Source organism: Pelmatolapia mariae, linkage group LG3_W (genome assembly GCF_036321145.2).
Source record: "Pelmatolapia mariae isolate MD_Pm_ZW linkage group LG3_W, Pm_UMD_F_2, whole genome shotgun sequence".
Lineage (NCBI taxonomy): Eukaryota > Metazoa > Chordata > Actinopteri > Cichliformes > Cichlidae > Pelmatolapia > Pelmatolapia mariae.
The window spans coordinates 57,761,797-57,833,885 of record NC_086229.1 but is presented as its reverse complement, the minus strand read 5'-3'; the positions used below and the strand labels follow the sequence as shown (position 1 = coordinate 57,833,885).

At 38.1% G+C, this 72,089-nt stretch overlaps 1 protein-coding gene and 1 pseudogene across 1 annotated transcript; both read right to left on the bottom strand.

Moving 5' to 3' along the window:
• Positions 1–730: 730 nt before the first annotated feature.
• On the bottom strand, positions 731–4,608 carry LOC134623804 (uncharacterized). The gene is made up of 8 exons (XM_065470205.1): positions 4,527–4,608; positions 4,398–4,442; positions 3,890–3,961; positions 3,554–3,811; positions 2,511–2,567; positions 2,082–2,147; positions 1,406–1,474; positions 731–855 (listed from the first exon to the last, which is right to left on the bottom strand). Exons 1-8 carry the CDS (start codon positions 4,606–4,608, stop codon positions 731–733), a joined length of 774 nt encoding a protein of 257 aa, XP_065326277.1.
• A 38,099-nt stretch (positions 4,609–42,707) lies between these two features.
• On the bottom strand, positions 42,708–45,513 carry LOC135932661 (uncharacterized; annotated as a pseudogene).
• Positions 45,514–72,089: the final 26,576 nt, after the last annotated feature.

The following is a 72,089-nucleotide window of genomic DNA, read 5'->3' as shown; positions in this document are numbered from 1 at the left end:
AGCTGGTAGAGACATACCCTAAAAGACTGGCAGCTGTAATTGCAGCAAAAGGTGGTACTACAAAGTATTGACTCAGGGGGCTGAATAATTACGCACACCCCACTTTTCAGTTATTTATTTGTAAAAAAATGTTTGGAATCATGTATGATTTTCGTTCCACTTCTCACGTGTACACCACTTTGTATTGGTCTTTCATGTGGAATTCCAATAAAATTGATTCATGTTTGTGGCTGTAATGTGACAAAATGTGGAAAAGTTCAAGGGGGCCGAATACTGTTGCAAGCCACTGTGTGTGTATGTATGTAGATAGATAGATAGATATATAATGTGTATCCACTTTACACATAAATGCTGCATAGTGAGACCTCTTATGTCATTTGATATGGCCAAATGGATTTGGACTCACTAAAAAAGTGAAATGAGTAATGGGTCCAGAGGTGGGCCCATTTTACAAACACTCTTTAAATGCGTGTAACTTCGTTGCCATTTGAGCCAGACAGAAAATACAAATGTTTCCTGAAAGACCAGAGTTGTTTTAGTTATTATTTCACAAAATATAAAATAAATACATTAGGCCTTGCATAACCTTAGTCCATGTAGGGTTGGGCCACTTTACAGGGCATCTACAATATAACACAGACATCATAACAATCAGATGATCAGGATAATGGCTTATCACCACTCTAAGATGATCAGTAGTGAAACAGGCTGTCCATCTCTGAACTGCTGCCTATTTGCTTCTGGTCCTTCTGATGAGCAGCAGGATCATGGGTGGTGGACTGGATTTGCTGCAGTTTCTCAGATTTCTCTTGATGCAAAGTACAATCTCACTGGTGTATCCATAACCATGGCTTACTGCACTCAAAGAGATGGAATTAGTTATAACATATATGCAGTTGTGGTGCTTCAGCATCTAACCAGCCCTACAGAAGAGGAACTAGCATCTTTAAGTGGCAGGCAATTTCAAATGCAGCGTTTCTATCAGCCCAGCAAACACAAACTGTTTTTATGTTTTTTTTTTTCAAATGTCCTAATAAGGAGCTATTAAGTTAAAAGTACTTTTTGAAAAGTACTAATGTATTGAAATCTGTATTAACTGTCTCTGTCTAGTATTCATCACATATTTTCTGCAATATAACATCATTGCCTCAGTCTTACCTCTTGTACTAGAGAATAAAAAGCGTCATCTGCCACAAGTTGATAGACATGTGATGAAGTTCTTCTTGCAGTGGACTTTTCTGGTTCTGTTTTGACAACAGAATTAAATCAGTCGATAGCAACAATTTCTACTCAATAAAACACTTATATTGCCTTACATTCTTCATTCTTAAAGTTAATTGATAATGTATTTAATAGTGGTTGATATGAATACGAATGGCTTTTAACAAGTCATAACAAGTCTCACCTTCATCTACTTCAGCGTACTCCTGTTCTACGAGGTAGTAACAGGGTCCAGAAGACAATCCATCTTCATCTAAAGGAGACATAGAGTGAGAGTATTGTGAGGATATCAATATGTTGAAAACACTGAAGAAAATGGTTAATTACGTCAAATTTTACATTTTAGAAATGTAAGATATACGTATAAGGCAATACCTGCACTTTTATAAAAAGATAGCTGCATTTCTATACTATATACATTGTTTTTGTCATTTCCAAATGAGTAAGATGATTGAATATTGATTATATCATGTTCCTATTCTTGTTTTGTTTAATTTATAGTTTATTCTAAACTGAATACAAAATTTCACTGTATGCTACTTTTAGTTTTGAGCTGTACAAAGCAAACTCACACCTCTCTCTCTAGATGCGCGTCTAAAAGACATGCTTGAACCGTATTAGCACTGTGGTTTTTATTTGAAGCACAAGTCCAGGAAACTCATGTTCTCACCACCGCCTACACATTTAGCAATAACAGATACACATCACAAGAAAGGGTGAGGCAGTATCAGACAAACAAGTCTTGTTTGACTTCATAAATCAAATTTGTGATAAAAGTTATATCAACTTAAATTCTGCTAGTGTAAACTTAACAGGAAGTTATTTTTAACAGGAGATAACTATAATTTATATGACATTACCTGTTTTTTTCCTGTTTTTATTTACAGTAGCGTATGTTGCTTTGCTTGCAGTAGGTGCACTGGCCTCTGTGATTAAAAAAAAACCCAACATAAAACATCAAAAGACAATAATAGTCTAAACAGAGTTGTTATGTCAGGACATTTAGCTTCAGTTTTTCGCAATTAAAAATCTTATAATGCATATTACTATAACCAAGTATTTATTTCATGTTGGTCAAAAGGACAAAAGTTTTTATTTATTATTACAATAACAATTAAGAGCACATCCTAATAAATAGCTCTTGGCTTTCCTGTGTGGTGCACTGTTAATGCTTGGTTTAAAAGTACTTTATAGGTTCCAAAAGAGAGTAAGTTAAGTTATTTTCACATAGTTAAGTCTTTTGCAGGATGCCATACACATGGGTAATTAAACAGTGTTTGTGTTCTGACCTGCTTGACGCTCTGTTGAATCTGAAGTACGCACCTTAGTTGACAGATAGAGCAGTGCTATAGTACAAGGAAGAAAAACAAAGTCACCAGTGAACAACATGGGAAAAATAAAGGTATTTTTAAAACTTTAGACAACAACAGTGCTATGAAAAAGTCATGAGCCACTGCTATTTCTTTGTGTTTTGCTAAAAGAAATTGGAACCAGTTAGGCAATTTACTAAAAGATGTAAAAACATACATGGAAATGTAGTGTAAAAGACAAAAAAAAAGAGTGTGTTTAAAAGTCGACATTTAGTATAAGCACCTTTATTCTTGAACACAGTCTAAAATTTCTTAGGAAAGCTTCTTTGTAATTTATTTAAGTAGTCTTCAGAAATAGTCCTGAAGAATAACTGAAGAGACAGATTAATCTTTCAGGTCTTTGTTGGATCTTATCATGATTCTTCAGGACATGACCTTCAAGGACTTTCCATTTGACGTTGATCTGGACTTTTCCAAAGTACTGTATGCCTTTAAGAATTTCAAAACAGCAAAACAATGAGCGCAAAATTCTACATGAAATATAATATTTGTTAGTTTCTTTACCTCTGTCCCAGTAATCTTTCCCAAAGTGACACAGTGCCCCCACCACCAACACAACACTCAATAAAACAGTGACAATAATCCAAGGTGTGGCAGAAGGGCTTTCCTTTGGGGAAGTATTTGGAACAGCTCCTGAATATATATGTAAATATGAATAAAGTCTTTTAATTTATCTTTCTAAAAAATTGAAAAAAAAAAAGCAAAAAAAAGGTCAAACAGGAAGATGAAAATCAGTCATGACAATGTTAACTTTAGCTTTTTCAAAATGACACACTTGCACTTACAAATGTTATCAGTCAAATTACAATCTTTCAGAAGGTATGTGAAAGTTTGCAGTTGCTTAAACTGTCCCTTTAACACTGCACACTGGAAATTCCACCGTATTTCAAAAAGCTACAGATTTGAATGACAGCAGTCAAATGTATCTATGGAATTTATTTTGAAACTTTGTTGTTTCTCACCTGTGTTCTGACCTGTGACATTCAGCCAGCTCACTGGTGACTCTCCAGCACCTGAAATGCTGCATTTGTAAAGTCCTTCATCAGACTTTGAAACTCTGCCGATGGTCATGTTTCCCGTGGAGCTGTTCCTGATGGGGATTCCATCTTTGTAGAACTCAGCTGTGAAGTTGGAGGAAGTTGTCTTGTTTCTGCAGCTCAGAGTCGCAGCTTCTCCCTCCATCACAGGAACAGCAGGACTCTCCAGGATCACAGAACCAGCTGAAAACCAACATGTGTAAATCTATTTAATGATGTGTTTGATTATGACAGCATACTGCTTACTAAATGGAAACTTACCAGTAACAGTGATGTTGATAATGTTGCTTTTCTCCCCTCCTCCAGTCTCACATATGAACTCTCCACTGTCGTCTGTATAAACATTTTTTATAGAGCAGGACGATCCTGTTGCTGTTTTCTCATTAGTGTAGCTGCATGATTTTATTTTCCCTCTCAACTTATGTACAACATTATAATGAGAGACGCCCTCACAGTAAAAAGTTACTGGCTCATATTCAAAGAACTGTGATCTGTTTGGAACAACACGAAGAAAAACTGCACCTGAGATATGGAAAAGGAGAAATTCAGTTCAGTTTTACTGTTTAATAAAAATGTTGTCAAACTATACAGAACAAAATAAGAACAGATAAAAATAACGGAAAATATGTATCAAATTCCCATTGATTAAATATAGGGATGAACGAGGGATGAACACACGTCCTACATCTAATTTCTAAATTATCTACTTCTCCATCAAACAATTGCAAAAAAAAATACTGATATCAGTGAGCAGGTAGCTGGGACTCACCAACGTTATCATCATGTGCACCCAGCAGGATCTTGACAGTTATCACTGAAGAGAATCAAAGAGATCTCTATTAAAATAAATACTTTATTATGATCTTAATAATTACTGACATTTTTACAGCATCAGTACCTTTAACCTTCATATTGCTTAGTTTTATTGTGGATGTAAGACCATACTCACACAGCTTGATGCAGGCAGCTCTGAACACCATGATGTCGTGCTGCAGACTGAATACTAAAGTGTGAAAACTGAGAGCAGGGGCGTCTTCCTGTTTGTCTTCCTGCTCCTAAAGCAGTTTTACTACCACTACCACTACTAATAATACATTTATTTTACAACTTAATGCTAATTAATGTAATCATTTAACTTTACTAAAGTAGTTTCCACAGTAACAAAGTTGATCTTGTGTCAGCTTAAGCTTCAGTGTTTCAGTTTCCTATCTGTGGGTGGAGCAAGGAACAGCTTCAGTGTCTGAAAAATGTTTGCCATTCAACAAATTTGTAAAAGCACTTTAGAGAAATAGGAGAGTTAACACTGCTGAAGATAAAGTGATTATGTCATTCAAATGTATTAGTGAGTATTTCAGTAAAGACAGATCATTAGAAGGAACTGAACATGATCGATTCATGTACAGAATTCAGATTGGTGGTTAGACTCCAATGGCCCATCACAGCATAATGGATTCCTATCGGTGATAGGGATTAGGCAAGAAACCGGGCGACCGTGGCTCAGGGGATTGGGAAGCTCATCTGTAACCAGAAGGCTGCCGGTTCAATCCACCTGCTTTCTCTGTCCTGGTTGTTGTGTCCTTGGGCAAGACACTTTACCCTATCGCCTACTGGTGATGGCCAGAGGGGCCGATGGTGTGATATGGCAGCCTCGCTTCTGTCAGTCTGCCCCAGGGCAGCTGTGGCTAAAACTGTAGCTTGCCTCCACCAGTGTGTGAATGTGTCAACAATCAGGGCTCCCATTTTAAAATTTCTTTTTCAAAGATTAACCAATTAGTTTCAAAACACATGAACCAAAGCAAGGCATTTAGTCACTGTTTTCAGTGCCTAAAGGCAGGATCAAAACTCCATATAGCTAGAACTGAAAACCAGTATATCGGCCTTTGTGTCACAATCAGTGGGGCTGACTGTGTGTAGAGTGAAAGGTGGGCCCAAATGCACATGAAACACATGAATAACATGGACTGAGCCATTTATTGAGGCTGGCAAACAACTGCAAACAAAAGGCAAGACTAACAATAAACTACACTGAAGAGCTAAATTAAACAAAAACCTACAACAGGAACATGGACCTGACATGAGAAAACTTGACATGAACCCTTGGCCTGGAAACAGAGCACTTAAATACACAGGAGGTGATTAGGGGAAGTGGGAACACATGGGGTAACAGCTGACTGACATGAGCCTAATGACAGGACTGGGGAAGTGAAACTAAATACAATTAACAAAGAACACACGACTCCTTCAAAATAAAACAGGAAACACTGAAACTAGACATGACAACCCCAACCGGTCGCAGCAGATGGCCCCGCCCCTCCCTGATCCTGGTTCTGCTGGAGGTTTCTTCCTGTTAAAAGGGAGTTTTTCCTTCCCACTGTCGCCAAAGTGCTTGCTCATAGGGGGTCATATGATTGTTGGGTTTTTCTCTGTATTTATTATTGTGCGATCTACTGTACAATATAAAGCGCCTTGAGGCGACTTTTGTTGTGATTTGGCGCTATATAAATAAAATTGAATTGAATTCAATCTTAACAGACCAAACACGTGATGAACGATACAACAAAGCAAACACAGAAACCAAGGACACAATAAATAATGATTGCCTTTAACCTCAACTAAAAGCTAAATAGGAATGACACATGAACTAATCACAATTCGAAAATGAGACAAATACCAAATGTACTCAAGAGCACTGGGTCACAAGACACTTTGCAGTAACGTAGGTTAACAACTGTAAAACTCTGATCCCTGTGATTCATTATCCAGCAGTCATTTCATTCAGGTTTTTTCTTATCACAAATACAGTTTTTCTTTATTATTTCAAAATATATTTACTTCAACTATATAAAATGCAAAGAGATCTTAAACCCAACACATGATAGGAGAAATACACATTTCAATAAAGAGAAAATAACCTCATAATCTATGAATGTAGAAATAACAATGCTGTGGTTGGGTTGCCATCTCATACATGCACACATTTGAGAACTGCAAGTTAGAGGTGAGGTGTGTGGTTGGACTGACAGATGGTTTTAAGCTGGGAGTAAATTAGGTCAGGTTGAGAGATGAGGTCAGGCAGGAGGCTCGGTAGATTATGACTTTCACAAACCACAGTGTGATCGGCAGTAAGAGCAGAGCTGATGTTTATCACGTATGTTCAAAGTGACAAGAAGGAGTGAAAAAAAGCTATTTGTAGAAACAACAGATCAACCAGTTCATTTCTTGAGACAGTCACTATTAACAGCAAAGTGAATCAGTAAGTTATTCATTAACTACAACAAGTATGATGGGATAATTGGTTTTATTTTTCACAATTGCATGGATTATTGTCCGCTTCATCGCAATTACACTAACACATAGGTGAACACGAGTTAGTTGATCTAGCTTTGACTTTCTATCAGTGAAGAACAGCAGCAGAACCACATTTACAACTCTGAAAAGAGTCTGTAAGATGAGGTGACAGCTGTGCTCTGAGGCATGGTCTCACTCAATGTGTCTGCAGAGATTATTTATCATGTATAAAGGACACAGGCAGATTTAAATGTGTTTTTCTTATCAAAATATATTAAATGTATTGTTTTTACATTATGTAATAATATTGGATGTATTCAGTCTGCCCCCTGCAGTAAAGCAACCAGCATTACAACACTGGCAGAAATAGTTACACACAGTTTGACTTTGAGTTGATTTCAATATTTCTTCAATGGAGGTTTTACTTAGTACAGTGTCAGTACCAGCAGCTCTTAATGGCAGAGAAAGCTGAGTCTTTAACTCATCTGATTCAGGTACAGCCTCAGGCTGGCATTGAGGGCTTCACCACATAGAGTCTTGTAACTTGTAGCATACTGGCACACACATGGTGGATTAGAAGGGATGTTTTTTGTAACATGAACAACACATATTTCTGTAATGTCTAAATTCAAAGAGATAATTGATTTTAAAAAAGTAATGGTAACACTTTGCACATTTAAATTTTCTGATATGACTGAAATATTTTAAATATGCTTGATAAATTATTACGTTGTTACAATCCATATTGCAAGTTCACCATGAAACATGATGAAGCTTTGGATCTTTTAAGAAGACTTATAAAGTCACAAAATTCTATTTACTTCCCTGCTTTGTGGATTTTTTTAAAGAACAAAGAAAGATTAAATAAAGGCTCATTTTTATCCTTCTTAGTAGTAGTAGCTCAGAAAGTGACCTTTTGAGACCTATCATATATACTACAAACAATTAAGGTCAAGCCGAAACAAGCTGAACTCCACCTCAGCATCTAAATCATATCCTCTTCTCACTTCTGCTTTTAAAAAATCTGACAAAAAAAAAAAAAAAAAAAAAAAAAAGAAGCTTATTTTCTTTACTTTACTGAACAGCTGCTGCTACAACATGAAATAAGCCACCAGATATTTAGTCTGTGCACTAGACCACAATTCACATAGAGACATGCCCAGTAAACGTTGCAGGTGTATTTCACTGCTTACCACAAATTTGGTTCATCTGTTTTGGAAAACAAAGCAATGCAACACATTTACATTAGCGATAGACCACGGTGACAACCTGCTGTCTAGAAGAAATGAGCTGCAGTTGCTCTTTTCTTTCAAACAACATTCACACAAAAGGAAAAACAACACAAGAAACAAGTGGTTTAATTTTAACTTCTACATAAGAGCCAGATACATTTGTTACTATGTGAACTTTATCTGTTCTTATAACCATGTGAGTCTGACTGCTGTTTCTAGCTGAAGACACACATAACAGTTTGTTGACTTTCACACCAAACCCAGCAGACAATGTACAGCTTGTTCAAATGCAGTCATAATAATATGTGATAAATGTCTTCACTTTCACTCAGATGTTATTTTGTCTTCATTCCGCTCTTTTTTTGAGACCTGTCAGATAAACAAGAAGTACAGAACAAAAAAAATACTTATGTATTTATTTTCGTTAAAGGATAGAAAAAAATGCTGTTGTTAGTATTAACTTCACAGGGCAGCTACTAAACAAGCATTAACATTTTGTCATGGACTATTAGTGTTCTTAGCATTGCTAGAATTCGGGTGACCGTGGCTCAGGGGATTGGGAAGCTCATCTGTAACTGGAAGGTTGCTGGTTCAATCCCCCTGCTCTCTCTGTCCTGGTTGTTGTGTCCTTGGGCAAGACACTTTACCCTATTGCCTACTGGTGTTGGCCGGAGGGGCCAATGGTGTGATATGGCAGCCTCGCTTCTGCCAGTCTGCCCTAGAGCAGCTGTGGCTACAACTGTAGCTTGCCTCCACCAGTGTGTGAATGTGAGAGTGAATGAATAGTGGAATTGTAAAGTGCTTTGGGTGCCTAGAAAAGCCCTATGTAAATGCAATCCATTATTATTATAGAATTTAATATTTAGCACACATCACATAATGCAACACATAAGGAATGATTAATCACGGTTAATCTTACCTTTGAGTTCACTCTCACCCGGGTGTAAGGTGTAATAAATGGCTGTAGAATATAACGTGTCATCATCTAATGGAGAGATGCAGCCAGAGTGAGAGGACAGACAACCACAGTAACATCAGTGATAACACTATTTTCTATTTACTGAATTCATTTGAAATCTTAGGAAAATCTGGTAATGACAAGAAAATAATGTCACTCTTTTTTCAGATACTTATAAGGCACTGCTAAAAGGACAATGCACTATAATCTCTAACCAAGTCTGGGGATTCATCTTGATACAAACAGTATCATCTGCTCTGAACAATTTCTTAAATTTCTGCACCATATTTCATTACTCTAGCTACTGAAGCTTTAATGGTGCTTTGCTTGCATCACAGAGTTAAGAATTAAAAAAAAATATTTCACAAAAATATATTTTTGTCAACACTCATACTTTTTTAAGAGAGATTATTCTTTTTAAAGTGGTTAATTATGTAAAGAGTTTCATTTGAATGCACAGGTTTGATTCTAAATAACACATGTAACAAAAATGCAGGAATTACAACACACGAAAGCGGATTCGTGTGTGTGTGGTTTTTTTTCCTGTTTTAAAATGCATTCGACAAAATTTATTCCTTTCATGTCATATAGCAGCATATGTTGCTGTGTTGCAAAAATAAAATTAATTAAATAAGAGAAATAATAGCATACAAAGAAGAGAAGGCACTGAGTAGCCATAGTCTATTTCTTAATTTAAGTTATTTAGCTCAGCGGTCCCAGATGTTTTTTGCCCCACGGACCGATTTAATGTCAGACAGTATTTTCACAGACCAGCCTTTAAGGTGTTGCCGATAAATACAACAAAATAAAATGATACGGCCAAGACAAAAGCTGTGGAATTTTGTAAATATAATAGTAAACACGAATTTACTGTGTAACTGTGTAACTTTACTAGCAGTGTCATCCTGAAATGTGCCAACAATATTGAGAGTAACATCCTCCTCTCTGCCCCTTAATGCTCTCTGGTCACTATGGTAACATGTAAATATTTCTTTCAAAGACCCAGTGAAACCTAGTCATCTGATTCTGATTGATAAAAACCCTGAAACCCATAAATTTCACACCTGAGCCTCCACTCCCGAGGCCCGGTGCCAAGCGACTCACATGCCAGTACCGGTCCGTGGCCTGGGGTTTGGGGACCGCTGATTTAGCTTACAGCAATTACCTTTCTTCTTAAACTTTGAAAAAAATGACAGCACTGCCAAAATTTCTTTGTGAAATTTGTCTCATAATAGGTAATATTGTGTTTCTATTTCCATGTATAATAACAATTAATAGGAAATATTGGCACAACATTCATGTTCTGACTTGTTGACACAGAGTAATGCTGCAGCACAGGAGTTCCATTTAAAAATACTTTTGGTGCAATGATTTAATAAAGCATGATGAGAATGCAATGAACACAGAGATGTGCAAAAAATATTACTTTGTACTTTCTTTTACCTCTGTCCCACGAATCGTTGCCAAGGTACACTCCAAATGTCAGCACCACAGCGCTCAAGAAAGCAATGGCAATGATCCAAGGTGTGTCCTCAGAAGAGAAAAGGTTCAGCTCTTTGAGACAGTCTGGATTAAATGTTGTATCTAAAAAAAATTCAAAGGGAAGAGAAAGCTAAAATACATCTTGCACATGCATTAAAAAACTGTCTTTGATATTTTATAATTGTTAATAACTTATATCAGCCAGTACAACAACAAAAAATTGCATTTAAATTACAACAAAAATTGCATACTACTTAAACCTACTGGACTGTATTTTTTCTATGAAAGAAACAAAAGACTAAATAAAATAAACAAACAAAACAAAACAAAAACTGTATCACAACTCCTCTGATCATTAAGAAATGGACAAAGAACCTGTTTCCCACTTTTTTTGTCTTGATTTATTTGCTCCTCCAAATTGGAAAATGAAGTTCATATACGAATACAGCTGCCACTCACCAACTCTCAAAAAAGCTGCAGATTTATGAAGGGACTTGCTGACTCTTACAGCTAACAGTAACACATCTCAAAACTGTTTCAGAAAAATGCAATTCTTTCTCTTCTCACAAAAAATAACAGGATGTCACATTTTTTTTTTAACTTTGATTAAAAATGATTATTTATTTTTGTATAATTTTATATTCTTATTTTTTAAATATGAAAAATACTCACAGAGTTTGGTGCCGAGAGCTTTGACTTCCATTGTTTTGCTGTTGTTTCACTGCTAACTGAAGACTGAAGTGTTACAGCAGTGAGCACAGGTGTCTTACTGCTGCTTAAACAGTTTTAATATTAAATATCTTTAAAACGTCATGCAATTAAACAAAGTTTTACAAAAGTAGCTTCCACTGAGACCGATTTGCTTTTGTGACAAGTCAGTCCTCAGTGATTAAGTTCACTATCAGTGGGTGGAACAAGTAACCACTTATGACTAACGCTGCATTTGACGCAACTAGCAGGCTGGTTCATGTTTTCTGTTGTTAGTTTGAAGTTTATCATGTTAATACAGTGTATAACAACACAACTGATGGTAACATCATCAAAGAAATACAAGACAAACTTAAATATTTATTTTGTCCATAGTTTACGTACCATAGACAATACAGAGTGTAAACTGTACTTAATTCTTATTTAATGAGATATTTCAGTGAGATATATGCCTAAATGTACTTATTTTGTTGTCATGTGACCGGCTTACAAGGTGTTTGCGTTGTGGATTTTTTAAGAGAATATCCACTTTGACCTTTTAAGTCTGATTTGTGTGGAAAGTATTAATGTCATTATTATTATCATTCTTATTGTGACCCATTTAGCATGACCAATTTTTTATTAAAATAGCAATCAATTTAAAAAGTGTAGTTTAATGTAGGGATGGACCGATCCGATATTACATATCGGTATTGGCACAACACCATTAATGAGCACATGTGAATGAAAGTACAATACTTGCTGCGATTCAGAATTTTTTGCTGTTTTTTCAGACCAAAGACCAAAGAATCAAGTTTTATGAATACTTGTAATGGTCTCTGCAAAAATAATCAGGAAATTCTAGGGTAGATTCAAGTCGTTGAGTAAGTGTTATGTGAAAACAGCAAATCACGCATTTCTTAAATTTAAAAAAGTGCAAAAATAACAGAATTAGTATATTGGCCACATATGTAGTTTCATAACTTGTTTTCTTTGAATTTTGTATTTTGCAAGAGTTGCTGTGATATCTGCGGTTTGCAACAGGGGGTGCTGCAGCACCTTTACTTCACTATGCCTTGCTCTGATGTGTCATCGACATGGTCCTCTACCTCTAAAACATCACAAAATTTTGACAACACAATTTTAACAAACTCTGTAGTTTAGTTTTTGGTTTTTTTTATATGGAAATGGAGACAATGCTCTCAGAGTCTGATGCAGAAAGCTTAATAGTCTCAACAGTCTCTTTCTGTGTAGGTTTATCCTGGTGCTGAAGCAATACTTAATATCCAAAAATAGCTTCAAGGTTCATTTATTTATCAGAGGGTAAAAAGACACAGTTTCATTTTGATGCATTTTAATAAACCAATATTAGTTTGCTACCACTAAGCCCAGAGTAAAGATCTGGGTGGTGGGAAAGTCATTATTATTATCAACGTCAGGGCAAAACTTCATTACAAGCAACTCTTCAGTTAAAGAGAAATTTAACTTTTGAGTAAGTCCTAACTACTAAAAATTTTAATTCTTGTTAACAAGTAATATAAGATAAGATAACCTTTATTAGTCCCACACGTGGGAAATTTGTTTTGTCACAGCAGGAAGTGGACAGTGCAAAAGTTATGAAGCAAAATTAGAATACAATAAGAATAGAATAGAATAGAAATAAGAATACTGTACACAACTGTACAGAATAGAATAAAAATAGAATACTATATACAGTAGAATAAAATAGAATAAAATATACAATAGGATAAAAATAGAATACAAATGCTATATACAACAGAGTGAAAAATACAACGGTGCCAGAAAGATTATTGCACATTAGTGTTATTGCACATGTGTGGATGTGTGTGTTTGATCAGTTAAAGTCTTTGTTGTGGAGTCTGACAGCAGTGGGGAGGAAAGACCTGCGAAATCTCTCCGTCCCACACCGTGGGTGCCGCAGTCTCCCACTGAAGGAGCTGCTCAGTGCGGTCACAGTCTCATGCATGGGGTGGGAGATGTTGTCCAACAGTGATGACAGCTTCGCCACCATTCTCCTGTCACTCACCACCTCCACTGGGTCCAGAGGGCATCCTAGAACAGAGCTGGCCCTTCTGATCAGCCTGTTCAGTCTCTTCCTGTCCCCAGCAGAGATGCTGCCGCCCCAGCAGACCACGCCGTAAAAGATGGCTGAGGCCACCACAGAGTCATAGAAGGTTTTCAGGAGTGGGCCCTCCACTCCAAATGACCTGAGTCTCCACAGCAGGTACAGTCTGCTCTGCCCTTTCCTGTAGAGGGCGTCTGAATTATGAGTCCAGTCCAGTTTGTTGTTCAGATGAACACCAAGGTACCTGTAGCTGTCCACAGCCTCGATGTCCATACCTTGGATGTTCAGTGGTTGCAGTGGAGGATGTTTGTGCCTGCGGAAGTCTACCACCAGCTCCTTTGTTTTACTGGTGTTGATCTGGAGGTAGTTCAGCTGGCACCAGTCCACAAAGTCCTGAGTCAGTCCTCTGTACTCCTTGTCGTCCCCATCAGTGATGAGGCCGACTATAGCAGAGTCATCAGAGAACTTCTGCAGGAAGCACTGGGTGGAGTTGTGGGAGAAGTCTGCAGTGTAGATGGTGAAGAGGAACGGAGTCAGAACCGAACAGAATATAGCCACACAACTGTAACGAACGCCTGTACACTTATTAGTTTTAAAGCTTAACTTGAAGATAAGAACAACAATGACACACAAATGGTTATGGAGATGTGAGTATATCAAAAAGGGCACAAATTCAAACCAATACTTAAGAGTTGGCTGAAATTTAGACATTTTTTTACACACTAAATAAATGTTTTTACATGTGTACTTGTCTTACAGCTTTGCCCAGATATACTACAAATAGTACATATTATTGACAGAATACAAATGCAAGAAAAAGTATTCAGTATTTTTAAAAGGATTAGTTTAACAGATTGTGAATACTGAATAGTAACATTATGAAATAAGAAATGAGCATGAATAAATTTAAAAAAAAATACACAAGGTGGCAGAATGAAATGTTTCAGCTCAATTAAACTGAGGTAACATGTTTGTCCAAGCATATCCAAGTAATAAATTGGTCAGACTACATCCGTAAACAGCTGCACTCTGAAGAGTCAACGAATGTGATGAGAAAATCTGTTTAATCACACATAGAAGGAGATTGAAGTGAGCTGTAATCTTTGGACTAGAATTTCGGACTTTGTGTGAAAGACTGGAAACTCAGTTAAGAGTCACTACATGATGCAGTTGTAATACTGCTGCCATTAAAAAGGGAAAACACAAAAGGAAATGATAAACACTTCCTCAAGGTATCACATGTGACAGTCAGCCAGCTCTCTGGTGATTCAGCTCCTGAAATGCTGCACTTGTAAAGTCCTTTATCTGGCTTCAAAACTCGATGAATGATCATGCTTCCTGTGAAGACATTCTGAATTTCGGTTGTCTTTTGCACTGTAAATAAACACACTGTCTTCATTCAAAGAGTCTCCTGCTCCTGTATCTGCAATTCTGACATCAGGTTCTTTATTTAGGTAGAAATTTGCCTTTCTGTATGCTAAATCTGACTCTCATTGTCCTTATTATAGTCTCATTAACACTTGCTTGGCTAGCGACTTCAGCTTTTACACAATCTGACCAAACAAGTGTTGAAAGTTAGCTCATTTCCTTATTTTCTCAAACAGCTAAAACAAGCTACAGTACTGTGATTTGAATACGTTCATGGTCTCTGGGTCAAGGAACTACATATAGCCAGTGTTGGGAAGGTTACTTTTAAAATATAGTCCACTACAGATTACAGAACACATGTCCCAAAATGTATTTTGTAACGTGTTCCGTTATGTAACATATTCTGAATACTTTGGATTAGTTAATATATTACCATGCTTTGTACAACTGACTGTACTATTGCTGTGTGATTTGTTACTATTACTGAAGGTTACTTACAAAACAAATACCAACTAAATGTTTAAATCTTAATATAAAATGAGTAACAGTAGGGTGGACATCATGTAAGGCTGCACTTATTGCAGCGATCTCGTATAGAAAACTATTCTGTGCGTATACAAAACAGGTCTGTGGCTCCAAAACGTAGTTAAAGGACCTCTGGCTAATACGGTGGGTTCCGTGTCGGGCTCGTAGTCGAAAACTAGCTTTACTTTGTTGTCTGGGTCAACTTTGCTAGTGAGAGACAGAGAGAGGCGTTGAAAGGCTGCTCCAAAGGAACTTATTGTTTCAGAGGAAAACACGAACACAGTGTACAGTCGAGTCTTAATAGCTTACTTACAACTGGCTTCGTCAGGCACTTTTTGGCTAAAGTGATTATTATTATATTTACATGCTTCCATCTCCCATTTTTGGTCGGTGACAACTCATACTCATACTTTTCGACTCTTCTATTTCTCCCTCCCTCACGCTCACAGACACATAATGGGTATGGCAGTCCATTCTCCCTGCAGCTTGGACTACATTGCCCATGAGGCAATAGTCCCAGCCTGCTTCAAAATGGCCACCATCGTCCCTGTACCCAAATTCTCCACCATCTCCTCATTGAACGACTGGCGACCTGTAGCCCTGACCCCCATCGTGAGCAAATGCTTTGAGAAGCTGGTCAGGGACTTCATCTGCTCTGCACTACCCGACTCACTGGACCCTCTACAATTTGCATACCGCCACAACAGGTCCACTGATGATGCCATAGCCCTGACACTACATACTGCCCTGTCACACCCGGAGAAGAGAGACACGTATGTGAGAATGATGTTTGTAGATTACAGCTCAGCATTCTATACCATCGTTCCTTCGAAGCTGGACAGGAAACTGCAGGATCTAGGACTGAGCAGCTCCCTCTGCAGCTGGATCCTTAACTTCCTGTCTGACAGACGCCAAGTGGTCAGACTGGGCAGCATCACCTCATCCCCCATCACACTGAACACTGGTGCTCCACAGGGGTGTGTACTGAGCCCTCTCCTGTACTCACTCTACACCTACGACTGCACGGCCACTAGAAACTCCAACATCATTGTGAAGTTTGCGGATGACACTACAGTGGTGGGTCTTATCACCAACGGGGATGAGACGGCCTACAGGGAGGAGGTCAGCGCCTTGACCCACTGGTGTCAAGACAACCATCTCACCCTCAACGTCGCAAAGACAAAGGAGTTGATAGTGGACTTCCGGAGGTGCAGAGGAGTACACACCCCCATCACCATCAACGCCGCTGCTGTGGAGAGAGTGAGCAGCTTCCGCTTCCTTGGTGTACATCTGGCTGAGGATCTTATGTGGTCAGGACACATAAACAAAACTGTGAAGAAGGCGCAGCAGTGCCTCTTCTTTCTCAGGAGACTGAAAAGATTCTGCATGAGCCCCCGCATCCTCAGGACCTTCTATCGCTGTGCCATTGAGAGCATCCTCACTGGATGCATCACCACCTGGTACGGCAACAGCACCGCTTACAACCGCAAAGCTCTCCAGAGAGTAGTGCGGTGCTCTGAACGGATAATTGGAGGTGAGCTTCCCTCCCTCCAAGACATCTACAGGAAGCGGTGCCTGAGGAAAGCGGGGAGGATCATCAAGGACTCCAGTCACCCCAGCCATAAACTGTTCAGACTACTACCATCAGGAAGGAGGTTCTGCAGCATCCGGTCCCGTACCAGCAGACTGAGAGACAGCTTTTTCCATCAGGCCATCAGACTACTGAACACGTCATAGATACCTCACCCTCACTACTGGAACTTCAACATTATGCACTCCATACTGTATATATACTCTAAATATAATCTGTATATTTTATATATTTTATTTTATTGTTTACTCTATTTAATTTGTAAAATATGTACACACACACACACACACACACACACACACATACGTTGAAAAACATATTTAGTATACACATCCAGTAATGCATACACTCTTATATTGTACATCTATTTATTACTCTCAGATTTAGCCATCGTTATATTTTGCTTGTTTTACGTTATTGTATTTTTGCACACCTCCATTGCTTGTGAAGCTCGCACACAAGAATTTCACTCACATGTACTGTACCAGTGTACCTGCACATATGACGTGACAATAAAAGTGATTTGATTTGATTTGATTTGATTTGACATTTTTTAGGGCTATGCCTGTAACACTCTGCCTATTGCCTTCATATTAAATTCTTTTTTGAATAATAAAATATTTAAAAAAATATATTTTAAAATATTGCTTCACGTCATTAGTAAAACTTCCGGTGCCCCCTGTGCGTGGCAGCCTGTTACTGCAGCTCTGCTCATTCTGAGCGTCTTTCTAACAAATTTCCCATGCGTTGGACTAATACAGGTTATCTTATCTTATTATGTGGGTCACAAGTAGAGGTGACATGGGCCACAAGATTGAGACACAGGCATTAGAGCCTCTTATTGCGTGTTTTGTTTGGGTTTCCATCGGCTTGGAATTACCAAAAATAGAGAGGGGACAGCCTAACATATGAAACAGGAAAAGGTTGCCATGTAATCCATAGATTTCAACAAAGTAACTGTATTCTAATTATCATCTATTTAGATGGTAACTGTAACGGAATACAGTTACTCATGTATTTTGTATTTTAAATACGTAACACCGGTACGTGTATTCCATTACTCCCCAACACTGCATATAGGCCATAATCTTGCCTGCCACACAGCATTTACTTTTTCATGACAAAGAAAACCAGAGTAAGTACAAAGTGCAGTTTCTAAACAATGATTCAATTTATTAATGGGGATAAAAGCTATTCAAACCTACATGGCCCTATGCAAAAAGCAATTGACCCACTCTTATTTGTTCTTGCCACACTGGAGGGTTTTCAGGTAGAAATGGTTTATTAAAGCATGTTATGTCAAAGAATCTCATTCAGATCTAGGTCCAGAATTTAACTGGACCAATCCAAAACCGTTATTTTGTTTTTGAAATTGATGATTTTATTTGTTTTCTTTTTTTCTTACAAGCAGTTGAAAGGTGGATATGCTGATATGTTTTGGATCATTTGTGCAGAATTTGTGATTTCATCATTTACAGCAGGTTTGAAGCAGCAATGCATCCCCAGACCATTAAACTACCACATCCACGTTTGAATATTTGACAGCTGGTATGACTTTATTCTTATGAAAAGCTGTGTTGTGGGGTTTTCTTTTATTTACAATGGATGTAACGGGTCTCAGATCTTCCAAAAAATTCAGCCTTTGTCTTGTCCACAGAATATTTCACCAAATATCTTGGGTATCATCAGGGTTGTTTTTGTTTGTTTGTTTGTTTTGATGAGACAAGCTTTTGTGTTCTTTTTGGTCACCAGTGTTTTTCTGTGCATGGTGGTGCATAAATGGATAGCGTCTCTCTCTGTGATTTGCTGAAGGCCCAAAGCAATAGAAATGGCTGTTTAAGCCTTTTGCAGAATGATAGGTGTAAATTACTTTGTTGCTTTTAGCATTCTACTGTTTTATTTTGTTCTAGTGTATTGTTGTTTGTTGAGATCTTTTAGGATGCTTCACTTTAATCAGGCCTGGGTGCAACGTGTGAAACTAAAATCCAAAAATATTTTTCGTACAACTCTGTTTTGTCTGATATTAGACCTTATTTTAATTAGAGACATGCTTGTTAGGCCAACCCCAAATGTAGTGTGTCTGTTAGGAAAAAATGTAATGCAACAGGTTTCATTTAGTAGCTGACCATAGTGAGTGTGCATGTACAAGCTGTAATGACTCCTTTCTTGTAAACAAAATCCATACACATAAAAAGACAAACGACGGACCAAGTCAGGTGCTTTTATTAGCATTCAAAACTTATATGTACTGTGGGTCTAACTAACTAGAAAAAAATATATCACAATTTATAAACAAGCCCACAGGAGTTGAGCACTTCCTCCCTCACTGAGCTGCCGACTTCTGCTTTCACACAGTCTGAACAAACAAAATTAGAAATTCAGATAATTTTCTTTGCCTTTATTGAAGAGTTCCAACATGAAACAAAACACCACTTAGTTTGTCTGAGTACTAGACCACAATTAAAGTCAGTTAAAGTCATTCTCGGTATCAAACTTGGCAGTTATATTTCATTGCTGACCACAAACTCAGTATGTCTGTTTTGGAAAAGAGTAATGTGACACTTTGACGTTAGCGGTTGACCACAGTGGGTGTCTTTGAAAGCTGCAGCAGCTCTTTTATTGCAAGAGTATTCATACATGTGAAAAATGGAAAGAAGATTGAACAAATTGATTAAAGTTCAACTTCTACATATCAGGCAGATGCCTTTGCTTGTGTTTAATTTTTGCATATACTTATAACCACACAGGAATGGCAACTAGCTGTATTTGACTGGATAAAGAGAAGATATAACGGTTTAGAGACTTTAAAGACACCAAACCCAGATGACAATGTACAACTTCATTAATAACAAAACAATATCTGAAGAAACTGGGTTACTTCATTGTTTTTGCTGTCACACAAATGTGAATATGTCTTCAGTTACCTGTCTCTCTGCAACCTGTAAGAAACACAAAAGAAGTGTGGAAGAAGAAAAAAACAATAAAAAAAAAATACTACAGTGGTGAATATTACAAACCAAGATTTAGTGTAATATAGTTCCCAAACCAGCATGTTCGATGTAAAACATTTGTTTTCTCATTTTGTGTAGTGAAATCAGCAATTTTACATACACAAATCTGGGAGTGAGAAGTATTTATGAAAAAGTATACATATTCTGTATGAAGTTGTTTATTTTACAGACCAAACTTAAAGATCTATTTTCCATTACACATTGTGTGAATGGAGCACATAACACATCCCTGTCCCCAGTCTTACCTACGGTATTGCAGAATAGAAGGGATCCACTGCTATGGGTGGGCAGGGGCCTGCTGAGGGCATCTCTGTGCTGGTTCCTGATTCTGCTTTGACAACAGATGGAATTAAATCAGTTGGTATCCAAAGGTTTTTACATAATAAAAAAACACATATTTCTTTTAACTTGTTGATATTTCTGATGTCTCAGTGCTATTATGGAAATTGTTTCACCAAAGTCTAACCTGTAGTAAATACATCTAGAGGGTGATGCAGCTTTATCTTGTGATGGAGAGGGACAGTGGGGGTCAGGGGAATAATAACCACATTAGCAAGGCATTGCTAACGGAACACTGAGCTAATATAAACTTAACTTTCTAATTAAATTTCTTTTGTTTGCCTCATAATTCTAATTTGACCAAAACATATTTTCAACTGTATTTTATTTATTCTGTCATTTTTATAATGGCAGACTAAGTGTTATAATCCTTTGAATTATCTTTACCAAAATGCACAAATCTTAGTTGTATTCTGCATTTCAAAGGGTAGGACGCTTTGGGAGAGATTTAATGTTATTGGTTGATTTTAATATTATTGTTCAGGTGTTTAATAGTATAATTACTTCTAAAAAGAAAAATAATTGGGTTTAATTTGAAGTTAATATTGAAACTTAAAGCATGTGTGAAGTCCACATGTCACTTTTGATTTGACTGGTATAAGACACAGTCCATCCGTTAGTCAAACCTCGACTACAGGAGGAACAATGCAGTGTTTGTCCTAGTCGTAGAAACACTGGAGCAGCTCTTTTTCCCTTTTCAGGATACTCGAGGGGGCATGGGAGTTTGCCCAATCAGTCTGTCCTTTGCTACACTTATTCATAACTGTTGCAAAAATCGGCACCTCCAAATCTGAGGCCATGGTCCTCAGCCAGAAAAGGGTGGGCTGCCCACTCCGGGTCACAGATGAATTCCTCTCCCAAGTTGTGGCGTGTACCTCAGTCTTGTTCACAAATGAGGGGAGGAGGGAACGGAGGGAACAACAGATGGATTGGTGCTGTGGCTGCAGTGATGCGGGCGCTGTACCATTCAAGCATGGTGAAGATTGATCTACGTCCCTACCCTCATTTATGGTCATGAGTTGTGGGTAGTGATCTAAAAAGCAAGATTGCTGATATAAGTGGTGGAATTGAGCTTTCTTCGAAGGGTGGCTGGCCTCTCCTTTAGAGATAGGGTTAAGAGTTCTGCCTTCCAAGAAGCGATCAGAGTAGAGTGGCTACTTCTCTAGTTTCTCCAGAGCTAGTTGAAGTGGTTTGGGGATCTGACAAGGATGCCTCCTGGAAGCCTCCTGGGTGAAGTGCTTAGGCATGTCCCACTGGGATGAGGCCTCGGACCTCCAGCCCCCAGGACAGTCCCAGGAGATGCTGGAGAGATTATATCTCTCGGCTGGTCTGGGAACGCCTTGGTATTCCCCTTGACAAACTGGAGGAAGTGGCAAGGGGGAGGCAGGTCTGGGCTTCTCTGCTTAGGTTGCTGCCCCTGTGACTTAGATAAGTCGAAGAAAATGGGTGTCTAAGATACAGTACACCTCTAAAAGAGGTTTAAAATTGTATTCTGTGTGGTTTTAATGTGAGGTGTACACTTTGGAAGCTCAGATGATCACTAACTCCTGTACATTTATAAATATCACATACATGTCTAATAGGCAAAGAATGATACAGACAACAACACACAAGAAAACAAAGAGAATCGTTTTCCTTGCAGAAGTAATTTTGTGCTACTGTTTCTCTAAAAATACCTTCAGTCTTTCTTTTTTTTCTTACAACAGCATAAGTTGCTCTGTCGGCATTCACTGAGCCGGCATCTATGGAGATGAAAAAAACAAATAAAAAAGAGAAACAAGTTAAACAGACAGAACATTCACTTTTATTTAAAAGCTTTGGATAATAAAATCTGACGATAGAGAATAATTTTCATGGTATTATAGTAATAATAGTAATAATAATATTTCTCTCTTCCAGTAATCTTTCCCAAAGTGATACAGTCCCACTATCAGTACTTTAGCCACAAGAATATCAGCACCTCTTAACAAATTGTTGCTTTTTCCTTTGTACTAAACTAGATACTGCACTCTACAGATCTGATCTCTTTGTATTAGATTTATTGTACAATAAATACTTTATATGCCAAGAATATCAGATACTTTTTGAAAGTATTTGATCAATTTTCACATTTTTGACCTCTCCATCATATTTTTTTTTATTTTATGGGTTTGTCAAATGGTAAAATTCTTGGTTGTATTCTGCAGTTTTTTCCCTTATTGAATAGAACACTTTGTGATGAAATTAATGCTACTCAATGAATATTACCGTTCCTAAAAAACAGTAATTGGGTTAAATCTAAAAGATAATTTTGAAACTGAATGTATGTTTTAAGTTGTACTTCATGTGACACATAAGTACACATGTGGTCTTTTGAGCTCTATGAGATACAGTACGTGTCTAAAAGAGGAGCTTTAAAATTACATTCTATGTGGTTTTCATTTGAGGCACAAGTTCTGGAAGCTCAAATTATCACTCGCATCTATACATTTATAAAAATTACATACAGATTGAACAAAGCTACAGACAACACCACAAGAGAAAACAAAAGCAAAAGTTTTTACAGAAGTAATTTTGTGATATTGTTGCTCAGTAAAATACCTCCCATCTCTCTTACAGCAGCATATGTTGCTCTGCCTGCATCCACTGTGCCCGCCTCTATGAAGATTATAGAAATAAATGAAAAAAGTGTTTTTGTTTTTGATTTTATAAACACATTAAATGGGTAGGCCTAGAGAGAATTCCTTAGTTGAAGTTGTTTAGCTTATAATGTTTACTTTTATTAAAAAAAAAACTTTTGATAAGAAAATCCGACAATGTATCTGGCTGACAGACCAATTTACCATTTAATAATAATAATAATTTTCATTACCTCTCTTCCAGTAACCTTTGCCAAAGTGCCAAAGTCCCACTGCCACCAACAGAGCACTGACTAAAATGGTGGCAATGATCCAAGGTGTGGCAGCAGAGGAGGAATGGCTCGCTTCTTTGGCTGGATTAATCGTGTAATTTACATTTTGAGAATCTAAATAATGGTTAGAAAAGACAGGAAGGCTTAAATGAGAAGAAAATGGTAAACCATGAACTATTAATTTTAGCTTCTTCATAATGACATTAAAAATCTTGCCGATTAACTTAAAAGCTTCTAAAACATCATAGAAAATATGTTTATCTTAAAACATCTCAGTGTCTCACCTGTGACTTTCAGCCAGCTCTCTGGTGATTCTCCAGCTCCTGAGATGCTACACTTGTAAAGTCCTTCATCTGACTTGGAAACTCTCTGGATGGTCATGCTTCCTGTGGAGCTTCTATGGGTGAGAAATCCATTTTTGTAGAAATCAGCTTTGAAGGAGGAAAGAATTTTTCTTCTGCAGCTCAGAGTCACAGTTTCTTCCATCGACACAGGAACAGCAGGACTCTCCAGGATCACAGCACCAGCTAAATGAGATGCATTTGATAATTACATACGTGGAATTAAATTTTATTAAAATAAATCATAAAATATTGTCCTTTCTTCAAAAGTACCAGTGACAGAGAGGTTGATAATGTTGCTTCTTTTCCCTCCTTCAGTCTCATACCAGTACTCTCCACTGTTGTCTGTATAAACAATTTTAATGGAGCAGGATGATCCTGTTGGTGTTGTCTCATTGGCTTTACTACATGATTCTACTTTCCCTTTAATATTATGTACAACTTCACAATAATCGACTCCTTCACAGTGAAATGTCACTGATTCATATTCAAAAAACTGCAATCTGTTTGGAACAACACGAAGAGAAACTGCATCTGAAACAGAGAAAAGAGAACGGCACAGTTTAGAGTTTTACTACTAAAACTGGCATACTGCATGTAATCAATGAAAGACATATCCCAAAAACATTTCTTTCTCTCACTAAAAAAATATTTATATTTTCCCCTAAATTCCTTGCTCATCCAAACTGTGAATTAATGTTGAGATAAATGAGCAAACAGCTGGTACTCACCAACTTTCTGATCCTGTACAAACAGCAGAATCATGATTATCATCGCTGAAGAGAGATGGAAGAGCTACAGAGTTACTAACACACATATTGTATAAGTGCAAAAGGTACTGAAAGTGTAAAAATAAAGCATTATTACATCTCATATGCAGTCCACAAAAATACAATAGTCTACTTTTCTAACCTAAAATATAAAACAAATAAAACTGTTATATTTTTAGTCAGCATGAATAACCTAAATTTTATAATAATGTAGAAATAGAGAAAGTACTCACACAGTCTGATGCAGAGAGCTCTGATCTCCATGTTGTCCTGATGTATACTGAGGACTGAAGTGTAACAGTATTGAGTGGTATCTACTATAAGTATTTTAATATTAATTAAATAATTTTAGGACTTAATGTAATAATCTAGTTTAACAAAAGCTGTTTCCAAAGAAGCCGAGTGTCTTTTGTATCAAGTCAAGCCTCACTGTTTCAGTTCACTGTCAGTGGGCGGAGCAACAAACCAGTTCAGACGAATGCTGTGTTTGATGCAGCTTGTAGACTGGTTCATGCTTCCTGTGCTCAGTTTGGTGAACTGTGCTGAAGTAGTGAACATTTGAAACAGGGGTACTCAGCCCACTCAGGGAATCACCAAAGTCATTCAAGCTATTTTCAGTCACACAGCAGTAAATGTTACTATAGATAAAGTAATGCCAGCCTGACATCAGATTAAAAAAATAGTAATGATAAAAAATACTGAATGTCTTAATCTTTATAAAAAATAGAGGAAAATGAATGAGATAAAACTTTGGGAAAAAAATCATATGGAGGTCTTAGTAACACTACAGCTAGTAACACTTTGCACATCTGGCAAGGGACAACTTTGCCAGATGTGCAAAAACATTAAGATTTAAAATATGAAAAATAGAAAAATCATCAAATTTCTTTGAAATTACATCAACAAAACAATACCTCATTCTGCCTAAATTTGGTTATAAGTTTAATGGAAACTTTTCTCCTTAACATCTCAGCAATGTCTTCAGAAAACCAGAGTATACGGCAGTAATACAGTTTGACTATGCAGAGGCTTAAACAAATGAGCTCATCATCACACACTGACTTGGGATGACAACACAATGCTCCCACACCAGTGGGAGCTCCAACACTCTCCTAAGTAGCTCCACCGACGAGCTCTGATCACTAACAGGTGTGTGGCAGGAACTTCAGGTGTGGCCAGTCCTCCTGCCACACATGATGGGCCACACCCATCAGGCCTGCATGTGGCTGTCCTCCATCCTCCAGCCACACATGTACACACCCACACCCTGCCTCTACATATAATGAGTGGAACACAGAATAACACAGCATAGTGCAGAAAAACACACATCCCCAAATAATAACAACAACAATAATAATAATAATAATAATAATAATAATAATAATAATAATAACGGTTCATCCTGCTCACGGACCCCCGAGTCCTCCAGAGCCGGGTCCGTGACAATGTCTCTTTGTCTAAATGTATTTTGGTGTTGCCATGTCATTGGTTGAATAGATATTTGCTTTAATGAGAAGCTGAACAAGCATAAAGAAGTGGCTGATACGTTTTTTATATAAATAGCAAAGCATGGCAGCTTTCTAACAATAGTTGTTTATGATTTAGTATCTTTCTTATCTTTAAAACTGATTACTTTTACTTTTCTCATTGCAACAAGATCCTGACAGGTTCTTTAAGGGGCCAACAATTCCTTCTGAAAATCAACTTCATAAATAATATTTAAGATGTTTCACAGTCAAAACAATCGTTTTTTTTTTACTTTTACTTTACATTTTACTAGATTATGTTCAGGTAGAGAAATAACTGCAGCCCTGAAATGTGACAATAAAATCAATGTGACCTTTATAACTCTTATGCGATCATGTCAAAAACATCTGACTTCAGATCAGTGAGGAAGCAGCTCTACAAATGGAAACAGGGAAGCAGTGTGGACATTTGTCTTTCAGCGAGCCATTTCATACTTATTCACTTCAGGTTTTGATCACATAAACTGACATATGAAATCATGACAGAAGATAAATCAATGAAATGCAACAAATGCAAGTTTTAAACAGCCAGTTTCTCACATTATTGTTTACTGGGAACATTGACAAATTGTATTGTGTTAGAGAACAAGTAAATCAAACTCTTTAAAACAAGCTAACGTTAAGGCCAAAGTGTTATGTATGTGTTTGATATGAGCCATGTATGTATGAGCTATTATAAATGTACATAATGAAAATTTTGTTTTCTGTATTTATTATTTTAAGCATATATAATACAATCAGATAAAAGTGCGAGACATAGCAACACATAGAAAATCATAGGTCACATGGTGTTCACAAACACACTACAAAGTTTGTTTATAGACAAGTAGCAATATTGCAATGAGCTGTCAGTGATACCAACCAACAATAAAAGGTTCAAAACAAGGGTCAAGGAATCTTACCACCACAACCAAGGACCTCATTGTGAGACTCTGCTTGAACAAAACCAACACCCCCCCATCCACCTGACCATCCTTATGGCAGCTCAGCTTAGCACAACAGAAGCCTCAGGCAGATCAGATCTTGAATCAAGCCAGCTTCCACTACTAGAGTTTTAAATCTCTTGGACTTCCCAGAAAGCCCCCACTTACATTGTGCAACACATTGTTACGTATTTGCTTAATATGATTGTCTGTGTTCACCCTGGTTAATTATGTACAGTACTATCCTCATTTATAAATCATCATATAAGCACCACTGGGAAACACTGACTGCTTAAAAACTAGGTTTAGGTTTCATAGGGTCTCTCTAACTTTCACATGTAGAATGAACCTGTTTTTCCCTGGTTCGTGTAGCTACATGAGTTTATTTTCCCTTATTATACACGACTTTCCAATAAATATCACTGATTCATATTCAAAGTACAGCAATCTGGTCAGAGCAATATGAACAGAAACTGCATCTGAGAAAGAAAAAAGAAAGAGTCAGTTTAGACTTGTACTAAAACTACTGTGGATAAACGATGCGAAAACAACACTTGATTGATGATATGTTAAAAATATGCATACATGTATATATACAAAATATAGAATATATACTAGAAGGAATATACTGTCTGCTGGTACAACAGGTGCTCGACAAGGAGTGGGAAGAAGAACACTTATATAGTCCAACCCCTCTGTATATTTCTAGCTCAATAATGTAGTTGTGCAGCTTCTTCTTGAGCGTATTTAATATGTTGTGTAACAATGATAAGTTATCACATTGGACATACCTATAATGAAAACACCTCTTGTATCTTAATGCTGCCCTAATCCCTGTACTGCATGAAAACTGTATCTTTATACGTTGGTTTAAATTTCTGGATAATTGGACTTTGCTTGTGCTTAGCCCCTAAACCGCTCCAAAACTTACTGACACATACTGGAATGTAATTTGTGAAAAGGTGTTTGTTAAATAGCGTTATTACTTTTGCAATTTTCATTTTATTTGGAAAAGAACCAGGTAAAAAAAGATAAGCTGCAAATACATGTTAAAGGCTTTGAAATACCATCGATTGCTGTTTTTACCAATGCCATATCAATACCATCACTACTCAATTTGCACTTGAGTAAATGAAAGTAAAATAACTGAAAAAGTGCAAGTGGTAAAAAAAATACAATTACAAAATCAAGAAATTTATAACATCTTTGGCATTTAATAAATCATATTATTATGTTTAATAAATCGGTTGTAGTTTAGTTTTTATGTGGAAATAGACACTTGCACAGTCTGAGGCACAGAGCTCTGACCTCCATAATGAATATATGGAGAACTGACAAATTTAAAGGAAGTGAGCATGGGCTGTTTTCCTGTGTGGCTTCATTCTACAACTAAAGCAATGCTAAAAAAAAAACCCTATACTTTTCAAAGAAGCTGAGTTGCATTCAAGTTACCCACACTGTTTCAGATCACTACCAAATACATGTTAAAGGCTTTGAAATACCATTGATTGCTGTTTTTACCAATGCCATATCAATACCATCACTACTCACTCGTGATACTAAAAACTAATTTTCAAAGAAACTGTGTTGCATTCAAGTTACCCACAGCGTTTCAGATCACTACCAAAGAGGACAAAAGGGCAGACTGCTGCTTTCAGTGCATCTTGCAGTCATGTAAACCAGTATTTTGGATTTTCTTGAAGCCACACAGTGTCAAAAGTGAGTAGATCATTCTGGTATAATTCTGTCTTGATACTTGAACACTCTTCTTGGCAGAATTGTTGAGTTCATTTAAACTAGTTGGTTTTCTGGGACACACCTGGCTTTTAAGCATAGTCTACAAACTTTAAGTTCATAGTGGGCTTTGGGAAGTTCATTCTAGAAGTTTTCACCAATCCCAGAGTAAAGATTTAGCTGCTCGAAAAATCTGTATTATCAGCGTCACTAAAAAACATTATTGTAAGTTGCCTACTGAGGGGTTTTTCTTTTGACTACTACCAATAGTTGAGCAAACGTCTGCAACACATTTCACCAGTACTGCTCTTCCCCCTGCTGTGCAGTATTAAATACTGCACCATTTTTCCAAGGCAGGTACTTTAGTAAAGTTACTTAAAATTTGACACTGAATATATATGTATATTACTTTTTTATATATTAAACTATAAAATCAACTGTATAAAATAAGTGTGAGATTATTATATTAAAATAATTTTAGATCACAAATCATTGTTTGCTTCTTGTTAACATACCAGTGACAGTGATGTTGATACTGTTGCTTCTGTTCCCTCCTTCACTCTCATACCAATACTCTCCACTGTCATCTGGATAAACATTTGAAATGGTGCATCACGATCTTGTTGGTGTTGTCTTACTAGTTTTGTTACATGATTCTATTTTCTCCTTGGATTTCATGGATAATTTCAGATAAATAACCCACTCAAGGTAAAATGTTACTGATTCATATCCAAAGGACTGCAATCTGTTTGGGCTGATTCAAAAGGGACACTACATCTCAGAAAAGAATAAGAGAAAAGACTTTTAGTGTTAACACTGATAAACAGTGAAAACAACATTTGATAAAATGAAAGTACACAAAAAAGTGCATCACAGCTCCCCAAATGTTGAGACAGTTCACCATCGTCACAAAAGAACTCCGTGTTTGGTGGACCAAACATATGAAAAGTAGAAAAAACAAAGTACTCAACAAAATTCATATCAATGGACAAATTCTTGTTTTATTGTTTATGGTTACATTACTTTTAACTGTTATCTTGAATGTTGTGTTTATACTGTGGTACAAAGTCACTGACAGTTATTGTTTCATAGAAAGAATGAAGTACCACACTGTAAAATGTAATATTGTGTTTAATTAAAAATATTAAATAGGCTGAACTCAATTTTTATCAATTTGTTATTAGAACTCAATTTAAATACGTTAGCAGTACTTTTTATGCAAAAACACTGATAAACTCCATTTATTTGAGTTGTCGTAACTTAGAAAAACTAAGTAAGCTGGAAGTTTTGCTTCTTAGGGCGGAAGGATGAAAGATGTGTTTTGAAAATGCCACGTGACTACCGTCCTCCTCCCTCCCGGATCAGTCCGCATGTTCATGGCGCCAGCATTTGTTATGGAATATATTGAGCAAACCTGGAGATATTATTTTTGTCATTGCTGGGGATCTTTACTGACTTGGTGAGTAAATGTTTGCTCTTATTCAAACTGATTTTGTGGCTTCTCTTAGTTTAGCACCAGGTTTCTAATCTTGCTAGCTAGTTAGTGTTAGCCTAGCGTTGCTGCTGCCGCTTGGGCTCATGTTACTTAAAAATTAACACCACAGCCTTAAAAACCTTACATAAAACTATGTCTGTGAAATTTTCTGTTGACTGTTTGAAATAAAAAAGTGAGATAAGAGCCCAGACAAAATTCTTCGGGAGGTGCAGCCGTTAGGGGTGGGGTGGGGTGTGGGGGGTATTAGCAAAAGACCGCAGGGGGGTTGAAAACAATATGCCAGGGGTTGGCTGTGCTCGTGGACTCTATCAAGCCTTGACCTCATAACAGAGCTCTCCGAAAACGTGGAAGCACTTCTGCAAATATGTGATATTTTGATAAATTAAGTAGATATTTGAGCATTACACAGTTACATTCTCGCCTGAAAATATCTTAAAAGGTTATTTTGTGACCCAGAAAGGGTAATCTGGGGAAAAGGAGGATCGCATTTGTCGGCCACGGTTGTTGGAGCCTGTGTACTTGTAAGCGCAATGGCGGAGAAGCGCGGCTAAAAAACTTTTTCTGGGTCACAAAATAAACTTTTAAGATATTTTCAGGTGAGAATGTAGTTGTGTAAAGTTCAAATATCTGCTCGATTTATCAAGACATCACATATTTGCAAAAATGCTCCGACGTTTCGGGACGTCCATTTGTTGTTCATGCTTTGTGGCAGCTTTTGAACATCTGTGGCATCTATTAATGTCAAATCTAGCCTTTATTTAACAACATAAGCGAACTCCATGTTGCAGTGATTGCACAGCCATTAAGGATCAAATCAGTTTCTGAAAAATGTTCTGTTTTTTCTCCCTCTGCTTGCTTCTTACTGTCTTTGAGGCTCGGGACCAGCACTCCTGTTGTTGGACAGAAAGACATCAACTCAGTGGTAAGTATTTTGGTTTTCCAATATATTAGCAACTGTCAGTGACATTTATATTAATCAGGCTGAACTTTAATCATACTTTAGATCAGCCTGTTTTACTTATTGTTTTATTTGTGCTTTGGTTTGGGGAAGTTGTTTCTTTACTGATCTTTCCTGTCTTCTGTTATTAGACTTGAGATATGACTGCACTATGCTGTTGCTGTGACTCCAGTTAATTCTGCAAGACATGCTGTGTAAGTAAACAAACAACAACAGTTTGGTCTGCATTTCTTGAAAGATCACATCCCCCAAACTTAGTTTAGAGGGTCTACACTGTATATAGTGAAGTCTGCAAGTTTTCTAACAGTAAAAGTTGTTTTGTGCCCAAATCATTTTGCACATCATTAGAATGAAAGTTATTGGCCATGTTTGCATAGCCCTTTTTAAAATGATGCTTTCATGACATTGTGTGTCAGGTGGTGGTCACAGCTATCCAGACTGACAATTGGGACATTGAATGTCACCTCTCCGGTGGGGAGGGAGCCTGAGATTGTCTAAATTGGAGTCTGTTTTATACCAAAAGCAGAAAAAAATGTTTTAAGAAAGCAATTAAGTTCATGTTCCAAAAAATATGATTGTTTGCTTGCAGGACACCAGGAGAGATGAGTCCTCCGTCACAGATGGTGTGGTCAGTGAAGATGGTCGCCTGCAGGTTCAAGCTCATTGCATAGTCAACCCACATCCACTGCCACTGTACTGAAGGGAAGTTAAAGACTTTCTTCTGCATCTACATTTGGATCACCTCGATCCATGACAGTCATTCAGGCAGTAACGCCTGGACTGGAAACAAGCCATCCTTAAAATATTACAACATTCCAGCTCATGTGTTGGAATGCAAAACAAATGTGTTGTTTAAATTAGAGACTGCACTTGTGACAGAACAACAAATATTTTATTTTGATTATATAAGTAATGTAAGTACAAAACAAACTTGTGGTAGGCTTAAACTTATTTTCAGAATAATTACATCTGAGACTTTGTTTCATTGTAAGATTATAACAGTGATGGCAATATAATTGTTTGTTGTTCAGCAGAACAGTGTCCAGTATGTTGGCTGTTGTACTTTGTTGTGTTTGAAAATTAAAGTTGGGCTGATTTTAACATCATTACAAAAAGTGTTGTTAATTATTTTTAATCATATTGAGGTTACCACAAATTGTTTTTTCATGTAGTTGAACTTGAAATGTTTGTCAGTAGGTAAACAATTAGTATTGTACAGTCAGAAATATCAAGTTATTCTTAATACTTGCAATGTATAAGTTGTCCTAACAGTCATCTTAAGTAAGCTTTACTTAGTTTTTTTGAGGCAACGAGTTTCCTCAATTTTTTTTGAGTTCTGGGAACTAACAAGGCTGTACAGTGTACTCAAAATGAGGAAGTTGCCCTAACTTGGTCATCTTACGTAAACTTGATCCAATTTTTTTGAGTTCTGGGAACAAATGAGCTTGTACAGAGTACTCAAAATAAATAAGTTGTCCTAACTTAGTCATTTTTAGCTAAGCTTTACTCAATTTTTTTGAGGCAACGAGTTTCCTCAATTTTTTTGAGTTCTGGGAACTAATTAGATTTTACAGTGCATAAGTAAGTTCTGTTATGCTGTTATTGCGCCTCGAAGCACAGTGTAGTCGCAGCAAGTGTGTAATAAAGAGCTGTTCCTAGCAGCTTGGGGTCAAGCAACAAACTCAAGCTCTTTGTGTGGAGCTTCTTTGTTAAGATTTCTCTGCATGCCACAATACTGTTGTGGTCCAACACCCCTCGATGGTGAGCTGTATTGCCACTAGGATTACTGTTTTGGAAGGAGTCACTGCGTGTGTTTTCACTTCACAGCCACAAGCACTGCTAGGAGGAGAAGGACACCACACCTGGACAACCACCACTTTATATCTATATTGAACTGTTGCACCTTTGCCCCACTGTCTTCTTCAAAGAAGTCCTGCATACGAGTCCTGTCTTTCCACACCAACCCTGACAGATACTCAGCAACTTTCCGATCATGTGCACAAAGATTATCATAAGAGTCTTCACTGAAGAGACAAAAAAGAGCTAGGTTACAAAAGGTCAAAGGGATATGACATCTAATAAAAGCCCTGCAGAAAGCAATAATTCATCTGAAAGTTGAATTTCAGGTAGATTTCAGATAGATAGATAGATCTATCTCGCGTACTTCACTTTGTCAGACTGTTCCCAAACATTTTGATGTAATGAAATTAAGTTTTTTTTCCTATTCTTCGTACTGAAGCAAGGATTTTTTCCACATGTTATTTCATGCAAGTTTAATCTAACACAAAAGTTTGGGAGTAAGTATACAAGCTGTATATATTTTAGTGGTATGTGTTAGCATTGGAGTGTGTACAACAGAATATAATACTTTGTTTTGTTTTGTTTTTTTTTAATTAGAATTTCCCAGAAACAAAGAGAAAAAAAACAAAAAACAAACAAACATTTTTTTAAATAAGGGACGCAATACAAAACAACCTATAAAAACACAAATAAACCGAAATAAACAAGTAATCTAACTTAAAACGGGTGTACCATCTAGTATATATATATATACACACACATACATACACATATACATACATACATATACATACCTACACACATATACATACCTACATACCTGCATACATATATATACGCCTATACATACATGCATACACACATGCACATATATACACGTAGCACATAGCAGTTCAAAAATATGGCATACAGAATTACAGAGATTCAAACAAAATCGGGTCTCCTTGTCAAAATGTAATGTTTCCATTTATCCCAAATCTCAATAAATATATCATATTCAAATCTGTTAGAGAAGGTAATTCTTTCCATTTTACACACCCCATAAACAGTCTCATGCCAGTCATTTAATGATGGAATTTTCACACTTAGCCATTTCTTAGTAATAGTCTTTCGGGCAGCCAGACTCAAAATACCATATAACAGCTTGGACATTTTATCTACATTCACTGAGTATAAATATCCAAACAAAAGTTCATCCCAATTAAAGGTGAGTTGCATATTAAAAATGATCTGCAACTCAGAGTGAATCAATACCCAAAAAGTGTTGATCAATGGGCAAGACCAAAACAAGTGGAAGTGTTTTATTCCTTGGGCCCCACAGTTTCTCCAGCAGCTAGAGTGATTAGAATAGTGTTTACTTTGTGCAGGTGTAATAAAAAACCTACAGAGACTCTTCCAACCAAAACATCTCCATATATTAGAACTAGAAATTCTCCACTGAAAGGCACACTGCTGATACCAAATGTCATTTGAAATTGCCATATTTATTTCCCTTTCCCATTTTTGTTTAATGTAGATAGTATTCAACTTCTTAACCTCTTGTAGACCCTTGTACAATCTAGAAATTACCTTGAAGCCAGGATCTGCATGGTGAGCCTTGACAAATATATTTAAAACAGGAAGAGAGAAAAAATCTGTCCTCTTAGGTATAAAGTTATATAGATGATGCCTGGTTTGAAGAAACTGGAAAAAATCTGAATTGCTTAACTGGTATTGATCTTTTACTGATTGGAAGTCCCTAAGAGTTCCCTTATCATAAAACATACAATATGCCGTTAAGCCTTGCCCTGCCCATTTTTTATATCTTGCGTCTAACTTATAATATAACTTATAATACTTTGTTTTGAACATGTAAATATAACTAAAATAACAAGGGAAAAGAAAAACCTAAAAACATCAATTTTTCATGAAGATTTCTATATCTACGCAATGGTTGCGCTCGAAAATAGATTAGGACGGAGTTTACACTTTTTTTTTGTTCCTGCCACCTTATTTTAAAGTCCAATATTTGCAAGTCAGTCTTCAGAATATGACATATAAGCCAACAATATACATGTTTAACTATGTACAAGTCAATACTCATATACAATACACATGTAAAACAATTTAAGCTCACAAACCAAAACAGCAAACTGCATTTTTACATTAGCTAAAAAACCTGTGATTAACACCCCACTAAATCTGAGCGTTATACAATTAAACTCTTTGTATTTGTTTGGTTTTTGTGTTTTTAAAGTGAGTCATGTTTGGACATGCTTTATATGGAGTTGTGACAAATACCTTAATGAATACTCACCTTAATTAATAAACATGAAAAAAAGGCTTCAATAGAACACAATAAGACAGGTCACTCACTGAGAGGAACATTTCCCATTTCATGCAAGTTATTGTTTTTAACTAAGTACTTTTCTTGATCTCATCTGTACAGGTGTTTCACACACTAACTCCTGTGACTGTAATGCTGTGAAGTTTTACATTTGTCCTTACTACTGCTTTGATAACTGGTGGAAATAAATTAGTTGGTAATCCAACTTTTAATGTAATAAAATGCTTATCTACCATAGATTGTTACAAATTTCTAGGTGATGTCTGCTGTTGCCTGGCTCTCAATGCCACCATTAAATAGCTCTTAATCACAATGAGTCTCACCTTGTGGCTGAGTATGACTCTGGGCTAAGCTGTAGTAAATGGGTCTAGAAGACAGAAAACAATATTCATCTGCTAGAGTAAAACAGTGGGAGTGAAAGGACAGAACACCACAGAAATATTGGTGATGAGATGTGTTTTCTTTTTAAAGATGCTTCAGAATTACGGTCTATCTGGTTTTCATTTGAGGTGTAAGTTCAGTAAGGTCAAATTATCACTAGTATCTGTACATTTAGAGTATAAATAACATATAGACACAAAAAAACCCATTCAGCACTTCATATAACTTCATATAAATAATATCCTACCCTTATTAAAAAAAAATCTCAGTAACGTGCCTTCCGTCCTGTTGTTTTTTTCTCACAGCAGTAGATGTTGATCTACCTGCATTCAGTCTGCTGGCCTTTGTGGACAGGGAAACTCAAAACAGGAAAAAACATTAAAACACTGATAAATTTCTCAAATATCCATAGTTTTCAAATACTGGTGACTCCCGTATTATGTAATTCACCCACAATGCTTGGAGTTATTTAAAGAAAAGTAACCATTATTCTGGCATTGCATTAATTTATTACAACTTCCTAAACTCAAGGAGGTGACACAAATCCCTTTGATGTTGCATCTGCCAAATAAAAGATGCAGAGTTATCCACTGTAATGACTCCTTGTGACAAGGGAGCTTTATTATATGTTTTATTATTATATCTTCTAAAGTCACATATTTCTGAGATAAATGAATAAATGACCTTCACCCTAAAACTAAGATTTTTTGGTCTTTTTTCTTTTTTTCTTTAAAAAAATGTATTTTACAAGGGGTGCTGGAACGGCTTGTAATTTAATATTCCTCATGTTCACATTCTGACTGTGATGCATTAACATTATAAACAGTCTTATTACCACTAACCCCACAAGTACACATATTTACTCCTTTTTGTTTTGACCAAGATATACTACAGATAATTGATATTTTTAAAGGATACAAATATATTCCCAGCAATGGTGTTGGTACTTTAGAGATGTTTAACAGAGTTATGGTGGGATTTTACAGACATTTACATTTTTTAAAAAACTCCACATGATGCATCAGCTTATAGAAACCTAAAATTACAGCCGTTAAATAAATCAGTGATTAATGAATGATAATAATGGTTTATATTTTCCATTTATTGTATTTATCATCATTTCTCTGATTTTCCTACAGCGAGGGAGTCCCACGAGCAGCAGCAGAGCTACCATTGCTGTGATGAGCACAGTCCATATGATAAGATGCATACTGTTGGCTGTAGGCTGTGAGGAGGAGTCTTTCTGAGTCGCTTTGCGAATGACTGCAGAGATGATATAAATAAACTAATTGGCTGTGCTCACATTTGGGAACCATTTAATATATATCATCATTACTGTTTAGCACTGGCAAATTCAAGAACTGACAATTGACCCGAAACTGCAGTTCCTCTAATGTCCACATGGGCTGCATCCACGTTCTCTCTAGGTGTGTGTTTTGTGTGAGTTAACTACGCATTACCTTAGAGGGGCAGAGTCCTCCTTGGATCTCTGCTCTCCTCCTGCACACCTGTGCTCACCTGTTCATCATCTGGTGATCAGCTGCCTCCTTTAAATGCAGAGAGTTTTCCTTCCGTCTTTGTCTGAGTGCTAAACCAGTCGCAGTAGTAACAAGCCTCTAAACTGTAAGTCTGTTTTTATGCCTGCCATTTTCTTACCCGTCTTCTCCTCTGCCCAGGAGTCTGTTCTGTTGTCCTCATGGAGAGGATTCTGTCACACTGTCCTTTGTTAAGGATAAAACTATCAGGCTACCTGTTTGAATTAAAGTATATAGAGACCATGGATTTTTGTTTTTTAGAGAGTTTGTAAATTGTTTCCTCATTCTCACTATAAAATAAATCCACTGAAATTGAGTCCCGTGTTTGTTCTGCTATAGACTATGACTCTCAAAATCCCTAATGAATAAACAGAATACTGTTTTAGACTTTCTCGCTTTACAAGATTAAACCTTGTTATTTTATGTCTCTTCATAAATGAATCCATGGGCAAGTGATGTTAACATCAGCCACACTTAAGAACAGTACACACACACACACACACATATATATGTATGAGTGTATATATATATATATATGTATAGTCAAAGGAGTTTGCAAAGAAAAGCGTCTGGACTTCTTTAAGTTGCTTGAAGACGTTTCACCTCTCATCCGAGAAGCTTCTTCAGTTCTAAGTTCAAGTGGCCGAGAGTCCCAGATTTAAACCCAGTGGGAGTATCCCCCCAAAGAGGGACAAAGGACCCCCTGATGATCCTCTAATCACAGAGCCAAGGTGTGAAAGCGGGTGTGGGACCTAATCAGCCAGGGTTTCGGGTGAGCTCATTGTGAAACCTGGATAGGATAACTGGTGGGATATCTGTTTGCCTTTCCTGGACTGCGCCGTGCACATTGAAGAGAATGGCAACCTCAACATCGAAGTCCACACACACGGACCAGTACCTCCTCTTTGACTCCCATCACCCTCTGGAACACAAACTTGGAGTAATCAGGACCCTACACCACCGGGCAGAACATGTTCCCTCTAAGCTTGAGGGAAAAAAGAAGGAACACACACACGTAAAGGAAGCACTCAAAACATGCGGTTATCCTAACTGGGCGTTTATAAAGTCAGCAAAGAGGCACAGAAAAGAAGATCAGACACCAGCGAGGGAGGATAAGAAAGACAGACGCAACAACGTTGTCATCCCCTATGTAGCCAGTGTATCAGAGAAACTCAGGAGAGTTTTCTCCAAGCACGACATCCCAGTGTACTTCAGACCCAGCAACACACTCAGACAGAAACTGGTTCACCCGAAAGACAAAACTCCAAAACACAGACTTAACAACGTGGTGTATGCTGTACAGTGCAGCGAGGAATGCCCAGACCTCTACATTGGAGAGACCAAACAGCCACTTCACAAGCGCATGGCACAACATAGAAGAGCCACCTCCACAGGACAAGACTCAGCAGTCCATCTGCATCTTAAGGATAAAGGTCACTCTTTCAAGGATGCCTATGTTCACATTTTGGACAGAGAGGACAGATGGTTTGAAAGAGGAGTGAAAGAAGCCATTTACGTCCACTGTGAGCGACCATCTTTGAACAGAGGCGGTGGTTTACGACGTCAACTGTCTGCCATCTATAATCCAGTTTTGAGTTCCCTCCCCAGACGCCTTAATGCCCACTCACATCCTGGGCCATCTGACCTCAGGAATTCACATGACAAGGTGGGGCCAGGTTTCACAATGAGCTCACCCAAAACCCTGGCTGATTAGGTCCCACACCCGCTTTCACACCTTGGCTCATGTGATTAGAGGATAACCAGGGGGTCCTTTGTCCCTCTTTCTGGGGGGATGCTCCCACTGGGTTTAAATCTGGGACTCTCGGCCACTTGAACTTAGAACTGAAGAAGCTTCTCGGATGAGAGGTGAAACGTCTTCAAGCAACTTAAAGAAGTCCAGACGCTTTTCTTTGCAAACTCCTTTGACTACGATGACCTGGATGACTGAGAACCTTCACAGACATGTGAAGATATATATATATATATATATATATATATATATATCTATATCTATATCTATCTATCTATATATATATATATATATATATATATATATATATATATATATATATATATATATATATATATATATCTCTATCTATCTATCTATCTATCTATCTATCTATCTATCTATCTATATATATATATATATATATATATATATATATATATATATATATATATATATATATATATATATATGTGTATGTATGTATGTATGTATGTATATATATATATATATATATATATATATATATATATATATATATATATATATATATATATATATATATATATACATACATTAAGAAACCTCCAGCAGAACCAGGCTCAGGGAGGGGCGGCCATCTGCTGCGACCGGTTGGGGTGAGAGAAGGAAAACAGGATAAAGACATGTTGCGGAAGAGAGACAGAGATTAATAACAAGTATGATTCAATGCAGAGAGGTCTGTTAACACATAGTGAGTTAGAAAGGTGACTGGAAAGGAAAAACTCAATGCATCATGGGAGTCCCCTAGCACCTATTGCAGCATAACTAAGGGAGGATTCAGGGTCACCTGGTCCAGCCCTAACTATATGCTTTAGCAAAAAAGAAAGTTTTAAGCCTAATCTTAAAAGTAGAGATAGTGTCTGTCTCCCGAATCCAAACTGGAAGCTGGTTCCACAGAAGAGGGGCCTGAAAACTGAAGGCTCTCCCTCCCATTCTACTTTTAAATAGTCTAGGAACAAGAAGTAGGCCTGCAGTGCGAAAGCGAAGTGCTCTAATAGGGTGATATGGTACTACAAGGTCATTCATACTGTGTACATTGTAGCATACCCATTATAGACCAATATTTTGTACCCTCATACCTTTAATAGACCCATTTTTGTAATATATCTATATATCTATATTATTGCTAAAGCACTTTCTGGATGGATGCAAACTGCGTTCCATTGCCTTGTACTTGTGACTTTTGACATGCAATGACAATAAATTTGAATTCTATTCTATTAAAATAAGATGGGGCCTGATTATTTAAGACCTTCTATGTGAGGAGCAGGATTTTGAATTCAATTCTGGATTTAACAGGAAGCCAATGAAGGGAAGCCAAAACAGGAGAAATATGCTCTCTCTTTCTAGTCCCTGTCAGTACTCTTGCTGCAGCATTTTGGATTAACTGAAGGCTTTTCAGTGAGTTTTTAGGACATCCTGATAATAATGAATTACAGTAGTCCAGTCTAGACGTAATAAATGCATGAACTAGTTTTTCAGCGTCACTCTGAGACAGGATATTTCTAATTTTAGAGATGTTGCACAAATGGAAGAAAGCAATCCTACATATTTTTTTTTAATATGTGCGTTGAAGGACATGTCCTGGTCAAAAATGACTCCAAGGTTCCTCACAGTGTTACTGGAGGCCAAGGTAATGCCATCCAGAGTAAGAATCTGGTTAGATACCATATTTCTAAGATTTTGAGGGCCGAGTACAATAACCTCAGTTTTATCTGAATTAAGGAGCAGAAAGTTAGCGGCCATCCAGGTCTTTATGTCTTTAAGACATTCCTGCAGTTTAACTAATTGGTGTGTGTTACCTGTCTTCATGGATAGATAGAGCTGAGTGTCATCTGCATAGCAGTGAAAATGTACGCTATGTCTTCTAATGATACTGCCTAGGGGAAGCATGTATAATGTAAACAGAATTGGTCCTAGCACTGAACCCTGTGGAACACCATAATTGATCTTAGTGTGTGAAGAGGACTCCCCATTTACATGGAGAGTTACACACTGCAGCGCAGTACCTGTAATACCTACAGCGTGCTCTAATGGCGCTAATAGAATATTATGGTCAACAGTATCGAACGCTGCACTAAGGTCTAGCAGGACAAGCATAGAGATGAGTCCACTGTCAGAGGCCATAAGAAGATCATTTGTAACCTTCACTAAAGCTGTTTCTGTGCTGTGATGAGCTCTGAAACCTGACTGAAACTCTTCAAATAAGCCATTCCTCTGCAGATGATCTGTTAGCTGTTTGACAACTACTCTTTCAAGGATTTTTGATATGAAAGGAAAGTTGGAGATTGGCCTATAATTAGCTAAGACTGCTGGGTCTAGAGATGGCTTTTTAAGTAAAGGTTTAACTACAGCCACCTTGAAGGCCTGTGGTACATAGCCGATTGTTAGAGATAGGTTGATCATATTTAAGATCGAAGAATTAATTAATGGCAGGACTTCTTTGAGCAGTTTTGTAGGAATGGGGTCTAAAAGACACGTTGATGGTTTGGAGGAAGTAATTATTGAAGTTAACTCAGAAAGATCAATTGGAGAAAAAGAGTCTAAATGAATATCAATGGTACTGAAAGTAGCTGTAGATAATATTACATCTGTGGGATGATTATTGGTAATTTTTTCTCCAATGATTAAGATTTTATTTGTGAAGAAGTTCATGAAGTCATTACTAGTTAACGTTAAAGGGACGGTTGGCTCAAAAGAGCTCAGACTTTTTGTCAGCCTGGCTACAGTGCTGAAGAGAAACCTGGGGTTGTTCTTATTTTTTTTTCAATCAGTGACGAATAGTAAAATGTTCTGGCTTTGCGGAGGGCTTTCTTATAAAGCAACAAACTATTTCTTCAGGCTAAATGATGATCTTCTAAATTTGTGACACACCATTTCCTCTCCAGCTTACGAGTCATCTGCTTTAGGCTACGTGTTTGAGAATTATACCACGGAGTCAGGTACTTCTGATTTGAGACCTTAGTTTTCACAGGAGCTACAGTATCTAGAGTTTTACATAGTGAGGAGTTAAAATTATTAACAAGATAATCGACCTCTGTTGGGGTAGTGTTCGGATAGCTGCTCTGCTCTATGTTGGTACAGGGCATTGAAGATGATAACAGTGGGTGGATTATATTCTTAAACTTAGTTACAGCACTTTCAGAAAGACATCTACTGTGATAAAGTCTACTCTCCACTGCTGTGTAATCAATTATTGTAAATGTAAATGTTATCAGGAAATGATCAGACAGGAGAAGGTTTTCAGGAAACACTGTTAAATGTTCAGTTTCTATGCCATATATTAAAACAAGATCTAGAGTGTGATTAAAGTGGTGGGTGGGTTCTTTTACATTTTGAGAGAAGCCAATTGAGTCTAATAACAGATTAAATGCCATGTTGAGGCTGTCATTTTTAGCATCTACATGGATGTTAAAATCACCCACAATAATTATTTTATCTGAGCTGAGAACTAAATCAGATAAAAAGTCTGAGAAATCAGACAGAAACTCTGTGTAAGGCCCAGGTGGACGATATATGATAACAAGTAAGACTGGTTTCTGAGTTTTACAGCTGGGGTGGACAAGGCTAAGCATCAGGCTTTCAAATGAGTTAAAAGTCTGTCTTAGTCTTTCGTTGATTAATAGGCTGGTATGAAAAATTGCTGCCACACCGCCCCCTCGGCCTGTGCTTCGAGGTTTCTGGTAGTTAGAATGACTCGGGGGTGTTGATTCATTTAAACTAACATAATCATCCTGCTGCAACCAGGTTTCTGTAAGGCAGAGTAAATCGATTTGTTGATCAATTATTAAGTCATGTACTAACAGAGATTTGGAGGAGAGAGACCTAATATTTAATAATCCACATTTCACTGTTTTACTCTTTGGTTCAGATGTGGATACTGTATTGTTCTTTCTTTGTGATTTTTTTAAGTTTAAGTTGTTTATTGCTGGTTTTTAGTTTGTTTTTTGTCTGTTTGGGAGCTGACACAGTTTCAATGGAGATGGGTTTAAGGGGGGGGGGTAGCAGGAGGAGAGAAGCTGCAGAGAGGCGTGTAAGACTGCAACTAAATTTGTCCATATTTCTAGAAATGAGAGCTGCTCCATCCAAAGTGGGATGGATGCCGTCTCTCCTAACAAGACCAGGTTTCCTCCAGAAGGTTTGCCAATTATCTATGAAGCCCACATCGTTTCTGGGACACCACTCAGACAGCCAGCAATTTAAGGAGAACATGCGGCTAAACATGTCACTCCTGGTCTGATTGGGGAGGGGACCAGAGAAAACTACAGAGTCCCACATTGTTTTGGCAAAGTTGCACACCGATTCAATATTGATTTTAGTGACCTCCGATTGTCGTAACCAGGTGTCATTACTGCTGAAGTGAATTATAATTTTACAGAATTTACGTTTTCAGCAAAATAACGTTGGTGAAGTCTGGAGAGGCCTCAGAACCATCTCGGGCCACAAACATCAGAACTCTCTGCCTGGGAGGGATGTGAGGTGGGCAAATGAACTGAATCATTTCTTCAACAGATTTGATTCAGCCATGAGGCAGTCTCCAACATCGGCTGCAGACTCAACCACCCCCACTGCTGCTGTTCCACCTCTGACACCTCAGACACTTCACACCTCCTCTATTCACCCTGCTCACTCCTCCCCACCCCCAACAACAGCATCCAATACACAATCAACACAAGGCTCCAGACTGTCTCTCTCAACCACCCAGGTTAGGAGGGAACTGAGGAGGATTAATGGCAAGAAGGCAGCGGGTCCAGATGGCATCAGCTCGAGGGTCGTCAGGTCCTGCGCGGACCAACTGTGTGGTTTGATGGAGCACCTCTTCAACCTGAGCCTGAGGCTGGGAAGAGTCCCACAGCTCTGGAAAACCTCCTGTGTTGTACCAGTGCCAAAGACTTCACGCCCCAAGGACCTCAACAGCTACAGGCCGGTGGCTCTGACATCCCACCTGATGAAGACCCTGGAGCGGCTGGTCCTGGCTCAGCTTCGGCGCCTTGTGAGCTCATCACTGGACCCACTTCAGTTTGCCTACCAGCCTGGCATTGGAGCGGATGATGCCGTCATTCACCTCCTACATCACTCCCTCGCTCACCTGGAGACCGCTGGGAGCACTGTGAGAATCATGTTCTTTGATTTCTCCAGTGCCTTCAACACTATTCTTCCCTCGGTTCTGAAGGACAAGCTGGAGAACTCAGGAGTGGACCATCACCTCACTACCTGGATTTTGGACTACCTCACCGACCGACCACAGTATGTGAGGACTCAGGGCTGTGTGTCGGACACGGTCGTCTGCAGTACGGGGGCCCCACAGGGAACGGTTCTGGCTCCGTTCCTCTTCACCATCTACACTGCAGACTTCTCCCACAACTCCACCCAGTGCTTCCTGCAGAAGTTCTCTGATGACTCTGCTATAGTCGGCCTCATCACTGATGGGGACGACAAGGAGTACAGAGGACTGACTCAGGACTTTGTGGACTGGTGCCAGCTGAACTACCTCCAGATCAATGCCAGTAAAACCAAGGAGCTGGTGGTAGACTTCCGCAGGCACAAACATCCTCCACTGCAACCACTGAACATCCAAGGTATGGACATTGAGACTGTGGACAGCTACAGGTACCTTGGTGTTCATCTGAACAACAAACTGGACTGGACTCATAACTCAGACGCCCTCTACAGGAAAGGGCAGAGCAGGCTGTACCTGCTGCGGAGACTCAGGTCGTTTGGAGTGGAGGGCCCACTCCTGAAGACCTTCTATGACTCTGTGGTGGCCTCAGCCATCTTTTATGGTGTGGTCTGCTGGGGCGGCAGCATCTCTGCTGGGGACAGGAAGAGACTGAACAGGCTGATCCGAAGGGCCAGCTCTGTTCTAGGATGCCCTCTGGACCCAGTGGAGGTTGTGAGTGACAGGAGAATGGTGGCTAAGCTGTCATCCCTGCTGGACAACATCTCCCACCCCATGCATGAGACTGTGACAGCACTGAGCAGCTCCTTCAGTGGGAGACTGCGGCACCCACGGTGTGGGACGGAGAGATTTCGCAGGTCTTTCCTCCCCACTGCTGTCAGACTCCACAACAAAGACTTTAACTGATCATACACACACATCCACAAATGTGCAATAATCTTTCTGGCACCGTTGTATTTTTCACTCTGTTGTATATAGCATTTGTATTCTATTTTTATCCTATTGTATATTTTATTCTATTTTATTCTACTGTATATAGTATTCTATTTTTATTGTATTCTGTACAGTTGTGTACTGTATTTATTCTTATTTTATTTTATTCTAATTGTCCTTCATAACTTTTGCACTGTCCACTTCCTGCTGTGACAAAACAAATTTCCCACGTGTGGGACTAATAAAGGTCATCTTATCTTATCTTATCTTTACCCTTAGCCAGCAGTTTTAAAATTCCCTCAATGTCGCCTGCTCTGGCCCCCAGAAGACAATTGACTATGGTTGCAGGTGTCTCTAGCTTCACGTCTGAGAACAGAATCACCAATTACCAGAGTTTGACCCCCGGCGGGTGTGTCGCCGAGTGGGGAAAAACGTTTAGACACATGAACAGGTTGGTGGTGTACCTGGGGCTTCTGTTTAAGACGATGCTTCCTCCTCACCGCCACCCAACCGCCCAGCTGCTTGGGGTCTGCCGGGGCCTAAGCTACCTTCGGCGGCACCAGCTACAGGGGCCTGGCTAGCAACGGGTGTATCAAGGGTGCGAAGTCGAGTCTCCAATTCAGTAATCCTGGCCTCCAGAGCTGCAAATATGCTACATTTATTGCAGGTATCATTACTGCTAAAGGAGGCCGAGGAGTAACTAAACATCTGACACAATGAGCAGGAAAGTGCAGGAGGGACAGGTGAAGAGGCCATGCTGCTAACGAGTTGGCTACGAGCTAAGCTAACAAAACAGTAAAGACACAGTGAGTGAGTACTTTGGCTATAAATTAGGTAGTGAGTACACAGAGAGTGTGCTTATCAGGACACAATTTTCCTCAAAATGAACTTCCATGTTTGTTATACTCTAATGTAACATTGTGTAAAGGTAAGTCATGGCATAGGGAGGGGAAACTCTGCTGAAAAATTAATATCCAATGACCTTATTTAGCCTCTCGTAATAAAACCTACTGTAACCTATTGAGCCCAAGCCGGAGTTGAGCACTGTCTCTCTCATTTACTCCTGACTTCTGCCCTTTGGACAGTCTGACCAAACAAAAGTAGAAATTCAGATCATTTTCTTTGGCTTTATCGGAGAGAAGTTCCAGTATGAAATATGACACCACTTATTTTGTCTGGGTAATGGACCACACTTGGCAGTTACATTTCATTGCTGACCACAAACTCAGTGTGTCTGTTTTGGGAAAAAGTGATGCGACACTTTGGCGTTAGCGGTTGACCACAGTGGGTGTCTTGAAAAGCTGCAGCAGTTCTTTTATTGTAACAGCATTCATACATACATGTGTAAAAACAGAAAGAAGATCGAACAAGTTGTTTAAAGTTCAACGTCAATATTTTAGGCAGGTGCCGTTGCTTGTGTTCAAACTTTATATGTACTTATAACCAACTAAGAATTGCAAATATCTGTACCTGACTACATCAAGAAAAGGTATAACTGTACACACACTTGTACATCAAACCCAGATTGACAATAACAAAAACAATATGTCATAAAACCGGGTTACTTATTTGTTTTCCCTCTCACTCAGAGGTGATGATGTCTTCAGACATCTCTCGGCAGCCTGTTAGACACAAAAGAAGAGTAGAAGAAAAAACATAACAGAAAAAAAATTAGCAATAGCTTAATAAAATAGTGGTAATAGGATAAGCTTAGATAACTCTTTATTATCAAAGTTAATTCAAATTCAAACTTAGCACAAAAGCACAAAATATTGGAAGGTATGGTAGGGTAACAAGGCAAAAACAAAAACATAATAATGTTCCAAGTTATGACCACCCAGTTACCAAAGTAATAACCACTTACTATCCAAGTAATATCATGGTTCATTTGAGTAATATTACAGTAAAAATGCTTCTTCATCTTGTAATGGAAAAGGACAGTGGGAGTGATGGGAATAATAACCACATCAGTATTAGTCACGATGACCCCTGTCTATTATTCAATGTGTTCATCAGGCTTGATTAAAAATTTTAGGAAATTCTGATATTAAGGGCTACAAATTTTTTTTGGTATTACTACAATGCTCTATTTTGTAAGACGTTGCTAATGAAAATCTTAAATTGCTGAATGCATTTTTGCTGTTTGCCTGGTAATTCTACTTAAGAATATCAGCTGTTCTTAACAGCTTGTTGGTTTTAATGTTGTCTTTGTACGAAACTAAGATATTACACTTTACACTTCTGATCTATTTGTATTAGATTTACTGTGCAAGAGAAACTAATTGGGATCAAATTAAAGTTTATTTTGAAAGTGAATGCATGTCTAAAGTTGTACTTCATCTCACATGTAACCATCTTGAGCTGTATGACATACAGTACATGTCTGAAAGATCAGCTTTAAAATTACATTCTATGTGGTTTTCATTTGAGGCATATGTTTTGGAAGCTCAAATTACCACTCACATCTATACATTTATAAATAATACATACATGTCTAACAAAGCTACAGACAACAACCACATGAGAAAACAAATGCAAACGTTTTCTTCACAGAATTAATTTTGTGATATTGTTGCTCAGTAAAATACCTCCTGTTTTCCTTACAGCTCACTTTTATTTAAAAAGTTTGGAAAATAAAATCAGACAATGTGTATGCCTGAAAGACTTTTCAGGCAGACACATTAATTAACATTATTAATTAATTAATACTACTACTACTACTACTACTACTACTAATAATTTTCATTACCTCTCTTACAGCAAGCTTTGCCAATGTGATACAGTCCCGCTGCCACCAACAGAGCACTGACTAAAATGGTGGAAATGACCCGTGTGGCAGCAGATGAGGAATGGCTCGCTTCTTTGTCTGGATTAATCGTGTAATTTACATTTTGAGAATCTAAATGATGGTTAGACAAGACAAGGAGGTTTAAATGATACAAGAATGGTTGAACCATCAAATGTTAGTTTTAGCTTCTTCATAGTGACATTAAAAATCTTGTCAATCAACTTAAAAGCTTCTAAAACGTCATAGAAAATATGTTTATCTTAAAACATCTCAGTGTCTCACCTGTGACTTTCAGCCAGCTCTCTGGTGATTCTCCAGCTCCTGAGATGCTACACTTGTAAAGTCCTTCATCTGACTTGGAAACTCTCTGGAGGGTCATGCTTCCTGTGGAGCTTCTATGGGTGAGAAATCCATTTTTGTAGAAATCAGCTTTGAAGGAGGAAAGAATTTTTCTTCTGCAGCTCAGAGTCACAGTTTCTTCCGTCGACACAGGAACAGCAGGACTCTCCAGGATCACAGCACCAGCTAAATGAGATGCATTTGATAATTAAATACGTGGAATTAAATTTTATTAAAATAAAACATAAAATATTGTCCTTTCTTCAAAAGTACCAGTGACAGAGAGGTTGATAATGTTGCTTCTTGTCCCTCCTTCAGTCTCATACCAGTACTCTCCACTGTTGTCTGTATAAACAATTTTAATGGAGCAGGATGATCCTGTTGGTGTTGTCTCATTGGCTTTACTACATGATTCTACTTTCCCTTTAATATTATGCACAACTTCACAATAATCGACTCCTTCACAGTGAAATGTCACTGATTCATATTCAAAAAACTGCAATCTGTTTGGAACAACACGAAGAGAAACTGCATCTGAAACAGAGGAAAGAGAACGGCACAGTTTAGAGTTTTACTACTAAAACTGGCATACTGCATGTAATCAATGAAAGACATATCCCAAAAACATTTCTTTCTCTCACTAAAAAATATTTATATTTTCCCCTAAATTCCTTGCTCATCCAAACTGTGAATTAATGTTGAGATAAATGAGCAAACAGCTGGTACTCACCAACTTTCTGATCCTGTACAAACAGCAGAATCATGATTATCATCGCTGAAGAGAGATGGAAGAGCTACAGAGTTACTAACACACATATTGTATAAGTGCAAAAGGTACTGAAAGTGTAAAAATAAAGCATTATTACATCTCATATGCAGTCCACAAAAATACAATAGTCTACTTTTCTAACCTAAAATATAAAACAAATAAAACTGTTATATTTTTAGTCAGCATGAATAACCTAAATTTTATAATAATGTAGAAATAGAGAAAGTACTCACACAGTCTGATGCAGAGAGCTCTGATCTCCATGTTGTCCTGATGTATACTGAGGACTGAAGTGTAACAGTATTGAGTGGTATCTACTATAAGTATTTTAATATTAATTAAATAATTTTAGGACTTAATGTAATAATCTAGTTTAACAAAAGCTGTTTCCAAAGAAGCCGAGTGTCTTTTGTATCAAGTCAAGCCTCACTGTTTCAGTTCACTGTCAGTGGGCGGAGCAACAAACCAGTTCAGACGAATGCTGTGTTTGATGCAGCTTGTAGACTGGTTCATGCTTCCTGTGCTCAGTTTGGTGAACTGTGCTGAAGTAGTGAACATTTGAAACAGGGGTACTCAGCCCACTCAGGGAATCACCAAAGTCATTCAAGCTATTTTCAGTCACACAGCAGTAAATGTTACTATAGATAAAGTAATGCCAGCCTGACATCAGATTAAAAAAATAGTAATGATAAAAAATACTGAATGTCTTAATCTTTATAAAAAATAGAGGAAAATGAATGAGATAAAACTTTGGGAAAAAAATCATATGGAGGTCTTAGTAACACTACAGCTAGTAACACTTTGCACATCTGGCAAGGGACAACTTTGCCAGATGTGCAAAAACATTAAGATTTAAAATATGAAAAATAGAAAAATCATCAAATTTCTTTGAAATTACATCAACAAAACAATACCTCATTCTGCCTAAATTTGGTTATAAGTTTAATGGAAACTTTTCTCCTTAACATCTCAGCAATGTCTTCAGAAAATCAGAGTATACGGCAGTAATACAGTTTGACTGTGCAGAGGCTTAAACAAATGAGCTCATCATGCAACACACAACGAGATGACCACATGGAAAACATCATTTCAATGTATCATATACACTTGGTGGCTGCTTTATTAGGTAGACCCTGTGCACCTAGTGCCATGTTGGACCAACTTTTGCCTCCAGAACTGTCTTTTTCATTGTGGTTCATGGTTCAGGAAACATTCCTCTGAGATTTAACCATTGCTGCCGATCTCTCAGTTGGTAAAAATGGGGCCAAAGTGTGGCAAAAAATTATCAGTTGAACCATTACACCAGATGGTAACTGAGGCGGCGTGTGGTTTGTGGCTCAGCTGCAGAGTAGGGGTGGAGCAGTGGGTTCGCAGAACAGTGTCAGGGAAGGCTGGCCGGCACAGCTAAGGTCCATTATCCTATCCCTGGCTTCCCTATTTCCGGTCTGGAAGAGGTGTGTGAGTTTTGGAGAGGAGAGCACTGGGCTGGAGCACGCTGGCAAGTGTACAGCTGCACAAGTGGAAACCTGCAAAGTCTTCCATTACTTGTGTTCCAGTAACACTTTTCAAATCTTCTATTTTAAGACTTTGGTAAAACCCAGTAAATCCGCAGTTTCTCAAAAGGTCAGATAACCCACCAATTCCAGCAACCATTTTACTTTCAAAATCACCTGTTTTGCTCATTTGATGCTGAATCTGAACTTCAGTAAGTCACACTGACCATGTCCCTTTGTCTAAATGTCTTTTGGTGTTGCCATGTCATTGGTTGAATCAATATTTGCTTTAATGAGCAGCTGAACAAGCATAAAGAAGTGGCTGATATGTGTTTCACAGTAAAAACATTTTTTTAAAAAACTTTAAGTTTACATTTCACTTGATTATGTTCAGGTAAAGAAATAACTGCAGCCTTGAAACGTGACAATAAAATTAATGAGACTTTTATAAATAAAATCTGACTTCAGATCAGTGAGGAAGCAGCTCTACAAATGGAAACAAGGGTCACATGTTGTTCACAAACACACCACAAAGTTTGTTTATCAACAAGTAGCAATACTGCAATGAGTTTGCAGATTTTTGCCAGAATTATGATGGATGTTTTAAAAAATGTATTTACATATATGACTTTTTTTCAAATATTGTCATTTCTTAAAACAGTCACAGAACACGAAGCATCTGTTTCTAGAAGCTTAAAAAGACAGCACACAAAGTAATAATGAGTATCTGGATGAAACATGATGGGATATTAACTATTTAGCTTTCATTTTTCTATTTGTCATCAGGAGCTGAATAATGTTCGCTCATCTTAAAATGACATTTATAGCCTTGCAAGCCTGAGTCAGCTATAGCTCTGATTTTCCCAAAGTGAAGACATCCCTCCAAAGCAGCAGCAAAGCCAGCATTGTGACAGTGAAGACAGTTCATAAGATGTGGTAAATATGACAGCCGTGCTCTCTCTGACTCTCTGTATGAGGGGATGTAGAGATGATAGAAGTGACTTTGTGGACTTTCAGTGTGTTGGATGCATTTTGTATAATGATCTGGATAAAAGAATTGTTACGGTCCCTGGCCATGGAAGAAATGAGGCAGCCTTCCTTCATGCAGATTCAAGTGTGGCAACACACACAGATGATTGGCTGCCTGGCAACCCATGTGCTGCACTTCCAGTAAAATCCTATTGGTTCAGCTGAGGGATACCAGACCAAGCAGTTTGACTAGAAAGACTTCTTTTATTTTTTTTCTTTGAAGTACTTAGCCTCTGCATGCTTTATTAGATAAGTCGTTTTGTACTGGGTGTTTGTTTGTAGTCAATTCCACTATTATTTTTCAGTTGGCTAAGGTTTTTCTATAATAAAACTTTTCTGACTCCGATCTTAGCTAGTGATACTTGATAGGTTTGTCTAGCACCGATCTATTGCTGTAATGAGACAATTCTACTACAACAGCAAAAGCATTAGACACCGGGCTGAACTCTTTGGGTAATCTCGTGCACGAGGGAGATGACAAGATCAAGCGCCGTTCCCTCCACTTGAACCCCAGTTACTCTCAGTTAGCTCCCCTGTGACAAAAGGCACTTATACCTAAACAGACATAGATGTGTTTACCATACCATAAAACAGTAAGAGAAGGTACGACCTCTCTCATGACCTTAGGATGTGTGTGCATGCCCGAATACTCTGGAAGGCACACAGAGTCTTTGCAGACTACTAAGGATCAGACATCCTATCAATATGCAATGCATTATATAACTCTAAGCATATATGAGTATATATTTCTAAGCATAAATTACAATCCAACAATATAAACCTGACAACACCCTCTTTTATGTTACTCCCTCTGACCCCTAGCAGAGGTGAGACATAACAGTGGGGGCTGTTATGACCCACCTCTTTCTCACTCATAGAATAGTTGAAACAACAGGTACTCTGCGTTGAGAAAGGTAAGACACTAGGATGACAGTCTGGGAGCCTTCAGTGTCCCTCAAAATACGTACTTTGTTCATATTCGAGGTATTATAAATGCACATAATGAAAACTTTGTTTTCTGTATTTATTATTTTAGGTATATAAAATACAATCAGATAAAATTGCGAGACATATCAGCACATAGAAAATCATAGGTCACGTGATGTTCACAAACACACTACAAAGTTCGTTTATAGACAAGTAGCAATATTGCAATGAGCTGTCAGTGATACCAACCAACAATGAAAGGTTCAAAACAAGGGTTGAGGGATCTTACCACCACAACCAAAGACCCCATTGTGAGATTCTGCTTGAACAAAACCAACACCTTTTGTCTGCTGGGAATTTGACTGCGTTTTCCATTGTAGGGCTAAACAGATAACATGTCCAGGTTTGAGACAATAAAAACTTTTATGATTTTCCTCAGGAATGCACTTTTGGAAGTCTTCCAGCAACAGCAACGCATGCAGGGAGGTGCCCTTGAGCGTATGTAATATGTTGTGTAGCAATGATAAGTTATCACATTGGACCTATCTATAATGAAAACACCTGTAGCTTAATGCTGCCCTAATCCCTGTACTGCATGAAAACTGTATCTTTATACATTTGCTTAAATTTGTCGATAATTGGACTTTGCTTGTGCTTAGCCCCTAAACCGGTCCAAAATTTAATGCCACACAGACACACATTTTTTTCCTAGTAGTTCTCATCACATGCACTTTAAAATTCTTATCCCCTCTCAAATCGTAGTCCTCATCTCTCTGAAAAGATTTTGAATCTTATCTAGATAGATTATGTCTAGCTCTAAAAAGTATATGTGCTGTATTGTAACTAACCAAGTCATGAAGTTTTAATAATTTTGACTGTAAAAAAAATAAATTTGTAGGATGAACTGTCCTTTTTTAATATGAAAATAGAGCATTTTTAGAATTATTTCCTCATAGCTCTACACAATAGGTTAATTATGGAACAATTAGTGAACAATAGAGTTTATAAAGACAAATATAATTTAGAACCTGTTTAATTTTTAACTATCTTAATGATTATCTTCATTATTTGCATAATTAATACATTCCTCATAATTATTACTAGGAAAAAATATATTAGTTCGGAGAGCATAAATACTGCCCTATAATTTGTGAAAAGGTGCTTATTCCCTTCCTTAAATAGCGTTATTACTTTTGCAATTTTAATTTTATTTGGAAAAGGACCAGGTAAAAAAGATAAGCTGCAAATACATGTTAAAGGCTTTGAAATACCATTGATTGCTGTTTTTACCAATGCCATATCAATACCATCACTACTCACTCGTGATACTAAAAACTAATTTTCAAAGAAACTGTGTTGCATTCAAGTTACCCACAGCGTTTCAGATCACTACCAAAGAGGACAAAAGGGCAGACTGCTGCTTTCAGTGCATCTTGCAGTCATGTAATCCAGTATTTTGGATTTTCTTGAAGCCACACAGTGTCAAAAGTCAGTAGATCATTCTGGTATAATTCTGTCTTCATACTTGAACACTCTTCTTGGCAGAATTGTTGCATTCATTTAAACTAGTTGGTTTTCAGGGACAAACCTGGCTTTTAAGCATAGTCAACAACAGGGGTCGGCAACCGTGGGCATGCATGCCACAGCTGGCACGCGAAGGGTTAACAGATGGCACAACTATTGCTGGACTGGCCATTGGGCATACCAGATGGTGATTTTTAATCTTTATGGGCCGATGATTTTTTTTTTCTTTTGTAACGGTATAAACAATGAAAGGTGGTGGATTGGCCAGATCCTGGCCCATGTGTAACAATAACTCAGTTGTTGGTGGTGGTTATGGCGGAGCTCCCACAGAGGCCAGCAGGTGGATGAGGGAAAGGGGAGGCAGGAGGAGCAGAGACCCGAGGCGGCTACTGGTCCGAGTTATTCTGTGTCTTTATGCTGCACAGCTGCCTCTTCTTCTCTCATTGTCTCCCCTCCCTCTCCTGTTGCTACTTCAATCATGAAACTGATCAATGATCAGCTGATTGGCTTTTCTGACGCAAGTTCTGTCTCTCTTGTTTGTTTATCGCCCACTTTGCGCCAGAAAGAGGAAACCAGCGGATGTCCACTAAACAATAGCAGCACGTTTAAGCTTGATCAGCTGTTGTTAGAATTCATTTGATTTTAATTTCTAGTATCAGCTGATGTTTGCTGGAGCCACAGCTGTAAAAGCTGCCGGTCATGATATTGGTTTGGATATGTGGTGAAGCTGAAACCAGGAGATGTCTTTACTGAATCATCAGATTGAACAGGTGATGGAGAAACAGGTTTACCTTTTAGGTGATATGAATGAGTTGAAGGGAAGTTATAAACTGTTTCTGAGAGACAAATAATACCAGGATCCTTTTCTAAGTAGCTGACAGCTGTTAACTGTGCAGGGGCGGATCTAGCAAAGTTGTGCTAGGGGGTCAGGTAGGGCATTAACAGGGAAAGGGGGGCACAAAGAAATACTTGTCTTTCTTATTCTCATTTCAGATGTCTAGCTTTTAATAAATAATTATCTGAATCTTATAACCAAATTTTTTATCTGATGTAAAATGTATAGAAATCATGCATATACCAACAAGACTGTACATCACTGTCACAACAGCGTTTGTTTTCATTCAAAGGCTTTATGGTTTTTCCTGTAATACCTGGTGGGCCAGTCTCTAGTCAAAATGCCCGGGCTGATTTTTTGTCCCAGTCCAGCCCTGGGCATGCAGTGAATTAATCTAAGAAGGTGCATTAAAAAGTAAATGGCCAGGCCAGCAGTGCACATCACAAATTAGCTCACATACACACATTAGTTGTGCCGCTTCTTAATGATGGTATCTTAGCTAACAACTACCAGATTCAACTTGTAATTGCTAAAATCACCGGTGAGAGGGACGTTGCTAGCTGGCAGTTTTTTCAAGCGATGTTGAAATTTCCACATTCCGACACTTCAAAAGCTTCAGGAGCTCTCCGCTCAGCGCAGCATCAGCACCACGTAAATACACGGATACATCCGAAGACTCGAGACAGAATTCACAATGTGTTTTCGGGACTTTCAGGTGTATGGACCAATGTTTTCTTTTCTGATCAAACCAGAAAGCTTTAATGAGCTGCTGGATTTGTCTCGCATTAACTGGCTGAGTTAATGTCAGTTAATGCGACATCAACATGCAGCTGATTGAACTGAAAAACTCGACTCTGTGGGGGTCAAAGTTTGCAAAACTACGAACACAGCTGGAATCCACAGCTGTGCGGGTTCATGGAGCTTGCATTTTCACCTGCTGGACATCACTGCCTGAAGAAGTTAACTGTCTTCAGAACATTGCAGAGGCCTTATTGAAAGTATTTGGCTCTACATTTATTTATTTATTTATTCATTTTGTTTCACACATGGTACAGCAGTAATTCATTGCCCATACACAACCTTCCTTTCAATTAAAGTAACACTGTTTCCATGCATGAAAAGGAGCAGGAAGAAGAATAAATACTTATTGACACCTGCCCCCTATGTGACAATACAAGTAGGCAACCGAAATTACATATCTGTGTGAGCAGATTTTCTCTCACACGAAGAGTGTCCTCAGGTAGCCGTCTGAATGCTGGACACTTGGAGACCTGTGTCTCTGAGTGGGAGATCAGAGATCACATTAACATGTGTGTCTCTGTATTAATAAACATGCCATATTGGCCCAGATTATTTTTCTTATCATTGTTGTGAGGAGACCATAAATAGCATTTGCATTTTCTTGTACAGTTCATTTATTGATCTTGTTATGGATAAAAAGTGTCTTTTTTGTTTAAAAATAGCTGATAACTACTTGCGGATAGCTGCCAACATCTGCAAACAAATATAATTCTATAAAGTGGTTCTATATAGTGTGTAACTGTTCATATAGAGCGTTACTGAATTTATTGCTAATGCAATCAAATGACACATTGACTTCTGAGAAAATTTTCGATGGCACTCATCATCAGAAAGGTTGCCTACCCCTGTTTACAAACTTTAAGTTCATAGTGGGCTTTGGGAAAGTCATTCTAGAAGTTTTCCACCAATCCCAGAGTAAAAATTTAGCTGCTATAAAATTTGTATTATCAGCGTCACTAAAAAACATTATTGTAAGTTGCCTACTGAGGGGTTTCTCTTTTGACTACTACCAACAGTTGAGCAAACGTCTGCAACACATTTCACCAGTACTGCTCTTCCCCCTGCTGTGCAGTATTAAATACTGCACCATTTTTCCAAGGCAGGTACTTTAGTAAAGTTACTTAAAATCTGACACTCAATACAAATGGATATTATTTTTTTTATATTAAACTATAAAATCAACTGTATACAATAAGTGTGAGATTATTATATTAAAATAATTTTAGATCACAAATCATTGTTTGCTTCTTGTAAACATACCAGTGACAGTGGTGTTGATACTGTTGCTTCTGTTCCCTCCTTCACTCTCATACCAGTACTCTCCACTGTCATCTGGATAAACATTTGAAATGGTGCATCACGATCCTGTTGGTGTTGTCTTATTACTTCTTGTTACATAATTCTATTTTCTCTTTAGATTCATGGATAACTTCAGAAAATAACCCACTCAAGGTAAAATGTTACTGATTCATATCCAAAGGACTGCAGTCTGTTTGGACTGATTCAAAGGGACACTGCATCTCAGAAATGAAGAAGAGAAAAGACTTAGTTTCGACTTTTTTTGTGTTAACACTGATAACAACATTTTCATCATCATCACAAAAGAACTGTTTTTTTTTTCTTTTCATATATTTGGTCCACAAAACACACAATAGTCAACAAAATTCATATCAGTGGGCAAATTTTTGATACTCATCAACTTTCCGATCATGTGCACAAAGAAGTATCATAAGAGTCATCACAGAAGAGACAAAAAAGAGCTAGGATACAAAAAAAAGTCAAAGGGGTATAACATCTAATAACAGCTCTGCAAAAAGCAATAATTCATCACTTTGTCAGACAAGTTCCCAAACAGGTATTATTATATTATTTTTTGATGTAATGAAATTGGGTATTTTTTTCCTATACTTTGATATGAAGTAGGGAATTAGGACAAAGATTAGGACACTGTTTAAACTGTCTTTTTGTTCTTGCCTCCTTATTTTAAATTCCATTATGAACTCATTATTAAGAATATGACATCATATAATCTGACAATATATATGTTTAACTATGAAGTCGATACTCATATACAATACACACACAAAATAATTTAAGCTCACAAACCAAAATAACAAACTACATTTTTACACATTAGCTAAACACCCTGTGTTTAACACCCCACTAAATCTGAGCTTTATAAAATTAATCTCTTTAAACTTTTTTTAAAATGTATTTTTTTTGAAAGTGAGTTATATTTTGACTTACTTTATATGGAGTTATATCAAATCAAATCAAATCAAATCACTTTTATTGTCACATCACATGTGCAGGTACACTGGTACAGTACATGTGAGTGAAATTCTTGTGTGCGAGCTTCACAAGCAACAGAGTTGTGCAAAATACAATAATGTAAAACAAGCAAAATATAAAAATGGCTAATCTAAAAAGTAATAAATATATGTACAATATGTAAAGGTATATACATTACTGAATGTGTATACTAAATATGTTTTTCTACGTGTGTGTGTTTGAGTGTGTATATAGTATGTATATACATGTTTTACAAATGAAATAAAGTAAACAATAAAATAAGATATATAAAATATACAGAGGTTGGTATGTGCAAAACAGTGGTATTTATATACAGTATGGAGTGCATAATGTTGAAGTTCCAGTAGTGAGGGTGAGGTGTCTATGAAGTGTTCAGCAGTCTGATGGCCTGATGGAAAAAGCTGTCTCTCAGTCTGCTGGTACGGGACCGGATGCTGCAGAACCTCCTTCCTGATGGAAGTAGTCTGAACAGTTTATGGCTGGGGTGACTGGAGTCCTTGATGATCCTCCCCGCTTTCCTCAGGCACCGCTTCCTGTAGATGTCTTGGAGGGAGGGAAGCTCACCTCCAATTATCCGTTCAGAGCACCGCACTACTCTCTGGAGAGCTTTGCGGTTGTAAGCGGTGCTGTTGCCATACCAGGTGGTGATGCATCCAGTGAGGATGCTCTCAATGGCACAGCGATAGAAGGTCCTGAGGATGCGGGGGCTCATGCCGAATCTTTTCAGTCTCCTGAGAAAGAAGAGGCGCTGCTGCGCCTTCTTCACTGTTTTGTTTATGTGTACTGACCACGTAAGATCCTCAGCCAGATGTACACCAAGGAAGCGGAAGCTGCTCACTCTCTCCACAGCGGCGCCGTTGATGGTGATGGGGGTGTGTACTCCTCTGCACCTCCGGAAGTCCACTATCAACTCCTTTGTCTTTGCGACGTTGAGGGTGAGATGGTTGTCTTGACACCAGTGGGTCAGGGCGCTGACCTCCTCCCTGTAGGCCGTCTCATCACCGTTGGTAATAAGACCCACCACTGTAGTGTCGTCCGCAAACTTCACAATGATGTTGGAGTTTCTAGTGGCCGTGCAGTCGTAGGTGTAGAGTGAGTACAGGAGAGGGCTCAGTACACACCCCTGTGGAGCACCAGTGTTCAGTGTGATGGGGGATGAGGTGGTGCTGCCCAGTCTGACCACTTGGCGTCTGTCAGACAGGAAGTTAAGGATCCAGCTGCCGAGGGAGCTGCTCAGTCCTAGATCCTGCAGTTTCCTGTCCAGCTTCGAGGGAACGATGGTGTTGAATGCTGAGCTGTAATCTACAAACAGCATTCTCACATACGTGTCTCTCTTCTCCAGGTGTGACAGGGCAGCATGGAGTGTCAGGGCTATGGCATCATCAGTAGACCTGTTGTGGCGGTATGCGAACTGTAGAGGGTCCAGTGAGTCGGGTAGTGCAGAGCAGATGAAGTCCCTGACCAGCTTCTCGAAGCATTTGCTCACGATGGGGGTCAGGGCTACGGGTCGCCAGTCGTTCAATGAGGAGATGGTGGAGGATTTGGGTACAGGGACGATGGTGGCCATTTTGAAGCAGGCTGGGACTACAGACAGAGAGAGGGAAAGGTTGAAGATGTGTGTAAACACTCCAGCCAGCTGAGCCGCGCATGACTTGAGGACGCGGCCGGGAATCCCGTCCGGACCAGTAGCTTTGCGTGCGTTCACCCTCCTGAAGCACTTCCGCACATCCTCCTCAGACACAGTGTGCGCACTGACGTCATCCGCGGTGCGCACACTGTCCGGTCTCGTGGTGTTCGCTGTGTCGAATCTATCTATGTGACAAATACCTTAATCCACATATGTCGAACTCCAGGCCTTGAGGGCCGGTGTCCTGCCGGTTTGAGATGTGTCCTTGATCCAACACAGCTGATTTAAATTGCTTAAGTACCTCCTCAACATTTTTTGAAGTTCTCTAGAGGCCTGGTAATGAACTAATCATTTTATTCAGGTGTGTTGACCCAGGGTGATATCTAAAACCTGCAAGACACCCGCCCTCTAGGCCTTGAATGCGACACCACTGCCTTAATGAAGACTTTAAGTTTGGGTTACTCACACCCTAATGATTACACATGAAAAAAAGGCTTCACAAGGGTGGAACGGACCCAGGCGCAGACCAGTTGAATTTAGAATAAAAGTTTAATTGCAATCACACCAGGTGAAAATATATACAGTGCACAGGACTGGAGTTTCCAGGAACCCAGGGATGGAAGGAAAACGGGTCCAAAACACACTCCACACGTCCACTCCTCACTCTCCACTTTCATAATCCTTTTCAGCACTCCTTTCCACACCTTGCTGTCAGACTCAGGGGAACACATCAGGAAACAGGGACGGGTCAAGGAATTTCTAGACAAGGAAACGCAATAAGAACAGACTGGAACTTCACATGGAAAACAGAGGTTAATAGAGCTGTACTAACTAGAGTTACCCAACAATCCAGCAAAGAAGCAGCCTGAGCCATAATCTTAAACAGCAGCTCAGGCAGATTCCCAGCAGGTGGGTGATTACAACAGGTGCATGGGCCAAGGGCGATAGCCCAGCTGAGCTCCGGCCAGGCAGACAGGAGATACAGGAGAGTTAGGAGAGAGAGAAAAAAACATGTGGCCTGAAACTAGCTCACATGCAATGTATTGTTTTTAGCTAAGTACTTTTCTTGACTTCATCTGTATAGGTGTTCCAGGTACTAACTCCTGTGACTGTAATGCTGTAATACATACATTTGCATTAGTCCTTAGTACTAAAGGCTTCCTGAACATAAGGATTCCTCTCAGGTCATGAGTATTTGGTCTTATTTGGAACAGGTTCTGAATGTTGTGGGGCAAAAATGTGTTTGCTGCTTCATACGCTGTTTCTGCAGTTCAGAGGTCAACCAAATCCTTAATTTTTAGAATATTAAATTTAATAAAAAGTGGATTTGTTGGCTGTCTTGAAGTGGTTTTACTTATTTGAATTCAGCACACAAGGTATAACTGTCCCCAGTCTTACCGACTATATTGCAGAATGGTTATGGGCTGGTTTATACCTGGTGACGGGATCTATCTCCTTAACAAAATGGTGGAAATAAATTAGTTGGTAGCCCAATTTGTTATGTAATAAATGTGTATTCACCTTAGATTGTTACAAATTGCTAGGTGATGTCTGCTGTTGCTTTGCTGGCAATGCCACCATTAAATAGCTCTTAATCACAATGAGTCTCACCTTGTGGCTGAGTATGTGGGCTAAGCTGTAGTAAATGGGTCTAGAAGACAATATTCATCTGCTAGAGAGAAACAGTGGGAGTGAAAGGACAGATAACGACAGAAATATTGGTGATGAGACTTTCTTTTTTTAAAAAAAGATGCTTCAGAATTACATTTCTCAAATATCCATAGTTTTCAAATACTGGTGAATCCTTTATGATGTAATTCACCCACAATGCTTTGAGTTATTTAAAGAAAAGTAACCAGTATTCTGGAATTGTATTTATTTATTACAACTTCCTAAACTCAAGGAGGAAACACAAATCTCTTTGATGTTCCATCTGCCAAATAAAACATGGAGTTATCCACTGTAATTACTCCTTGTGATAAGGGAACTTTATTATATATTTTAATATTTCATCTTCTAGATTAGGGGTGTCAAACTCCAGGCCTCAAGGACCGCTGTCCCGCAGGTTTTAGATCTAACCCTGTTTCAACACACATGAATCAGATGATTAGTTTATTACCAGGCTTCTGGAGAACTTCAACACATGTTGAGGAGGTCATTTAACCATTTAAATCAGCTGTGTTGGATCAAGGAAATATCTAAAACCTGCAGGACACAGGCCCTCGACGCCTGGAGTTCGACACCTGTGTTCTAGATCTAAAGTCACATATTTCTGAGATAAATGAATAAATGACCCTAACCCTATAACTACTAGTTTGTTTTTCTTTTTTAAAAAATATTTTACAAGGGGTAGTGTAACGGCTGCCTTTTGCAACAGGGGGTGCTGCCGCACTTGTACTTCACATGGCCTTTCTCTGATGCGTCACCAAATGATTCATTTGCATGCAATATCATACACATTAGAATCACATTTCAACAACATTAGTCATATAAATGTTTAATTTGAAACTCTATTTTCAATGATGATTGCAGAATTAAAAACAGCGTGGCCGCCGAAACAAAACATAGGATTTAAAAAATAATTTTTCAGTGTATTCTATCAAACCAAACTAATGCTGTATTTAATACACCTTGTAATTTAATATTCCCTATGTTCACATTCTGCCTGTGATTAACATGATAAACAGTCTTATTACCATGAACACTACAAGTAAACAGTTTTACACATATTTACTCCTTTTTTGTTTAGACCAAGATATACTGCAGAATATTGATATTTTTAAAGGATACAAATGACAGAAAATGTATACAAATATATTCCCAGCAATAGTTTGGGTACTTTAGAGATGTTTAACAGAGTTATGGTGGGATTTTACAGACATCATTTTTTTTCAGATGCATCAAGATGCATGATGCATCTGCTTATAGAAACCTAAAATTACAGCCCTCGAAGTAATCAGTGATGTTTGAATGATAATATTAATGATTTATATTTTGGTTTATGGTTTTGGTATATGGTTTATATAATGGCTTGTATTTTCCATTTATGGTATTTATTCCTCTGATTTTCCTACAGCCAGGGAGTCCCACCAGCAGCAGCAGAGCTACCATTGCTGTGATGAGGACAGTCCGCACGACAAGATGCATACTGTTAGCTGTGAGGAAGAGTCTTTCTGAGTCGCTTTGCGAATGACTGCAGAGATGATATAAATAAACTAATTGGCTGTGCTCACATTTGGGAACCATTTAATATATATCATCATTACTGTTTAGTACTGGCAAATTCAAGAACTGACAATTCCTGAAACTGCAGTTCCTCTAATGTCCACATGAGGCTGTCTCCACATTCTCTCTAGGTGTGTGTTTGCATGTGAGTTAACCTCGCATTACCTCAGAGCAGGGGTGGGCAATTCCAGGCCCCGAGGGCCGGTGTCCCTGCAGGTTTTAGATCTCACCTTGGGTCAACACACCTGAATCACATGATTAGTTCATTACCAAGCCTCTGGAGAACATCAGGATATGTTGAGGAGCTAATTTAGCCATTTAAATCAGCTGTGTTGGTTCAAGGACACATCTAAAACCTGCAGGGACACCGGCCTTCGGGGCCTGGAATTGCCCACCCCTGCCTTAGAGGGGCAGAGTCCTCCTTGGATCTCTGCTCTCCTCCTGCACACCTGTGCTAATCAGCTCACCTGTTCATCATCTGGTGATCAGCTGGCTTTAAATGCAGAGGGTTTTCCTTCTGTCTTTGTCTGAGTGCCAAACAAGTCACAGTAGTAACAAGCCTCTAAACTGTAAGTCTGTTTTTATGCCTGCCATTTTCTTACCCATCTTCTCCTATGCCCAGAAGCCTGTTCTGTTGTCCTCATGGAGAGGATTCTGTCACAGTGTCTTGTGTTAAGGATAACACTATCAGGCTACCTGTTTGGATTAAAGTATATAGAGATTGTGGATTTTCGTTCTTTAGACATTTCGTAAATTGTTTCCTCATTCTCACTATAAATAATTCCACTGAACTTGAGTCCCGTGTTTGGCCTGCTATAGACTATGACTCTCAAAATCCCTAATAAATAAACAGAATACTGTTTAAGACTCTCTTGCTTTACCTTCTCACTGTGAAGATTCCACATTGTTATTTTATGTCTCTCCATAAATAAATCCATGGACCAAAGAGTGATGTAAACATTATCCACATTTTAGAACAGTATAAATGTTCAGTTAATTTAATTGGTAATTTCTTTAATTAATAATTGCATTAATTCTATTTGATAAATATGTATAAATTTTATCTGCACACAATTTTCCTCAATATGAATTTCCATGTTTGCTATAATATTATGTAACATTGTGTAAAACTAAGTCATAGCATAGGGAGGGGAAATTCTGATGAAATAATTCGTATTCACTGACCTTATTTAGCCTCTCGTAATATAACTTAGTGTAACCTATTGAGCCCAAGCCCATAAGAGTTGAACACTTCCTCACTCAGCTCCTGACTTCTGCTTTCACACAGTCTGACCAAACAAAATTAGAGATTCAGATCATTTTGTTTGTCTTTATCAAAGAGAAGTTCCTGCATAATTTAAGACACCACTTATGTTGTCTGGGTAATAGGCCACACTTCAAGTCAGTTAAAGTCATCCCAGTATCAAACTTGGCCGTTATATTTCATTGCTGACCACAAACTCAGTACGTCTGTTTTGGGAAAAAGTGATGTGACACTTTGACATTAGCGGTTGACCACAGTGGGTGTCTTTGAAAGCTGCAGCAGCTTCTTTATTGTAACAGCATTCATACATTTGTAAAAACAGGAAGATGAAAGGAACTGGTTAAAGTTCAACTTCAAAATAACAGGCAGGTGTCTTTGCTTGTGTTCAAACTTTACATGTACTTATAACCAAATCAAATGGCAACTAGCTCTATCTGACTAAATAAAGAAACGTTATAGCAGTCCACACACTTGTACATCGAACCCTGATGACAATGTAACACTTGGTTAATAACAAAAACAATATGCGATAAAACAGGGTTACTTCTTCTTTTCACTCTCACTCAGTCATTATGTCCTCAGACAGCTCTCTCTCTCTCCAACCTGTAAGACACACAAAAGAGTAGAAGAAGAAGAGTAGAAGAAAAAAAGAATAGAAAAAAGTTAGCAATAGCTTAATAATAAAGTGGCTATAAGATAAGCTAAGATAACTCATTGTCATTGCAAAGTCATACTTAGCACACGGTAATTTCTAAGTTACCACTCTTTTACCAAAGTAATAACCGCTTAATATCCAAAAAATATCATGGTAGCAACAGTGGTCACAGTTGAGCAATATTGCAGTGAAAAATGCTTCTTCTTTTTGTAATGAAAAGGGACAGTGGGAATGAAGGGAATAATAACCACATCAATATTATGCATGATAATCTCTGTCTGTTATTCAATGTATTCGTTAGGCTTGATTTAAAATTTTAGAAAAATTTGACATTGAGGATTACAAAGAAAATCTATGTCATTCCCACATCCCCCCATTTTGTAAGATGTTGCTAACGGAAGACTGCACTAAATAAAAATGTAGATTTCAAATTGAACATTTGCTGTTTGCCTGCTAATTCTCCTTTGACAACAAGAATATGAACTACTCTAAACAGCTTGTTGGTTTTAATGCTGCCTTTGTACAAAACAAAGATATTACACTTTACACTTCTGATCTATTTGTACTATATTTACTGTACAACACATATTTTTTATGTTTTCTGTTTATTTATTTTCAAATTTATGAGTACTCCATACATATTTCTTTGTTTTATGGGTTGTCAAATGGTAAAATTCTTGTATTCTGCATTTTTTTTCTCCTGCAGTAGAACACTTTTTAAAACAATTAATGCTAGTTATGCTAGTTGAACAATAATAGTCAATGCTGTTATTGTTTAAAAGAGAATGCAATTTAATGTAGTTTTCATTTGAGGCATACATTTTGGAAGCTCAAATTATCACTTACATCTATACATTTATAAATAATACATACACATCTGACAAAGCTACAGATAACACCACATGAGAAAACAAAGGTAATACCTTTCACAGAATTAATTTTGCGATACTGTTGCTCAGTAAAACATCTCCTGTCTTTCTTACAGCTTCCACTTTTGAAAGGTTTGTAAAAGAAAATCAGGCAATGTATCTGCCTGAAAGACAAATTGTTAATGTAATTATAAAAATAGTAATTGTCATTACCTGTCTTCCAGCAACCTTTGCCAATGTGATACAGTCCCACTGCCACCAACAGAGCACTAAAGGAAATGGTAGAAATGATCCAAGGTTTGGCAGCAGAGGATGAATGGCACGCTTCTTTGGCTGGATTAGTTGTTTAATTTAATTTATTAAGACAGGAAGGTTTAAAGGAGAAAAGAATGGTAAAACAGCAAAAGTTAATTTTAGCTTTTTCATAATGACATTAAAAGTCTTGCCAACTTAAAAGCTTCTAAAAACCATAGAAAGTTTGGTGTGTCTATTTGAGTTTAAATTTGCAAATTAGGTTTGCAAGTTGGAAATCAAGAATGCTAATTCAAACAGATTCAACGGTTTTGCATTAAGTGAATTAGCTGTCATTCATATCTCAGTTATAAATAAACGTTATTTTAAAACATCTGAGTGTCTCACCTGTGATATTCAGCCAGCTCTCTGGTGATTCTCCAACTCCTGAGATGCTACACTTGTAAAGGCCTTCATCTGACTTGGAAACTCTCTGGATGGTCATGTTTCCTTTGGCACTTCTATGGATGAGAAATCCACTTTTGTAGAAATCAGCTGTGAAGTTGGAGGATGGAATTTTGTTTCTACAGTTCAGAGTCACAGTTTCTTCCATCAACACAGGGACAGCAGGGATCTCCAGGATCACAGCACCAGCTAAATGACATGCATTTGATAATTACATAGAAAAAATAAATTCAGTTAAAAAATATTAGAAATATCAGTATTTCTTCAAAAGTACCAGTGACAGAGAGGTTGATAATGTTGCTTCTTGTCCCTCCTTCAGTCTCATACCAGTACTCTCCACTGTTGTATGTATAAACAATTTGAACAGAGCAGGATGATCCTGTTGGTGTCCTTTTGTTAGTTTGACTACATGATTCTACTTTCCCTTTAATATTATGCACAACTTCACAATAATCGACTCCTTCACAGTGAAATGTCACTGATTCATATTCAAAGAACTGCAATCTGTTTGGAACAACACGAAGAGAAACTGCATCTGAAACAAAGAAAAATACAAGACTTAGTTTAGAGTTTTATTACTAAAACTGGCATACTGCACTTCATTGGTGAATGAATAAAACATTAAATACAACAATTAAAAATATCACAGAAATATTTGTTTCTCTCACAAAAAAAGCTACTGTGCTGTCTTGTTTTTATTTTTTGTTTTTTCTATCCCGTTTGATTCTTTAGCTGTCAGAATTATTGTCTGAAGGCCAAGAAAGATGCCCAACAGATTTACTTTACCAAGAGGATCATTATGTCCTTGCCATATTGGTTCATTTTATTGAACTTTATTATTATTATGTATTTATTTTATTTTCAATTGTTACAGATGGGACAGACATAACTGGGGGATAAGACAGGGAGAAAGAAAGAGAGGGAGAGAAAGAACAACAGAGCAGAAGAGGGACAGTGAGAAACGGCACATAAAAAACGAAATCTCCTGGATCCCCTGTTGAGAGAAGAAAAAACAGACGAGAAAACAAGCAAAAAACAGACGAACATAATAAACACGACATCTTCGCAATGATCTAGCTAACAGTAAATAACAGCAGATACTTAACTGAATCTTGTTATGCAGCACACAAGACCGACAGCGCACAATATGCTTAGAGGTAGCAGCCAAGAAAGGTGTAGTTCGTGTCTGAGAACACCCGTGTGTACACCTGTGTGGATCGGCACGCTTGTATTCAAAAGGTTTCTCCATGTAACGATCTGCTAGAGGGTGTGGGGAGCCATAGCCCCGTCCCACAGGGCATGAAGCAGGCATGGTGGAGATCCAGGCCCCAGACATCCAGAGGCCCCAGAGTGCAAGAGCCCAAGGAGGAGCATCGGAGGGGCAACCGTGCCACCCTCCTGGGAAGAACTGAGGAGAGCCCCAGATGAGGGGTCAGCAAGCAGCCACGGAGCAGAAGCCGTACAGGCACGCACAGACGCAAAAGTGCCTTCACAACCTCATGCACACATATACAAAGACTCGGCACTCACCCAATGTGGAGACAGACACAAATCGACACTGTACACACAATCACACTCCCCAAACATACTCTGTACCGCAGGTCCAGGCTATCTGTGCTATCTCGTTCAAAAGGTGACCTGATATTGATAAACACAAGCAAACAGCTGGTACTCACCAACTTTCTGATCCTGTACCATCAACAGAATCATGATGGTCATCACTGAAGAAGGACAAAATAGCTAGTTACTATAACACATACTGTACAATTGCGAAATATACTGTACTAAGTATAAATGTAAGGTATTATTACATCTCATACGTAGTACACAAAATACCATAGCCTACTTCCATCCATCCATTCGCTTGCGCTTATTCTTTTTCAGGGTCACGGGGGGCACTGGAGCCTATCCCAGCTGTCTTAGGGCAAGAGGAGGGGGTACACCCTGGACAAGTCGCCAGTCTGTTGCAGGGCTAACACACAGAGACAACCATTCGCGCTCACACTCACTCCTGCATTCACACCTATGGGCAATTTGGATTAACCAATTAACCTATCCCCACAAACTGCATGTCTTTGGATGGTGGGAGGAAGCCAGAGTACCCACAGGGAACCCACACAAACACGGGGAGAACATGCAAACTCCACACAGAAAGACCACGGCCTGATGGTGGAATTAAACTCAGAACCTTCTTCTCAGGACCTTCTTGCTGTGCAGCAACAGTGCTAACCACTGTGCCACCGTGTTGCCTACCATAGCCTACCTACTTTTCTTACCTAAAATATAAAACTAATAAAACTGCCATATTTTTAATCAGAATGAATCACCTAAATTTTATAATAATGTAGAGATAGAGAAAGTACTCACACAGTCTGATGCAGAGAGCTCTGATCTCCATGTCGCCTTGATGTATGCTGAAGACTGTAACAGCAGTGAGCAGCGGTGTCTCTTTGCTAATAAAGGTATTTTAAATAGTTTTAGTACTTAATGCAACTTTTAAAAAGCTGTTTCCAAAGAAGCTGAGTGTCTTTTGTGTCAAGTCAAGCTTCACTGTTTCAGTTCACTCTCAGTGGGCGGAACAACAAACCAGATCAGACAAATGCTGTGTTTGATGCAGCTTGTAGACTGGTTCATGTTTCCTGTGCTCAGTTTGGTGTACGCTGCTGAGATATGTCACAAAAGTAGTGAACATTTAATCCTCTTCTAGAGGTACTAAGCCCACTCAGGGAAAGTCATTAAAGGTATGTTCACTCACAGGACAGTAAATGATACTATGCCATTCTGCCATTCAGACATTGTTCAGTTTTATATTGATCCGTCCAGTGATTTAATCCAGATCTATTCAAAATGATGTCAGGGAGAGAATCTTTTCATGTTTGATAACTGCGATATCTGCTTAAAATGTGGTGGCAATAAGCAATAACAACATTACTTCAGTGTAGTGTAACGTTTGGACATTTATTTCATCTTTCTCACTGAAGTGCACTCCATGGTGATGCTATATGATAAGAGAAACATATGCCTCTGTTTCACATAAACAGGCTTAAAGAGATATAGAGGTTGATTTTGTGTTGGGAATTTTACAAAAAATGATAATGATAAACATAAGTTAGGTAATAAGATGAAATGTGGAAAGAAACTGTACTGAGGTCTTAGTAACACTACAGCACATTCACAGAAACTTTGCCAGATGTGCAAAAATACTGAGATTTAAAGAGTGAAACATAAAAATCATTCAAGTTGAAATTACATGTAGAAAACAATACCTCATTATGCCTAAATATGGTTAAAAAGTTAACTGAGACCTTTCATCCTTAAGCTCTCTTTAATCTTCTCAGAAAACCAAAAATTGGTAATCATGCAACTACCCACACCTGGGCAGAGCATGTGCAGTGCGTGGGCGTGATGTTGTCTCTGAAGAAGCCAGTTTTCCCAGCCAACCCAAAGAAGTTTGTGGTTGGATGGATGGATGAAATAAATAAATAATAAATAATTTGTTTGACATAGTGGACTTTCAGTGTGTTGTATATATTTTGTATAAAGGTGTGGATACAACAATATTTAATACATAGAAATGCTTGATTGTCTGACTTCACCCTGGTTAATTATTCACATTACTATCTTCATTTATAAATCATCATATATGCACCACTGGAAAAACTGACATCTATAAAGTAAGCCCCGGTCAGTGTTGGGGAGTAATGGAATACGTGTATCGCCGTTACGTATTTAAAATACAAAATATGAGTAACTGTATTCCGTTACAGTTACCGTTTAAAAAGGTGGTATTTAGAATACAGTTACTTTGCTGAAATAAATGGATTACATGGCGGTATTTTCCTGTTTCTTATGTTCAGCTATGCCCTCTCTATTTTTGGTTTCCACACCCCAAACAAAACACACATTAAGAGGCTCTAATGCCCGTGTCTCAATCTCGCGGCCCATGTAACCTCTACTTGCGACCCGCATAATGACATGAAGAAATATTTTAAAAAATTATTCACAAAAATGATTTAATATGAAGGCAATAGGCAGAGTGTTACAGGCATCGCTCTAAAGCATGTAGCCTCATGGGCAGTGTAGTCCGTGCTGCAGGGAGAATGGACTGCCATACCTGTTATGTCTCTGTGAGCGCGAGGAGGGAGAAAAAGGAAAAGTACAAGTTGTCACCGAACAGAAACGGGAGCTGCAAGCATGTAAATATAATAATAACCATGGAGTGCCTGATGAGCCCAGTTGTAAGTAAACTATTAAGACTCGGTTGTACATTTTTTTCGTGTTTTTCTCCGAAACAATAAGTTCCGTTGGAGCAGCCTTTCAATGCCTCTCTCTGTCTCTCACTAGCAAAGTTGACACAGACAACAAAGTAAAGGTAGTTTTCGGCTACGAGCCCGACACGCAACCCGACGTATCCCATATGGTAAAAAAATACATTTTTCCTGGCCAAAATATATTTCAAATATATGGTAAATATATTTTGTATTTGTGATGCTCCAAAAAAATATATTTTTGAAATTGAAAATATATTTCTTTCAAACCAAAATACATTTCAAAACATATTTTAGGGTGAAGAAAATACATTTCCAACCTTACAGTAGAATGTATATCAAAGTATCCTTTATTTAAAATGTATTTAGTGCAATAATGATGATGATGATAATAATACTAAAAGTAACATGTTTTATGCACATCTGCAAAAAACAGTTGGATTCAAACAAAACAGAGTCAAAGGTCTAGCAAGAATTAGGTTGTTTATTCATTTGCTTACAGTATTTCACATTACACAATATCTCACTATAATGTAGCGTTCATTGACTTTGAAATTATCTGTCAGTGATACAGTAAACAAGATACAACAACTGCTATGTACACTTTAGTTTTTGACAATATATACAATATAGTACTTAAAGGAACACACTCCACTTTTTTTGGAAATAGGCTCATTCTCCATCTCCCTCAGAGTTAAAAATGCAGCGTCTTCTTTCTAGATCCATATGTTAATAGGACTCTGGAGTGTGATCTTACGGGATGGGGCGTAGCCAGGATTTTTGGTCGAGGCGCCATATTAGCAGGCCAAACAAATGCTTGCTGTGTGGCCGGTTGTAATGTTAGATTGCACTACCGGCAAAGGAATAAGCTTGAAAACAGGCTCTCTTTTCATTGTTTCCTCACCTGGAAGCATCATGAGGGAGCTTATGTGTTGGATGTTACCAAAAGAAGGCGTCTAGCCTGGATAGCAGCTGCAAGGCGAGCTGATATTCAGTTCTCTACCATCCACAGATATCTGTTGGTGTGCTCCAGTATTTTCATTCAGGTAAGTTCTAAATAAGTTCATATTACTCTTTATAGCCTGTTAGTTTTATTTTCAATGTGCTCTGAGATCATAGCACAAACTTAGAACAAACATGCAGAACTACGTTCTATTTATAGAGTTGCTAATTATTTGGCATTATTGCAGCAAACCAGCCTATGAAATGAATGAAACAAATCCTGACTGGGTTCCAACACTACACATGGGGCACTACGAAATCCCTGCTTCAAACTACATGCTACATACCACCATGCCAATCAGATTACTTCTTCCATGTGTGGGTAAAAAGGTGACCCACCTGTATAAGATGGCAAAGGTTTGCTGCGTTTTGGTGAACATGTGCCCCAGTGTGGTAGTAAAACCAGGGAAAAATGCTCCTGTTAAATACTCTTAAGTCTCGTGCTGTTTATGTAGTGATAAGTTTTCAAAAGAGACAGTAAATTACAGAATGCTAGTAGTGGGTGATATTATTTAAATGCTGTCATGATTTTATGTGAACATTTTGTCATTTGTAAACTATACATAACATTGATTCTACATTGTAACTGATTTGATGTTCTACAAAGTGCTTTTAATTAAAAATAGGCAAACATTTCTTTGTTTCTTTATTCAACTTTTGAACAGTGGTACTTAGTAAGTACATATTCAGTAAATGCAAAGTATTTACATGGCCCCGTAAATTAAAACATTATGGGTTATTCAGAACAGAACTATGCTTGGAAAAATATTGTCCCATCAGTTGATCCAACTCCTCCACAGTAGCAGGTGGAACTTTTCTTTTTTGAGGACAGCTTCTTTTACCTGTCACAACGAATGGTCTGTTTATGTTTTGATCAAGAACCTTTTTTTGGGCAGCTGAAGAGGAGA

Coding starts and splice junctions, on each gene's coding strand:
- LOC134623804 (XM_065470205.1), bottom strand. CDS start 4,608: ATGGTGTTCAGAGCTGCCTGCATCAAGCTGTGTGAGTATGGTCTTACA. Junction 2,568..3,553: donor TGTCACAGGTCAGAACACAG/GTGAGAAACAAC, acceptor CTTGTACTATAG/CACTGCTCTATCTGTCAACT. Junction 2,148..2,510: donor TTCAACAGAGCGTCAAGCAG/GTCAGAACACAA, acceptor TTTTAATCACAG/AGGCCAGTGCACCTACTGCA.